Source organism: Pinus tabuliformis, chromosome 9 (genome assembly GCF_031772625.1).
Source record: "Pinus tabuliformis cultivar Carrire ecotype Pingquan chromosome 9, CPIR1, whole genome shotgun sequence".
Lineage (NCBI taxonomy): Eukaryota > Viridiplantae > Streptophyta > Pinopsida > Pinales > Pinaceae > Pinus > Pinus tabuliformis.
The window spans coordinates 1,561,490,136-1,561,562,224 of record NC_142307.1 but is presented as its reverse complement, the minus strand read 5'-3'; the positions used below and the strand labels follow the sequence as shown (position 1 = coordinate 1,561,562,224).

The 72,089-nt window shown below is 37.1% G+C and overlaps 1 pseudogene; it reads right to left on the bottom strand.

The window, feature by feature from the left end:
* Positions 1–42,572: 42,572 nt before the first annotated feature.
* LOC149154579 (galactinol synthase 1-like) lies at positions 42,573–64,286 on the bottom strand (annotated as a pseudogene).
* Positions 64,287–72,089: the final 7,803 nt, after the last annotated feature.

The window sequence follows — 72,089 nt, the reverse complement described above, 5'->3', positions numbered from 1 at the left end:
GTTAGCTTATCTGACAGTATAGTTTCCCAATCCATTATTTCACTGTTACACGCCGCTTCCATCAAGGGAACCATTTCTATAGTGAAATTAGCGGAATCGTGCAACCCCCACAATCTACACATCATTATCCCAGCATAACAATAAGGAGAACATAGGGAATCAATAGAGTACTTACCGGAAGATTCATGCTTGTGTTTTGCTGGATTTTGTCTCCAATCCGGATGGGTTTGGATTCAATTTCGTTCTCTTTTCGGAATTTCTCCAAAAATGCCTTGTTGTACTTCTTCTCTGGCTCAGGCAAATGATACATTTGCCTCAAATCATTGGCCTGAAATGAACCGAAGATTCTCCCATCTCTGGTGCAGAAAGTTCTGTCTGTGATTGGGATTTCCTCAATTGCTCACCTCACTACATCTGTATATGGGAGAATTTGTTCCCGAGCTGCTATCCGATGAAGGAAGGAGTCGGCTAAGTCCTTTAAAGTACCATCAGATTTCCGAGTCGCATCTGCCGTGGCTTGTACTGTTGTCACCTCAGGTTCTTCGGCCTCAATCAAATTATAGGTACTTTGCCAAGTAGTTTTGCCGAGACCTGAACATGTAGTATCAGATATCAATCCTTTCTTTTTATTTGCTGGATCAGCGACGGCTTGTCCTGTGGCTGGCGCAGTGGAAGCGATTGCAGTTTTCTTAGACTTCTTCCCCATTCTGCTTGAATTTTCTGCTTCGGAAGAATTCTGCATAGGAGTGAAAATAAGCGTAACACAGAGAATTGGTAGTGAAAACCAAATACGAGCGAGATATATTGATCAATGCCTGATGAGGGATTAACTTTAAAGTGGCCGCGGATACAATCTATGAGAAGATTTTAGGACTTACTATTACATTAAATGGCCGTTAAAACCTGCCAATCCTTTAAATGCCCATCATATCATTAATCGGCCAAATGATTTGTTTAAGCGTGCCTTGGATGTTTTGGCGGTTGAGCGCAAGTAAATCACTATTCGAAAGATAAGGCCTTTAATATGAATTAATCGTAATATCCCTCTGCTTTAACGGCTTTTTTGAAGTTTGCGCTTTTGGCTTTATCGCAATCGGGCGTCGGGGAAAACTTAAATCATTATATTGACACCTTTTGAAATCCCCGATCGCCGATAGCGATATCGCATCGCATCGCATTGGGAGTATGGGCACTTTAAGAAAGCATGGATGGTATATCGCCAATCGCCGATAGCGATATCGCATCGCATCGGGTGTATTAACTGGGGCACTTTAAAAAAACATGCATGGTATATCGTCGATCGCCAATAGCGATATCGCATCGCATCGGAGCGAAAGGAACTTTATCGCATCGGAGAAAACCAATGGGCCTTTAAAGTATGCCTCCTATGTCATTGCGATATGCGATCTTGCGATCGCTTTATCGCAATGATAAAAGATTGATTATTTATATTATAAGACCAAAATTGGTTTGTCCAAAAGGTTTTTTATAATGTTTTCATTTTGTTTTCGGACCTTTTTTGAATAATACAATGTTGATACCAATCAAAACTAAAAGGGACCCATTTCATATGATAGTTTTTGTGAATAAAAATGATATGAAATGGGGGGTTGTTGTAGAGCACAACAGGTCATCAGAAGGATCAAACTCCTCCTTCCAAACCACGTTGGCTGTCACTGTTTATTCAGGGAAGAGGGAAGGTTGATCAATCCTTCTCCTTTTCCGCTGTCGCTTTACTACGGCCCTGTGCTTTGGGCTGTAAAAGACATCCAATGGAGGTATATCCTCCACTTGCAAAATGATTTGATCCGAAGGATCTTTGGGAATTATTTCTATGTCTGTAGTAGGGGGTAGGCCGCTGGTTCCACTTGGAACCTCTTTTGATGTTGTATCTTGTGTATCAGCCGCTTTGGATGTATCGGCTTCCTTTGAGCTTTCTAGATTGCTTATGATTGAATCAAATTGCTGCCATTCCTGGAGCAACTTTGGGTCAATCTGGGCATCGACATTCACGTCCGTGCTGCTCTGCTCCTGCTCTTTCCTCTGCGCTTCTTCACATATCCTCTCTTGTTCTTTCCTCTGCGCTTCCTCCTGTTCTTTCCTCTGGAGTTCCTCCTGCTCTCTTGTTTGGACTTCTCCAGCAATTTCTGATGTAGCAGGAGGTTCATTGGTAAGTCGTTGTTCAGGCTCACTTGACTGTGTCATCGGGGCCGTTGCTAACAAATCTAGAGGCAGAGTTTGCAACCTCTGCTCTCTAAGTCTGTTAAATTCAACTAACCCGTCGTCGTGATATCTCATTCTAGCTAGCGTTTGAACCTGAAATAATGACTCGGCCGAGGAGAATAGGTCATCAAACTCATCTTCTTTATGTTCAAATTTAGTGAGTTTTGCCTGTTCAAGTGCATTATAGGCGACTTTGTTTGGATCAAATCGTTTGTTAGGAAGAGTGGCGAGATTCAATGTATTTGTCTTTTTTGCTTCTTTCTCTACATGTTTGTAGTCATGCAGAGCGTAAACGACACACCTTAGAGGAAAAGGAGGCCAGACCTGCTTCTTTTTATTCCTTAGAGTCTGTGTAACTCGTTCGGATGTAAGCTGATATGCTATCTCTTGAGCCAATAACTTGTCGGGTATATACAAAGGGAGGACATGAGGCCTGGCATGACTGCCGAAAACTCTTACATATGTAAATTTTTCTTCTCCGAACCAGTTTCCTAAGGCTGTCAAGTCAATCTGTGCTTGTGAGGAAATCTTAGGAGCAGGTTTGTCAAAAATTGCATAGTAAATGGGTAACATAAATCCATTGCAAACTTGATATAGGTGGTGTTTATAGTGGGCTTTCCACAACTTCTGGTGGTAGATATGAATGGGCATGGGGTCCTGTGGAGTCCATCTCCACCCCAGCACAGGAAATTCAGAGTTAAAACAGAGAGTATCTAAGATGTAGGCACTAAAGTAAAATGGAGGAATGAACCTTTCAGTAACGCGGGATTTGTTTCTGAATTCAAGAACAGTTGTTGCTAACTTATCAGATAGTATATTCCCCCAATCCATTATTTCGCTATTGCATGCTGCTTCCATTAAAGGTACCATCTCTATAGTGAAGTTTGAGGAATCATGCAACCCCCAAATCCTACACATCATTACTCCGGCATAACAATAAGGAGAACACAAGGAATCGACAGAGTACTTACCCGAAGACTCATGCTTGTGTTTCGTTGGGTTTTGTCTCCAATCTCGTATAGGTGTTGATTCAATGTCATTTTCATCTCTGAACTTCTCCAGAAATGCTTTGTTATACTTCTTCTCCGGTGCGGGCAAATGGTACATTTGTCTCAAATCATCGGGTTGAAACGAGCCGAACACTCTCCCGTCGATGGTGCAAAATGTTCTGTTTGTAATTGGGATTTCCTCAATTGCCCATCTTACCACATCTGTATATGGAAGAATTTGCTCTCGGGCCGCTATCCGATGTAGGTAAGAGTCGGCCAAATCCTTTAGAGTTGCATCGGACTTCCGGGTCGGGTCTGCTGTGGCTTGTACTGATGTTACCTGAGGCTCTTCGGCCTCAACCAGATTATAGATGCTCAGCCAAGTAGTTTTACCGAGACCAAGACATGTGGTGTCCGAGATTAATCCCTTTTTACTTGGTCCTGGATCGGTAATGTGTTGTCCTGTTACTGCGGAAGCTGAAGCTGTTCCAGATTTCTTAGACTTCTTCCCCATTTGGCCTGAATTTGCTGCTTCGGAGGAGCTCTGCACAGGAGATAAAATGAACGTAATGCGAAGAATAGGTGGCGCAAACCAAATATGAATGAGGTATATTAATCAATGAATAATGGAGGATTAACATAAGGTGGCCGCAGATACAATCTTTGAAGAGATTTTGGCCTTACTGTTCCATTAAATGGCCGTTTAAACATGTCAATCCTTTAAATGCTCATCATATCGTTTATTGGCCGAATAATTTATTTAAGCGTGGCTTTGATGTTTTGGCGGTTGGGCGTAAATGAATCACTATCGGGAAGAGAAAGGACTTTAATACTAGTTAACCATAATATATCCCGGCCTTATCAATCTTTTTTGAAAGTTGTGCCTAGCTTTATTGCAATTGGCGATCGGGGGAATGCTTGAGTTGTTATATTGGTGTCCTTTCGGAATCCCCGATCGCCGATAGCGATATCGCCAATTCGCATCGGGAGTTTTTAAAAGAGGGATTTTAGATGCATGCATGCTACATTCCCCGATCGCCGATAGCGATATCGCATCGGAGCAAAGAGAGGGGCCTTTTGTTATGATCGCTTGCCTTCCCGATATCCGATAGTTATTCGTGCATTGTCGCATCAGGGAAAACCAATGGGTCTTTTTTCATGCATCCTTTGTTATTGCGATATGCGATCTTGTGATCGCTTTATCGCAATAATAAAGGATTATTCATTTTTTATTATAAGACCAATTATGTGTTTTCTCAAAAAGGTTTATAATGTTTTATTTCTTTTCGGACCTTTTGAGGAATGATAAGTTGATACCAATTTAATCTAAAAGGGACCCATTTCATATTATAGTTTTGAAAATAAAAATTTTATGAAATGGGGGGTTGTTGTACAGCACAACACCAGGTTAGACAGGAATTCTTGGCAGAGGCGGTGGAGACAGCATGTTACCTGGTCAATAGATCACCTTCATCAGCGTTGGAGGATAAGACTCCACAAGAGCTATGGACTGGTAAGAAACCCTCTCTTTCACATCTGAGGGTATTTGGATGTGATGCATATATACATGTTCCAAAGGAGAAAAGAACCAAGTTGGATAGTAAATCTGAAAAGTGCATCTTTATTGGGTATAGGAATGGTTTAAAGGGTTATAAGCTTTGGAACCCAGTAACAAGGAAGGTTATGTACAACCGATATGTAGTGTTCAGAGAGGTGAAGGATGTTATTAAACATGAAGTCCAACCAAAGGAACCTGAGAAGATAAAATTTGAGCTTAAGGAGGAAGAATCAAACTCTACAGCGGAGGAGGAATCAGAAGACGAAGAGCCACAAACTCCGAGCGTGAGAAGATCAGTTCAAGAAAGAAGGTAGCCAGAAAGGTATAGTCCATCTGCTTTCTGTTCAAATTTTGTTTTGTCTGTTACTGATGATGATCCCAGAACTGTGAAGGAAGCAGTAGATTTAGAGGATGGAAAACTCTAGAAAGTGGCCATGGTTGATGAAATGGCATCTTTGCACAAAAATGAGGCTTGGGATCTGGTGGAGTTGCCAGCTGGAAGAAAACCCATTGGCAGCAAATGGGTGTTCAAGAAGAAAACAAATGCAGAAGGAAAGGTGGAGAAATACAAAGCTCGGTTGGTAGAAAAAGGTTATTCCTAGGTGCCAGGAATTGATTTTGGTGATATTTTTTCTCCTATTGCCAAGGTAGCTTCTATTAGATTACTTTTATTTGTTACTGCTGCTTTTGATTTTGAGGTAGAATAGATGGATGTGAAGACAACATTTCTTCATGGGGATCTAGAAGAGGAAATCTATATGAAGCAACCTGAAGGTTTTGCGGTGAAGGGTAAGAAAGAAATGGTATGAAAGTTAAAGAAGTCTTTGTATGGGTAAATATAGTCACCAAGGATGTGGTATCAAAAATTTGATACATTTATACGGGGACTTGGCTTCACCAGAAGCAAAGCAGATCACTGTGTGTATTTTAAATTAATTGGTGACCGTGTTATTTATTTGGTCTTGTATGTGGATGATATGTTGCTGGTTGGAAATGACAAAGACCACATAAATCACTATGCATAAGCTGTGTTGGGTTGTGTTATATTCTTTCCACGACTAGCCCATGTAGTTAAACGGGGGGTTAGAGGGGGGGTAGAGCCCCCCCTTCGTTGCGTCGATTGCATAGCGGTGGGGTCACAAGGGGTTTGAGGGGTGCAGGTAACCCCCCTCTATGAGGTCCGGGATTGGGCGGACCTACCTATGGTTTTGTGCATGATTTTCGCACATGGTTTTGGACGTGATGGTTTTTGGTCCATGGTTTTGGATGCGATGGTTTTCGATCCATGGTATTGGATGCTTCGACATGTATAAATATGTATTGTAACATTGAAAGGAACATAATGAAAAATCAAGTTGGTAGTCCCGGTTTTGGGATCCAGGGGAAAATCTCTGTGTATATGTGTTTTATGTGTTATGCTCTCACATTGTTTATTTTCTATGTTTTAGAATTCGTATGCAGGTAATTTATGTACGGGGTTAAAACCTAGAAGTTGTAAAGGGGTTGAGGCATGCCAAGAGGCACGTTTTTCAAAACTATCTCGATGATGTTTTCCGAGTACACGTTTGGAAAAAAACACCATCTTTGCAAGATACCATAAGAACACCTATCACCATATTTTCTTTACATAGATTTTGAAGGGAGCAATAGTTTAAGTGACTAAATCGCTCATGCCAAAGTTTGCTCACTTCATCATTATGAGCAACAAATACCAAGGGAAGAGTTGATGACCCAAATTTGTTAAACTTATACAACATTATATAATCATCAGCAATGTCAGTAGCTAAAATATATCTAGGATCTCTTAGGCCCTTAATTACAACATCGTGAGGTAAAAATTCAACAGTTTTACCTTTACCTGAATGAGTTATCTGATATACAGATAGAAGGTTGCAGGATTAGGTTGGAACACATAACACATCATTAAATTGACCATTGTCTAGATGAATAGTTCCAGTCCCTACAACACTAAGAGATCTATCATCACCAACATATATATTTTTGGTGTTACAATCATTTAGAGAAGAAAACATGGCTTTGTTTTTGGCCATGTGATAAGAAGCCCCAGAATCAATGAGCCACTCATGATAATGAGAAGAAGAAGATACATTTAGTGCATAACCAGATCGAGATGCTTGACAACCACATGCAGAAAGTGATATTATTGAAGATGAAGTTGAAGTTGAGGAGTTCTCCAAATGGATGTTATGCTTCTTCATTGTTGCTTCCAAGGCTTCCATCTTCTTAAAGCATTTGGATTCTAGGTGGCCATCTCGATTACAAAAGTGGAAATATCTATCAGTCTTCTTCCCTTTATTTTTATTTGCCTTATCATTTTGTTGAAATGATTTTTCATTTTGAGAATGAAATTTCTTAGGACCCTTGTTTGGTTTATGACCATTCTTTTTTAGGATACTGCTTCTTAGGATTCTTTGAATTTCATTTTTGCTCGACGTCTAAGGCTTTCTTGGAAGAGTTTCCAAGATTAAGAAGACCAAGATGTAAGAGTTTTTATTGTTCTCTTATTAAAGAATCACATAAGGCATTAAAAGAGGGGGACTTGTATTCTTGTCCTTGAGAAATAAAGGCTTCTCTAGTAGAATGGAAGTTGGAAACAAACACAGAGTAGGTTGGTCCCAACTTAAAAAGAATGGAATATATAAGACTACCATCTTCTTTCTTAACCTTAACACCTTCCAAGAGAAGTCTAAGGGTCTTGAACTTGGAAAAAAAATCTTCAATGGAAGAAAAAATATTTGGGTCCAATGTAAGCAACTCATTTTCGAGTTGATTGGCACTAATTTCATTTTTAATTCCAAAAAATTTGGTGAGTTGTTTCATTACTTCATTAGGGGTATCAAGTTCTGCGATATGGAATCTAAGGTATGGAGAAATAGACATTCCTTTCAACCCACGTGCTTAATCTTGCCTATTTTCCCATTTGACTACCTTATCTTCATCTTTAGGTTTAGTTTCTTGGCCTGAGACTATTCTGTAAAGACCTTTACTTCTAAGTAAATCCACAATGTAGGACCACCATTGGAAGTAGTTGGTGCTGTCAAGAATAACTTGGCATGGACTTTCCATTTTAACAGAAACTGAAGCTATAGATGCTGAAACTAAGTGTTCCAATGGAAAGATCTTGAAAAATTAGGCCGATTAAAAAAAACGGCTCTGAAAATGGCTTTCGGATGAAGAAGTTATGGCTTTTTGAAGAAAAGTTGTTGAAGATGCCGACGAAGTGCGTGAATGTGTGGAAGTGAATGATAATGTTATATTTAAACCCCCCCTTTCCAAACTTAATCTAATTAGCTCACTTTAAAAAATATTTTATGTGACCCACTTTTATAAATAAGTGAAAGTCACTTTTACAATGGTACTTTATGAGCTACTCACTAAATTGTAACTTAAATAAAAGATAAAGAGACTTTAGAATTATAAGTGACTCACTTTTTATAATGGGTGAGAACACTTTTACATAAAGTAACTTTAAAACATAAGTTACATGTGCTTTTTGAAAAAGTAACTCAACAAAAAGAAAGACTTGAACCAAATACCTCTATTCTCATGAAGTAACTTTGGACCAAGTGAGCTAGTTTAAAAGGTTAGTAATTTTTGGAAAAGATGAAGGTTTTTATTTTTTATTTTTTTTTAGTCACTGAAGCTTTGGGGTGTGTGCTTACTTGAAAAAGCTATTTTTGCCTACAAAACAAAAAACCACACAACCCAACATGGACATGCAAAAAAAACCAAACCTTATGGCTTGAAGTTAGCTTTCACCGGAAACTAAATATTTTCCTCTATATTTCTGATTTTCTGAGATCACACTAAGGCACGGTGGAAAAGAGCATACGCATAAGAAAAATCCTTCCTTTCTGTTTCTGATTTGCCCAGTTCGCACATAGTCGCGGGGCAAAGAGAATACGCAGAAATGAAAGGCATAGATCCGATAATAAAAAACAAAGAGCTAAATAAACTGAAATAAACAAATAGATGAATAACTAAAACTGCAAATAAAGACTATATACCTCCAGATCTTAAAAATGATGTAGTTAGGGCTATCGGAAACCTTTTCGCATGAAACGAAATGGGTTTCTCACTGGAACAGATGCTCCTAACACAATATAGTAGTCCTCTCGGCCCGAAAGCAGTAAGAAATAGTAGATCTAGGAAACGAAAATCGGATGTAGTTGTACCAGCTTCAGATTTGGATCACCAACAAATGCGGCCCTCAAATAGATCTGATACCATGTACGAATTTACAAGGTAAGTTCCTAAGATAGAACACCAAAGGATTCCGCTCACAAACAGATCACAGATCAATACACTAGTATTCTTGACATGGTTAAAACCCTCAGAGAGGGAAACAATCCATGACCTGAGCCAACGCGGCCACTTTAGGCAATTTATTAATAAAAGAAAGAAAATTCACATAAGTTTCTCTCATGAACGGTCACCCTACAAATGACCCTCCATGCTCTTTAAATAGAGATCATGGACCAATCGGGTGTTAAGCCATGGATCAAGTGTCAGTAATGCCGAGGAGAGAATGAACAATCATATCAATTCATGTCTAGAACATATCGTGATCGTTAGATTGTAAGTTACAAATGTACATAGTAAAGAAACACACTTTACCTAACTCTATACTAGACCAAGTTATACTTAACTATTTCCTGTGTCAGAAATTCCTAACAGTGCAACCCTTCTTTGCACCCATCATTCCCTCAGTTATACCACCACCTTCCAAGGAGCCTTATAACTATCTAGGGATGGTCTCATCCCTATGGCTCTAGGAGTTATGCCACTCTTAAAGGCTTCTAGGAACCCTTCCAAGCCAAATCAAGTTCCACCAGAACTCCATGGATGCCAGAGCCATAAACCAGAGCCTTTAGGGTTCTCACCAGGATGCATCATCTATTGCATGATTAACTAAATAATCATGCCTCAGTCAATTACAAACCCTGACCTACAAAATCACTGACTAACCAACCACTTCATGTTTTCCTACAGGAATCCCTTGAATCATCATCAACAACTGAACCATGAGTGAATGCCTTCATAGGAAAACTTACACTTTATAAATGCATGGATTTTTCTTTCCATGTGTCACCCTCTAAATCCATGTGGATATTAATTCATTTTTCTCCAAAAAAAATAGATCAAAACTATTTCCCCTTTTCCCTAGAGTTGAGCATCCCCCACACTCTTTTCCATGGATTTGGTTTGTAGCTAGGTATTTATTTTATTGATATATGTACAAATTTTACATCATGATTACAATTCTAATCTCCCCAACCTCATAGCTTTGAAAGGCATATATTTCCAGGCTTGCTGGCCCCAAAAATTTATAAACATATTTACATGGGTGTGCAGGAACCCAAACAATCTCAGGTCACTAGCCTAATTAATATGTCTCTTCCTCACCAACATAAATATCATAGTCCTCAAACCCATTACACAGACACACTGACCTTAAACATATTCATATCTCACCCCAGTAGCCTATCATGTGCATACTCATAGAGGCACACTAGCCTTAATATCACATGTACATAGATATGCATCATAGGGACAGTGTATGGGTATTAGAATTCCTCCCCCCATTATTTATGCATTGTCCTTAGTGCATCATATGTACACATAAAAATCTATTGTTGCATAATGAATTATGCTAATAGTCCATAGTTGCAAGTCCACGTCCTCATGCCACACCAATGGATTCATTCTAGGACACCCCCCATGCTTCTGGTGGCACTTGCATGCCAGTTGGTTTTGGAGGTCCTTAGCATGTCCCACATTAATGAGGCTTCAATCCTGACATGATCACCATCACACCTAGAGGACATCAAATGAATGGAATTAATATATGTAGTAGTAGTAGTCTCTCTCTATATATATATATATGTGTGTGCGCGTGTGTGTGTGTCTAGATATATAGATATATAGGGATAGTTCCTTGTGGTTGAGGCACTTGGAAGCTAGCTATGGCTTTTGCATTGCATGAAAGTTTTATTCTTCATGACTTGTTTTTATTAATTATTGCATGCATTTGGTTGTTATTACCCTTTTTGAAAGAACTATATATATATAAACACACACACACACTCACACACTTTCTTTGATATGCTAAACCAAACCTTAAATTTTCATTTCCTAACACAACTTCTTACATACCTTGCCTACTTTTTTGTGTCCATGATTTAATAATGTTGAATAAATAGCAGGATAAAGTGTTATCTCTCTTTTCAATCATCTCATGATCTAAAAATACATTTACTTTCTTTGTTTCCAATATTAGCAAGCAACAATTAATTATTGAATGGATGACAATGTCAATTATGATTCCTTTCTCACACATTGCATCATAAAGTTTTAAAGCTTAATGGGTATTACCCATCTTGGAAATTCTATTTCTCAAACTTGTAAACATTACAATATCAGGGGTAAGCCCCCTTTTCTTTATCTCCCAGACTTCCCATACATTGTCCAGATACATTGTCTACTCACTGCCACATCTTCTACTTGGCATATTCTTCCATCAAGGAGCTTAAATAAGAAAATCCTATAGGGTAGCACCACTTCTTAAAATCAAGCCAATTAAGTTTTGGTTGTCTAAAGAAAAGTTTACTTTATAATAAACCACAATTGCAACCCTATAACCATTCAAGGTAGGCTTCACAACATGAGATGACAAATTTGAGTAAGGTTGTGTAAGCTATTGAGCTTTGTCCATTTTCCAAAAGTGATATGAAAAACAAAATTTCCTAGTAGACAAAGAAATAACTTGATTGTTGTAGCTACAAAGTCCTCTTTGCAAGACATATTAAATCTTATTGTCTTGTAGCCTTTCTAGCATTTCGGTCATGGCTTCTTTTGCAAAATATGATCCCAAATATCCTTTACAAAATCTCCTTACAAGCAAAATTGGTTCAGGGTCCATTATACCAAGGAACTTGACTCAGCTTCCTTACGCTTGACAGAATTAACATTCGGGAGACTTGTCCTAAGTTTATTAATTTTATTTTAATAAGTAGCCAATGTAAACATTTTTACTCCTTTATATTTCCTATGAGATTTACTCCAAAATTCTCATCCACTTTCTAATTTTGGGTTTACCAGTGGGTTTAACAGTGTTTTCGATTGCCTATTTATTTATCGAATTCTTATACCAAGGCTAAAAGTTATTCCCTTCAAAAGTTTAACCTACCAAGAACAATTCTCTCCTCATACTTCCTATAGATTACTCCTAAAATTTCAACAAAATTCTCCCTTCAAATCAAAATCCTAGGTTGACAGTTATGTTCTACTCATGAACAATCTTCTTTTGACTATTTACTTACCCAATTCTAACTTCTAGGCTAAAATTTATAACCCTTAGAAGTTCGGGATGTTTTTTCACAACTTCCTCCAGTTTCTAAGGCTTGAAAATAAAATTTAAACAACTCATTTGTTTGGCTTGACTTCCCATGACAGCTCAATGCCCCAACCCTTGACTCATCTTGCCACATACGACAGATCCAACGACCATTACATTTTTTTTTATTCAACCACTTCTTCACCCATGATGTTGTCAGCTACGTCACCCTAAAAATACCCTAGAAAGTTAGCTGCCACATTGTGCTGTCATGGCCTAGATACCTTACCAGCCTGCCACATCACCACACTATTCCACAAATCAAACACTACATCGTGTTCTATATATATATATATATATATATATATATATATATATATATATATATATATATATATATATATATATATATATATATATATATCTGTTTTTTATTATTTTTACACACCACCCAACTTTTGGAGCGTATCCACCCATGGTGCCCCATCAACGTTCCAAATATGGTTGCCATAACCAGTAGTCAAGTTTGAGTGTGAGGCCCCCATGTGACGTCAGCAAGGGGGCGGGGGGCAGGTGTCTGCACTCCACGTCTCATGGCATGGTTCCGCTCACAATTTTAAATGGTCACAATGTGTGTAGGATCTGATGTATCACAGTGTTTGTGCCTCCCCCCCCCCCCCCCCCCCCCCCCCCCCCCCACTAGTGTCAACAGGAGGGGGGTGTTTGCACTCTAGGTTCCTCCCCCAAAAACCTTGCCCCTCCAATGGGAAATCTCCCATGAGTTAAAGAGATGTTATTTCATAGTTTTTAATGATAATTCACACAATTATCAATGGCACATACATTTATTTTTTGTATGTCAATTAATGGGATGGACGGTGGTCCATCTTCAGCCCAATGTTGAAACTTGGGCTCTAATACCACATTGTAGTGTCATCAGTCCCCATATGGGACCACACCTAGTTACTGCAAAATTTCAGCATAAGCATAAAATCATGGTACAATTTGTAAACCCTGACTCATTGCCAAAGTCCCTATAAACTCACCAACCCATATCAGGTGCTTTGTGTCTAATGAATACCCCATCTAAAGGTTAATTTAACTATAATAGTGTTGAAATGGTATGTACATGTACCTGACATTAATTCAATAAATTATAAATTCACAACTACATGCATTATTCAAGCAATACCCAAGCATTATGTACCATGAGTTAATTCAACATTTAATCACACATTTAATCATAAAATACACACATATCAAATAAATCATGCAGAATGGAATAAATACATAAAAATACCAAACCTCAACTAGGGTTTATAATAAAATATCAAATAAATACAACACATGGCACATGAACACTTGTTTGAATAGAAGGCCAACTGGTTGCAAGCCTTCCATGTTCCACCCAACCATAGACCAAGCAGTTCATAAAATCTCAACTGTGGGTTTCCCTTGAGTTGAGGCCTCAACTCCACGAGAAAAAGTCTATACACCAAGTACTAGACAACATACACTATTCTATACACCAAGCACCAAACATAAAACACCAATTTGTACACCAAGTACTAGACAACCACATCGGCCAAGGTACCAACCCCAATAGCCTCAGCCTCCAACCACAGGGTCATGCTTCCTCTTCCTATGCCCAAGTGGTGTATCCCTTCTTTGCACCTATTAGTTCCTCGGTGGTGCCACCAACTTCCAGAGCACCTTATAACTAGCCAACGACCGGATCAACCCTGCAGCTCCAAGATCTTTGCTACTCTCGAGGGTTTCCAAGCCAAACTGAGTTCCACCAAAACTCCATGGATACCAGAGCCTCTAGGGATCTCACAGGATGCATCCTCCACTACATGACTAAAGAGATAAGCATGCATTAGTAAGTTACAAAGCCTGACCTATAGACTCACTAGTTAACCTATCACTTCATGCTTTCATCCATGAATCCACTAAATCTTCATCAACAACTGAACCACAAATGAATTCCTTCACAAGAAAACATACACTTTATAGATGCATGACTCTATTATGTCATTTGGAATCCTCTAAATCCATGTGGGCCTTAGTTCCCTTTTCACTAGAAAACATCACATAAGAACTGCTTCGCTTTTTCCCTGGAGTTGAGCACCCCCTGTTATCACCAAATAGGGGTTTATATTGTTCCTAGTCATGGTCTTAGATTAGTGTCAAGTCACCCTATGTTTTAATGGGTAGGTGGTAGGTTAGGAGTCTCAAAGGTTTAATTTTTCATGTCCAAATAAAGTCTAACATCCTTTTTCCATGTTTCATGAGTCCTACATTCTTTTTAGAAACTCATAGCTTAAGCCATTTTGAAAATTTTTGGAATTAGCCCCGAAACCACGTTTTTGTAGCGCAGACAGTGTAAAATGTTTGTTTTTCACTATGAAAACGCTGCTCTTTTCGTAGCACTTTTCCCTGCGCGCTACGAAAGTGGGAATTCGTAGAACAGTCTTGTCAAACATCAATCCGTTAGCATTCCGTTAAAATTTTCATTACTAGGTGTTAGATAGGAGTCAGTCCTTAAGAATGCCACCATCCAAACTCATCATTTTGAATTTAGGGCTCTTTATGAAAGATATTTTCAAATTTGAAAGGGTTGGCTAGTCTCATCATTTTAGTTTGCATGAAAACCCTCGAACAGAAGTTTTTCGAATAGTAAGCTTTGGTAATTTTCCACCAAGGTTTTCCTCATCCACAATTCAGGCGAGGCTGACCACCATTGGCAAGCGAGGTTGATCAACAGAATTTAAAAAGAGGTCGGTTTTGTCATAGGAATTTAGAAGGAAAGATGACAGAGGAGAAGAAACATCACAGGTCTGGTCATTGCTTGAGAACAGAGCCTGAAAGCACTGAGGTCTTGATCAGAGACAAAGCAGTTGTAGAAGCCTTCAAGAAAGTAGGATGCTAGAAGTTTTGTAAGAAATTACAGGGAGGACATACTCAGGTGACAAAGGAGTTTGCACTACATTTCACTGGCTCCAGCACAAAGGTCGGAATGCTGAACTTGCAAATTTCCCCAGAGGTCATAGCGTTGGTGATAGAAATTCCTAGGGGGCAAGAGACATGGTTCAAAAACTTCAGATTCAACATGGAACCATGTAAGGTGTTCCTAAAGCCAGAGTTTTCAAAAACCGACTTAACCAAGGCAGTTCCCAAAGACTACATCAAGGACAGCTATACCAACTTGCTCTTCAACATTCAACGTTATTTCACCTGTGAAGGTAGATATCAAAAGGTTTATTCATATCATTTTAAACTCCTTTTACATTTTACTAGTATGATTTCTCTAGATTTGCCTTACTTCTTATTTCGAAGTGTATCTAAGATGGCAGATAAATTACAGTTAAAATCTCAAGGATGTGAAACTTCCTTGTTTCATCATGGTCTAATTAAACTGATAGTTCTACATGAACTCAAGAGGATCAACAAAGAATGGTCTTCATTTATTTTTTTATATGACTTCGGAGCATAAAAACAAGGTGTAGACATTAGCCCTAGGGTTAAAGGAACTCCATCAGCAGAAACCAGCAAGTTTGTAATGTCCAGGGCAAAAAGGTATGTTAAGTTGAAACCTAGGAAGCAGGTGAAAGAACAAGTAAGCAAAGCACCAATAGTCATCCTTGAAACTCCTAAATATACAAAGGAAAATATGCCTAAGGTTAAGGGAATGACACAAGAACAGTCAACTAGCAAACCAATTCAAAAGAGATTGACTAGAAGTCAAATTTCATAGGAGAAAGGTAAAACAGTGATCTCGGGAGAAGGTTCCAACTTGAAGGGTGATTTAAATGATATTTTAAAAGCCATTGATATTGTAGAATCCCCTTTGGTGCAGGCAGATGTGATAAAATATGATCAAGGAAAGTCAAAGAAAATGAAACCCTCCAAGAAATTGGAATTTGAGGATGATGTCACAGCATTTGTTTTCAAACCCAAAAAACCCTTAACCAGGCAATCCAAGAAGATGCAAGAGTCCAACATTGAGCTAGGGAGAACAGAAGAAACATCTGTTGTTCAAGAAGATTTGACTGACATTCCGTCTCCAAGGCCTGAAGGTGAAAAAAGCACAGTTCCTGCCACTCAGACAGAAAAAGCCAGTTATGAGGTTATGGAAGAAAGGTTATAATCTGCCAGCAATGAAATTGCTAGACTAAGAGTGAGAGCAAGAGATCATGCTACTGAAAGGACAAATTTCAAAAGGATGAAGGCTCTCTGGGAAGCTGAAAAGGTGTCCAAACCAGAAATAGTAAATAGTGAAACTCAATACTTTACCTGGACTATTCCTACAATAAAAGAAGCCAAATTTGTAAGGAATATTAATGCTCAGCTGAGAGCTACAAACAGGAGATTGAAGAGGCAAATTGAAGACCTAGAAATACAACTAACCAAATCTGGAAAAGGGTCTACAACAATAATGAAACAGGGTGTTGAAAAGGGGCAGTGAAGGAGATATATTAAAACAGTTTTGGCACATAAAAAGAGTTTTGGCATATAAAAGGAAGAACAGCTATGAAGAAGAACATCTATAAGGGTAAGTGATTTTGATTTTTGGTTGATCATATTAGTCTTCATGGAATTTTGAAAAACTCCCAAACTACAGATTTTTGAAGGCCGTGTTGAAAAAGAGCATACACAGCAGTTTCGTAGCGCGCTATGAAACTACTGAAGATGATCATTTAGCACTTATGGATGCTTTCCAGAGGTAAGGTTTGATTAGTTCCAAATTTTGAAGTTGCTGGTAGACATGGGATCATATATGAAGTCTTAGATGGCAGTGGTGTAGAAAGCAAAGTCCCAGGAAGTATTTCATAAATGATATAAAAGTTGTGCTACGAAAACAGAGTATTTTCGTAGCACAGTCATGTTTTGTCTTTCCTCCATATTTTCGAGTTTCCTTTTCTTTGCACAGGTGGAAAATGAAATGTTAATGGGTTATTAGTGCATGCCACATGTATACCAGCAAAACTACTCGAAGATAAGCAGAAGGGATTAAGGGCCTTAAAAGGAGGAACTCTGTCTCCTAGTTATCAGGACAGTTAGGTCATGACTCAGCAGGTTTTGTAACAGCACTGAGGACATCATCAAGCTCGAAGACATGGGTGGGAAGCTGATCAAAGAATGTATTGAAGTCATAGATAAGGTTGTTAAAAGCATGTTTTAGGAGTTTCACTCCTATTTGTATTAGGACTCTTAAAGACAGCTAGTTGTCAAGTTGTAATTAAGTAGTTTGTTTTATGAAAAGATAGGTGTCTAAGTTAGGAATTTGAATTCCTCTAAAGATGGATCATAGTATCCAAGGTTGTAAAACTCTATATAAAGCTTGAGAATCGAATTCCTCAGGGTTGGGAATTTCATTAGCAAAAGAAAGTTGTGTTATTGTAAGAAATTGTGGTTTTCATACTTAATACAAAGATCAATTTGACTACTCAAGATTCACAAGGAGTTTATGTGTTTGATGTTCTTATGGCCTTGTTCAATTACTTATTTGCAGTGGTATGAGCTTGTGATACTTAGAATTCATTGGAAAATGCTCTAACATCCTTCACATGCTTGTAAACTGTGTTGTTTCATTGTGTTACTGTTTTATTTATAAACCTAAACTCTAAGTGCCTTGACTTCCATGTTTTGCTGATCATGTTGTTTTGTTGAAGATCATCTTGACTCCATAGCCCAATAGATGTTTTCTAATCTTTGATTCAACTAGTCAACCAGTTATACATTTGTCCATTTTGTTCCTAGAGTTAGCCATCTAATCATTAATAAAAAATCTTAAACCTATTGAGAGAGCCCTCTCAGGTTGAGGAGGCTAAGCCTCAACCAAAAGATTGGTTTGAAAGAGTTACTCAGAGTCTGCTTGATCAACAGCCTATCAAGGTCAGATTTTGTGAAAACAACGCCCATACTCTTTTTTTTAGAGTTGGTCTATAGGCAACCATTTATTTTATTAATATATGTACAAATTTAACATCATGATTACAATTACAGTCTCCCTAGCCTCATAGCCTTTAAAGGCATATATCCATGGGAAAGTTGGCCAAAACAAATATAAACATATTTACATTGGCACATAAGCCCCCAAAATAACCTACACTCACCTGCCTAATTAATATGTCTCTCGCTCACCAACCTAAATATCACAGTCCTTAGACCCATTACACAAGAACACCTGACCTTAACATACTGATATCTTGACCCATTAGCTAACATGTGCATACTCACATAGGCACACTAGCCTCAATATCACATGTACATACATATGGATCACGGGGGTTGGGCAGGGGTATTACAGGATAATATTTTTTGTATCATATGTTGGATCAATCTTCTCTAGTAGCTCCTCTATGCCATAACTTACAACCTTCTGTATGAGTTCATTTATATAAAAAATTGAATTATCTTTTTGGATGAGATCCTCTATGTCATAAATTGCATCAACCTTAGTTATGTATTTTGCATCAAACATGTTATCAATTTGATCTTTTCTTTTTTCTTAATTTTATTTGAAGTCAACCATTTAATTGATCCTTCGCATCGATTTGACTTTGAAGATCATTCATCAACTATAGTGTATCAAGCATGTGATCAATCATGTTTTTCTTTTCTTTTATTTTTTATTTTTTTATATGCAAGTTCCACTCAAGTGCTTTAATTTTATTTTTCAATTCATGGTTATATTGTTGAAAATTATTGATTTCATAAGAGGCATTTTGTAAATGCTTTCCTTTTACCCATTTTTCTAATGGTCACTTTTCACACTCGCTTGTACTTGATTGCTTGATTATATGCATATGTGTCATGATTGATTGATTTTATGTCACTTTAGGGTATTAGGAATTATTTATCATGCACCCTAAAGTGTGATTTTTACAATTATTGACTCACGTGACCTCCTTATTCAATTTCATGTAGGTCACAATTGATTTTTTTCTTTGAAAAACACTTTATTGTATTGAAATATTTCACGTAATTGCACACAAGAAGAACTTTCTTAGACCCTGTTATTCCATAATACCAGGGTGATCTAGGATATGACTACCACAAAATAATCATTTGATTTTAAAATGAAGTACATGAAGTCTCCTACTAGACTTCCTTTTTGAAAATGAATATAAACACTTAGTGACCCTTTTAAGAATCTATTACAATTCTATCAACCACTAAATTGAATATAAATATCAAGGCATTCAAAAAAAATCATGCTTAGCTCTTCCTTTCAAAATTCTGGAATGCAATACTCATACTAATTGTCAACCATTCAAACCAAATTTAAATATTTTGTTGTATGGCATCCTTTTCCTTTTTCTTCTCACTTTTTTTATTGTAGATATATTATATATCTATAGAAAATGTTGAAATGTATATTAACCAACCCATAATAAAATTGTGTGTACCTTCTTGTTTTCATGGTTTGTTCATTATTTATTGGATATCTTCTTGAAATTGATGTGATTTGCTTCTCATCTTTTCAAAAACATTTGATATTTTGTTGGCTCAGTTTAGATCACCATAATTAGGTTGTTGGAATTTACCATAGGAGGATTTTGGATCAATAAATATGAAATCAACAAAACATAAAAACAAGATTATCTCTACCAAGATCTCTAAATTTTATATGTGACAACCTTTGTTTCTAGCTAGAGACACACAAAGGTTTCTAGATGGATGAATAAGATCATTGGAGCTTGATCATTGGATGTCTTAACATAGAACGTTGAGGCCGAACACTATGTGCGAAAGTAGCTTCAAATTCATATAATTCAGAGACAAATCAATGTGCATGGGACTTGTATGCATCTTGTTGGTGTAGAATAACTAATTCCAAATTTAAAATCTCGTACTAATCAATTTTCCTCTCAAGAATTATGGGAATCATTGCTTCTATATCAATTGTGTTGGGTTGTTGATTTGTCACTATTATTATCACTTCCAAACATCCATTTCATCCCATTTTCCGACTCCTTTATCACTTCATTTACCATAATTTCTCGTAAAATTCCATGTCATACTTAAGTATGCTTTCATGGTTAAGTAATGTTTGTTTTCCTTTATTTTTAATAGATTAATGTTGGGTGTGGAGCCTGATTATCTTCTTGATTGTTCAAAGGTTTGTTGTATCAACCGCATTGGATACTTGTTCCATATGATCACCATCAAGGGGGGCGGCGACGATTTTTTGAGCCCCCTCCCCCGTGACTCTTGATTTTGGTTCTCCATGTTTTTCCATCTCAACTCCCTTGTTAACAAGGATGAGAGTATTTCATCAAATTTTAAGGTAGTTGTGTTACTATCTATGGAAACAACTAGGATATCACGCGAGTTTGGTAAAGAACATAACAAACTAATGCACTGATATGAATATTAATATCAAAATATAATAATTAACTTACCATAGTATTGAAGGCATTCAGATTCTTTGTCATTGAGCCTCCATCCCTCATCCATAGGTTCTACAGTTTCTTGCATAGGAACAATTTATTTATCGGGGACTCAGAGTGATGCAAAGTCTCTAATTTGTCCCACAAAGCTTTTGTTGTAGCTTCTCATGAAACATTTAGTAATATTGAATCTTAGACACACAACTATATTGTGTTCTTTTCTTTATGATCCAACTTGGTCTAATCTTCTGTCGACATTACCCTTGGTTTAGTACTTAGATTCAAAACAATCCACTAATCTTTATCCGCTAATAGTTCCTCCATCTTGAGCTTCTGCAACTCAAAACTTCGTTCGTTAAATTTCTTGATCTCAATCTTTCCAATGTTTTCCATTTCCTTTCACCATAAGAATTGATTTGGAAAATCTCCTACTATAACAGGGTCTATCATAGGCCCGAACAAAACCTCTTAGTTGCAAAGGCATCTTGTGGAACCCAAAATTAGGAAAACCATATTGATTTCTCATTATATTCCTTTACTATGTTTCAATATATTATATGCATGCCATAACTTTCATAAACCCCCAATACATTAACCCTGGATTAAAACATAACCGAGTTTTTCTCTCTTTATCCTCCATTTAATCTAATTACCACCATATGGAAACTCTTTTTTAAATATTCTTCTAACACTTACCAGAACTAGTAATTATTAACAATGTACATCATATTTATTAAACTGAATAATAAGACTAGTTTTCCACTAATCTTTCACATCCTGAAGATGAACCACCATTGCTGGTTCGAAACGTCGATCAAAACAAGAAACCTAATGCGATGAATCTGGAAGATAATCTACACAATTATGAAGATCGCAGAAACCTAAAAGATAAAATGTACATCATATTTTGCAAATTCAATGTGCATTATGTTAAGACTACCCATATACAATATATGTTACCATAACTCTATTTTCCACATATCTCATAATATTTTCCCATAAAAACTTATACGAATGGATCAACATTATATTTAAACTAACATATCCTAATATTCTTATGTAAAATAAACAATATACCTCATATTATGTATAACATATTTGTGGTCATTCCATATCTTGAATCCTCATTGGTAACTTATAATTAATTGATATTGTATCATTGTTATTAGACAAACCACCAATAAACTTTATATACATTGGATTTTATTGCTTCTTACTATGAACTTAATCTTTAGTACAATTAAAAAAAGTTATGTAAGATATAATTTTTTTAATAAAGTACTTATTGAATCTCCAATGTATGAAATCATATCATCGATTACGAGGCACTCAATGTTGTTGTCTTATGTAACCTATTCATTGTTTTACAAGTAAACATCCTTAAATATTTTTTTTTAATGTTGTGCAGGGACCAGTAATTGATATAGTACTGGTCCCACCAAACCACCAGAAATTGAGACTTTTGCAACCAATATTTAAACAAAGATAAATAACATTAAGTGCAAATAAGTATTAATTTATGTCCAAAATTTCCCAAAACATTGACTGGGCCCACAATTGTCCATAAATAGTATCTTAATACTTAAGAGTACAAACCATATTGACCCAACTAGAAAACAGATAAAACCATAAATCCTTCCAAAATGGTCTATTCCAGAAGTACAAAGTAGCAATCACTTCAACCCCCACTCATCAGAACTGAAGCTTTGTATCCCAAATAAATATCCATACCTGCACATAATAAAAGTGAATGTATGTTAGCCATAACTGTTGTGTTGTTCAACATTTAAACCCCCTATGTTCAATAAATGACACCCAACCCAATAACATTTAAACCCACTTTGTTCAATAAATGACACCCAACCCAATAACTTCAATAAATGACACCCAACCCATTCTATTTCTCATTAAAACAAATCAAAGCACATGGATCAAAAAATAAAAAATTCCCCCCAACCATTGGATCACATCAAATTAAATCCAAATCACACATTCAAAATTAAGCCATTTCAATCCATGTCCATCCTTACCACCAATTAAATTCAAGTGCCAAAAACTATAAAAGAAGTTCAACCACTGTTGAAGTTGCATGTTATGCTTTCAAACTATTCACCAACCTTGAAGACAAAACATCACAGAACAGTTGCCAGTATATCCAAGTTAGTTATATCAATTACAACACATTTTTCTTACAGTTCTATTTTCATTTCTCACAGTTCTTACAGTTTTAGTTCTTACAGATTCAGTTTCAATTCTTACAGTTTCAGTTTCATGAAAATCAACACACAGCCTAGGGTATTCTCTCTTAGGTCCATAATTCTTATTTTAAGGGATGGATAAAGACTAACATTATAGAAAGCTAATGGGACGATATTAATAGTATCAAGTTGGTAAATTAAAAAAAAAAACTGGTAGATGAGACAAATTAATGAAGAAAACGACTCTAGTCAGTACATGAAGAGAAACAAGGTGTCGCTTGGTGCCTTTAGCACATCAAGAATCTCATGTTTAAATACAGAAGCAACATGCAACAATAAAAAGTTGAGTGAAAAGAGAGGAACATGTTGAATGGGGATTTGGACAAAGAAAGCCTTTAATGTCGTTGAGATGTTTGGACCTATTACCCAGGTAAAGGCTTCTCATTAATATCTGAACAATTAGATATCCTATTTACAATGAACAAACAAACCTAGAGACAAAGTTTCAAATACATTTCTATCTCTACTTAATGTAAAAAATGTGTTTATTGGATACCACTCCAAATATCAAAGTACATAGCATAATTGAGGTTAGAAATTCCGTGCATCTCTGTGAAATTAACATTCGAAATTTAGCATTCTTTATATGATTTATGAATTAACACACCAGACTAGATTATTCTGAGCTCTCTCTTAGGTCCATAATGCTTATGTTAAAGGATAGATAAATATTAAAGACTAACACTATAGAAAGCTAATGTGACTATATTAATAGTTTAAAGTTGGAAGATAAGAACAAAGAACTGGTAGATGAGACCCATTAATAAAGAGAACAACTCTAGTCAGTAGATGAAGAGAAATGGGGTGTCGCTTGATGCCTTGAGCACATCAAGAATATCGTGTTTAAATTACAGAAGAAATATGCAATAATAAAAAGCTGAGTGAAAAAAGAGGAACATGTTAAATGGGGATTTGGACAAAGAAACCCTGAAGAACCACATAGATAACATAACATATTGAAGGGATTAAGACAAAATGAGATTCTAACAAAGAATGATCATAGGGATTCAAACAAAACACAACAAAATCTAAGTATGCCAGCAAAATATTCACTGACATCAACGTGAAGATTGGACTAAGAGCTATCATCCTTCTTGGAGTCAATGTAAGCACAAAAATGTACATGCAAGATCCATTAAGAAAAGATGAGCATGTGGTTCACCTCATTTACATATAGAGAGGAAGTTGAAAATCACCATAACTTGAAAAGCCCCCAACTTTTAATGGTAGCACCTTAGGTATTGCAGCAGAAGTTTGGTTGCTTGGACATTTCTCTAGTGACATGAAGGCTAAAATAGAAACTTATCATAAGATAACATGAAAAAATATGTAGGAACATGATGATCAACTCAATTGAAATTTGTTTACCCATAATTTCACAAGGCAATTTCTTTTTGAGAATCATTTTTAACAAAAGCTTAATGAAATTTTATAATAAGAAACAAAAACTATGGCCCAATTGGAAGATAAGCATAGATTTATTGTCCTTGTGTTGGTTGTAAAATATTGTCCTTGTGTTGGCTATAAAATAGATCAGAAGCTTCAGATGAGTTGCTTAATTAGTGGTCAATTATTGCAATACAACTTTGGGTGTTGGAACCGAAAACCTTGTATGAGGCCACCAATAAACATCATCAAGACTAATGGTAGCATAAACAAGACCTGCAAAATAAAGTGAGGAAAAAGTTGAAAGGAGAAAAGGAAATGGGGGTTTAGGTAATTCTTGAAATATGATCAGAAAGCAAACAAAACAATGTAAAAGGAAGAAAATAACATAAACAAATGAACAAGAAGCAGTGGAAGGGCCCTATTGGAAGGTTGTTGTACACAAAGGGAAACCTATCAGAATGAAGGACCATAAAGAAGGCACAACCAGCCTCAGACTATTGCAAATGTGGCAAAAGCTACATGTGGCAAGGGATATTTTTGAAGAATTGAAGAAAAGCAAACATAGAACCAAAAAATTTGATGCTTAGTAAACTCATTGACCAATCACTTTCTATGCTTCATTTACATATAGAGAGGAAGTTGAAAATCACCATAACTTGAAAAGCCCCCAACTTTTAATGGTAGCACCTTAGGTATTGCAGTAGAAGTTTGGTTGCTTGGACATTTCTCTAGTGACATGAAGGCTAAAATAGCAACTTATCATAAGACAACATGAAAAAATATGTAGGAACATGATGATCAACTCAATTGAAATTTGTTTACCCATAATTTCACAAGGCAATTTCTTTCTGAGAATCATTTTTAACAAAATCTTAATGAAATTTTATAATAAGAAACAAAAACTATGGCCAAATTGGAAGATAAGCATAGATTTATTTTCCTTGTGTTGGTTGTAAGATATTGTCCTTGTGTTGGCTTTAAAATAGATCAGAAGCTTCAAATGAGTTGCTTAATTAGTGGTCAATTATTGCAATACAACTTTGGGTGTTGAAACTGAAAACCTTGTATGAGGCCACCAATAAACATCATCAAGACTAATTGTAGCATAAACAAGACCTGCAAAATAAAGTGAAGAAAAAGTTGAAAAGAGAAAAGGAAATGGGGGTTTAGATAATTCTTGAAATATGATCAGAAAGCAAACAAAACAATGTAAAAGGAAGAAAATAACATAAACAAATGAATAGGAAGCAGTGGAAGGGCCCTATTGGAAGGTTGTTGTACACAAGGGGAAACCTATTAGAATGAAGGACCACAAAAACTATTGCAAATGTGGCAAAAGCTACATGTGGCAAGGGATATTTTTGAAGAATTGAAGAAAAGAAAACATGGAACCAAAAAAGTTGATGCTTAGTAAACTCATTGACCAATCACTTTCTATACCCCAGAACCACCTGCTATAGATAGCTTGCTTTCCTATTATGCTAAAGTCTAAATGTGTTCTTAAACAAGAAAAGGATGATCAACATTGAAAAGAAGAAATGGCAACAGGAACTGAGGCTAGTTTAATATGCTTTCCTGATTTAAGAAAAAGGCATGGCCTCTCTTATATATGTAGATAAGATACAAATAAGAGTTGTAGTTGAAATGAATGTTTACATGACTAGAAACTTCAACTGTAAGTGACATGAGGAAAAAATTTGTTGTGGTGCCAAGTTGTGATCAAGAGTGCTTCAGGGGGTCTCAAGTTGGAGCCTTGGTCAAATTAAATACCATGCTTGGTTTGGCCAATGATAACTCCTTGATAGCCAGAGATCCATTTCTGGAGAAGTGTATCCTTACATAAAAAAGAAAAAACTAAATAAATAAATAAAATAGATAATGAATGTTAAGAGGGATGTTTAACTGAATGGGAGGCTGATCTTAAGACCTATAAAAGCAACACTCTAGTTCACTGAAGGTGACACATGCATGCACCCTCTACCAAACAACAGCCTATATTTATATCTAACTTTACCCTCATTACCGAAAAATAGACCTAGAACAAACCTAGAAGGCATTATGCAAGTCCACCTGGTGAGACAGTGGGGGCCATGAATGAATTCAATTGCGATAACAAACAAGAGTATAAACAAATTAATTCAAACAACAGTAACTACCAGATCTTCTCATGGTATCTTAACTGTAAAGACAAGTTATCAAAACAACAAAACAATATTTTAAGTAGTCAAACCAAACAAGAGGCACTGTTGAGAAATGCATAACAAAACCAATCAATACAGTCACAGTATTTTAAGTGTTATCAAAAAAAAAATCACTAATAATTTTGAAGACATACAACAAAATGATTCTATATATTTGATTTTTCAAGGATACTAACATACATGTTGATAATTTCCTGTAATAAAGCAGAAGTATTTTTGCCTTGTATGAAAGCATAATTTACAAATATTCTTATCTAAATGCATGCAATAATTTTACAGGTTGTTGCATCTATGGAAAAAGGTATTTATGTTGCTCGTACAAGGAGAAGTGGCAGGAGAGTGACAAGGGGTGCACAACTGCGATGCACATCGTCTGATGAGGACAGGACAGGTGATGTCAATGTCAACAATGCCCCAAGGAACGTTGTTGAGGATGACCATGCGACTGAAGCTGATGTTATCACAGCATCAGCCACAGAACCACCGTCAACAATAGTCCAAGGGGCAAGTTCAACTAAAAATATTAGTGCTATAAGAGGATGGAAAAAAGAAGAAATGTTAGTTGCAATTGACGACATAGAGTTTAATGGATACTCAGTTCGGGCATCTACAAAAAACATGGTATTCCTCCCTCATCAATACATTATTGGATAAATGGACTGACTCATACAAAATGTAGAGGGCCTCTTACAGTTATGACTGAGGAGGAGGAGGCCGAGGTGGTTGAGTGGTGTAAAGAGATGGCCCAATTGGGACATGGGCTAGAGTTGATACAACTCAAATCCATAGTTGCTCAAATATGTCAAGGGAGGCCAAACCCATTCAAAGTTGGGTTTCCTGGTAAATCATGGTGGTTTGGATTTAAAAGAAGGCATCCAAAACTTGTATTGTGTACTTCTGAGGGATTTGACAGAGACAGAGCATTAAATTTGCGCCCTGCAGTTGTGCAGAAGTTCTATGACACACTTTCTAGTGCTTACGATAAACATTCTTATGGAGCAGATCATATATGGAACTATGATGAAACAGGTTTACAGGTAGGGAGGAATTGTGGCATGCATGTAATTGCCAAGAGAGGGAGCCGAAATGTGCCAAAGATTTTGCCTAAGAGTAGGGAGTGGATAACTATTTTATGTTGTGTCAATGCAATTGGTACTTCAATCCCATGATTTTATCTATTCAACAGTAAAAATCAACTGAAAAACTATATACAGAAATGTGAACCAGGTGCATGCATGGATGACTAAAAAGTTGTTTTTAAGTTGGTTTTTTCACTTTGCTGCATCAGTACCATGTGGTATCTCGCATAATAAAAGACACCTATTAATATTAGATGGCCATGGGAGCCACATGGTTGTACAAACAATTGAGGAAGCAAAGGATTTAGGCATTGACCTGTTGACATTGCCCACTCATACCACTCACAAACTACAACCCCTTAATGTTAGTGTGTTTGGCCCTTTCAAGAACTATTTCAGGTTGGAGCGTGTTGCATGGATGGCAAAGAATCCAGGGGTTGAGGTGAAAAGGTTCAAGCTAGCAGAGCTTGCAAGTAAAGCTTTTAAAAGGGCTTTGACACCATCAAATATTAAGGCTGGCTTTAGGAGGACACGAATCTGGCCACCGAACAATGATGCTCTTATGCATGACACTGGTTGTAGCCAGGCATTTCATGTGGATGGTCAGGAAGAAGGGAATGCCCAAACAGGTGTTGAAGTGCAAGAAGTAGATGACCAAGATGATGTGGTTGCAACTGGTAATATGATTTCCCTCTCTCAAGGAAATTTATATGATGAAGATGATGAAACTATAGGTGAAACACAATATAACCATGAAAAAATTCGCAGTAACATGGAGATCGTTCCACCAACTCAAGAACATGAAACTCCTGCTGTTGATATTGATAATGACATTGTTGAACATGCAGTTGATAATGACCAATTGAAATTTCCAATCCAAGTAACCCCACCATCATGGCTAGTAGAAGCAATGATTAATATGAATGCACATAGTGTCTCAACAACCAATGAACAAAGCATGAACATGCCCTCACAACTAGTAGAATTGAACAGTGAAATTGTTCATTTTTTTGTGGACAACAGATCAATGGAAGAAGATGAAGCACATAATGAGGCATCAAATGAAGATAATGATATAGTTCAATCAGTTCCATCAGATACTGAAAGGGAAGTACCAAGCAATGACATGCAGGTGGGAGGGGTGGAGAAGATACTTGGCCAATTCCTAAAGCTACCAGTAGAGAGAGTATCAATGAAAAAAATGCAAGGTACACCGGGTAGTCTTCGTTTGGGCCGAAGCTCATAGTTACTCACCTCAGAGGACTATATAAACCTGTTAGTTGAGTCTGAAAAAAAGAAATTTGAAATGCAAGAATTAAAACAGAAAAAGAAGGATCTAGTCAAGGAGAAGAAGGCAGCAAGGATTGTTGCAGCGCAACGTTGAGTAGATGAAAGGCTTGAAAGAGATAAAGCAAGGCAAGTTAAGGACCAACAAAAACAAATGGCAAGACAGGAAAAGGAATCAAGAAAGACACAACAAATGCTTGAAAAGGAACAAGGGATGATCAATATGGTTGACAATGATGCAAGCATAGCTGATGAAACCAGGATTATTTCAAACTCATTGGACTCCATTGCAAATAATACACCATTATTCCAAGATCTCATAAACATTCAAGTGCCTCACTATCAAACTGAGGGTTTACCCACTTGCCTTATTCCTACCAGAGGAGGTGTCAATTCTATGTATGCTCATTACACACCTCCACTTAATGCAGGGGTCAGTAGTGCAAATGTGAGGTATGGGTACTCAATACCTCCATGGTTGGAAGCTGCAAATTGGACTCAATCATATGGAAGCAATCAACCATTTCCTAATCAACCCTTTTTAGGTAGGCCAACCTACCTGGCTCAAGAAGGTAACTCAGGGAGTTTTGGCACTCAAGATTCTCAGGGCCATAAAGAATAGGGATGTCATATTTTTTTAGTTGTAACCACATTATGATGTGGATTTTGGATGGATTGTATCTTTTTCTTGTCACGGAAACATTTTCGCTTACAACCTAGGTGTTGGCATTATGACACAGGTGTTATCCTTGATGGAAACTCACTCAGATGACAGATCACAATACAATAGGTTAACAGCTTAGAGTTATAGATCAGACTTCACAGAAAGTAGAAAGAGAGGTATACGGAGGTTAACCATTTGCCAAGCTGCGTATACACACAGGTTCACTATATACAAGTCACGTATACATACACACACACTTTCACAAAGGAAAAGCGCGTATACCTTGGAAAACTAAGTTTTTGGTCCATGGTATTTTGATCCATGGTATTGGTCCAAGGTATCGGGTCCGAGGTATTGACCCTAGGTATTTGATCCAAGGTATTGGTCCTAAGTGGTTTTGGTCCATGGTATTGAGAAAGGCCTAAAACTATAAAAGGAGGAGAAGATGATTAGGCCAAGGTACTCAAGCATTGAATATCTGATGAAGTGTGAGATCTAGTACGGAGGTTATTGGGTGATGGTGCACTGCTAGATCTGAGCCAAGAAGGAACCTTAGTGGTTGATGGAGGATAATATCTAATGATGGATCAAGATCTTAAGGCGTAAAATGAACTATCGTTATGTGTTTTTTCTCATGAATATTCTAGATTTGAATACTAACGCATATATTATTCTATAAATGATATGATTTGAGTATAACTAAAGTCTGGTATAGCTGCAGAATTATGAATTAATATTTGCATATGTATACGTTGGTTGGCTTTGAGGAAAGCGCGTATACACGCAGGTTCGGCACATGAAAGTAGCGTATACCTTATAATCTATGTTTTAGTTGTTGTTGTTTGTTGTTGCAGTGTTCTAGGTTTTGGCTTGGGTTCTGGTTACTGTATTCTGGTGACAACATTCTGAAAGATCAAATTGATGGGTTGTCAAAGTGATTGATTGATTTGGTTGTGGTTGGTTCAATAGGAGATTGGTTGATGCAGATATATTTGATGATTGAATGATGTTGTTGATGGATCCAGTCTGAAAATTTATGAAACGTGGTCCCTGGAAGAAAGGAGAAGGTTGTAGCCTTCTGTAGGCCGGCACCTACGTACTAGTAAACATATCAACTAGTACAAAAGCTGGGGGGTTGTAGCTCCCTTCTAGTAGAAGATGGAGAATGAGAGAAGGTTGTAGCCTTCTGCAGGTAGAAGCCTACGTACGGGTATAAGGCTGCACCAGTACAAAGATTGTAAACATAATTTTCTTATTATTAAAAGAAGACAGAGACGATTGCAGCAGGTGGTTTTCTCCCACATTGGGTTTCCACCTTATATCTTGGTGTTTATGTGTGTTGCTTATGTGTGATGCTTTATTTTGCCTTTACTGCACTATCTAATGAATTCCTGATATACTAATTAAAGTTCACTACATGATAATTTCAGTAAATCAAAAGATCTCTGCATATACGATGGTTTCATTAATATAGTTGTGTATACACGCTAATTCACTAAGCTGAAGTAGCGTATACAAATCAGTTTTGAAAATTAAATTATTGATCTGATAATACTGATTCACCTCCCCTCTCAGTATTATTTCCAACAATTGGTATCAGAGCAGGTCCTTCAGAAGAAGCTTGATCGCTTGAAGGTAGATCCATCATCATGAGTAATCAAGAAAGCGGAGGATCCATCAGACTACCAATCTTTGATGGGAGCAACTTCGTTTATTGGAAGGTAAGAACCACAACCTATCTTCAATCTCTTGGAACAGATGTCTAGGAAATCGTGGAAGGAGGATATACATTTCCATTAACAATTCCTACAGATACGGCAGGTAAAAAGCAATATGAAACCAATGCCAAGGCTGTCAATACATTGTTGGGAAGTCTGTCACAATCAGAGTTTGTCAAAGTTATGCAGCTCAAATCAGCCAAAGAAATATGGGACAAAATCGTTCTAAGCTATGAAGGAGACTCTCAGGTAAAACGTGCTAAACTGCAAGCTCTCGGAATTCAATATGAAACTCTCAATATGCACAATGATGAAAGTATAGCTAGTTACTTCTTATGTATAGATGAGGTTGTTAATTGCATGAAGAATCTGGGTGAAGAGATAAAGGAAGTTACCTTAGTTGAAAAATTTTTAAGATCCTTATCTACTAAATTTGAATCAAAAGTATCTGCCATAGAAGAAAAGTAGGATCTACAGACTATTACTATGACACAGCTTCATGGAATCTTAACTGCCTTTGAGATGAGAAAAGGAGGTCCATCAGATATGAGAGAAGCTGCATTTAAAGCTTCAGCAAAAGGAAAAGAAGAACTCAATGAATCAGGACATATTTCAGAAGAAGAAGAGGAAGTAAACTTTGTCAAGAAGCTTCAACAGGGTTCCGGAAGATTCAGAGGTAAACTACCTTTCAAATGTTTTGCATGTGGTAGAGTCAGTCATTATGCTACCAAATGTCCTCATAAAGATAAATATGATAAAGGGAAGGAATCTGCAAAATGGAATAGAAAACAAAGTGTAAGTAGAAAGAGCTACTATACTCATGAAGATAGCAATGGTTTATCAAATAGTGATGAAGATGAAAATAATAATGACTATAGACTTCTGATGGCTTATGAAGATGATGACATTTTGGATGATTTAGATGAAGATGACCTTTATGAAGAAATCTCTAAACTCAAAATCTGTTTAGAAGAAAAGAATATGATTGTAGATACCTTGACATAACAACTTGTTGAAAGAGAAAAAGACAATTAAAAACTAGAATGTGAAATTGTGGGTCTAAGAAAGGATCTTGAGAAAAAAAAAGCTCTCAATCTTAGATTTGTTAAAGGATCAGAAACCTTAAATGAAATTATCAAAGTGCAGCGTTCTTCTCTGATAAAGACAGGTCTTGGATATATTGAAGAAGCATCTCAATCACAGAAGTCATCAACCTCCACTAAAATCTATCTTGATGTAGAAAAGAGCAATGAACAATTTGACAATCGTCAGCAAAGGCATAAAGCAGATCACCAGGTAAATCAGGCTCAATTTACTTCAAGGATGAATAGAAGCCACAATCAACCATAGGTAAATCATACTCAATTTTCTTCAAAGACAAATATCAATAGAAACTATAATCACCAGGTCAATAGATTCGATAATCGCAGGAACTTATTTAATGGTCAATGTTTCTCATGTCATAATTTTGGACACAAAGTTGCTCAATGTGTTGCTTACAAAACCATCATGACTAGAGAAGCATGAAATCAAAGGAATGTGACAGGGATCAAGAAAAGTTCCTATAATAACTTTTCTCTTCTTGAAAATGAAATAGAATTCTCAATCTGTAACAACTTTGGCCATGAAGAATCTGAATGCAGGAGTAAATTTCGGCAAATATCTCAAAAGGAGCAAACTCCATTAAATCCCAAAATATGGAGAAAGAAAGAACTGCGAATAGAAAGATGTGGTATAGCCTTGTATGAAGAAGGACAAGAAAACCAGTGGTACATCAATAGTGGATGCTCAAAACACATGACAAGTGACAAAGAAAAGCTACACTCATATAATGCCTTAGAAAAGGAAAAGAGTGTCTCATTTGGAAACAACACTCCCGCTGTCATAAAAGGTAAAGGCTTTGTTTTCTTGAAAGAAAAAAGTTAAAGCTAGGAATGTTATGTATGTTGATGGCTTAAAGCATAATCTGTTGAGTGTGAGTCAAATGTGTGATCAAGGAAATGAAGTAGTTTTTCGATCAAATGGATGTATTGTTCATGAGCTTGATACAGGAGAAACTGTGATCAAAGGTACAAGAAATCCAAACAATCTATACATACTCAATAGAGGACAACAACAGTGCTATCTAAGAAAAAATGATGAAAACTGGCTATGGCACAGAAGATTGGGGCATCTAAGATTTTCTCAAATAAGAAAAGCATGCATATTCCAGGTCGTTCATGATCTTCCAGATATCAACATTCCTAAAAATATTATATGCAAATCATGTCAATTTAGTAAGCAAACCAGATCTCACTTCATCGAAAAGGAAGGGTCAGCTAGTAAGCCTCTTGAACTTGTTCATACTGATTTATGTGGACCATTAAGGAAAAATTCACCTCGTGGAGAAGAATACTTTATATTATTCATTAATGATTTTTCCAGAATGTGTTGGATAGGTCTTCTAAAACATAAAGATGAAGCATTTGAAAAGTTCAAAGCCTTCAAAGCTTTGGTTGAAAATGAATCAGATCGCAAAATCAAATGCCTCAAATCTAATCGAGGAGGGGAATTTACCTCGGATGAATTCTTTGACTTTTGTGAACAACATGGAATAAAAAGGCAGTTCTCCACTGCAAGGACTCCTCAGAAAAATGGAGTGGTAGAAAGGATGAACAGAACTGTTCAACAAATGGCTCGTGCTATGCTAGATGAATCTGGAACTCCTGCAACCTTCTGGGGTGAAGCTGCATTCGCCACCGTCACTATTCTCAACCAAGCAAATGTTCGGGTAAACAACACTCAAACTCCACATGAACTTTGGTATGGTAAGACTCCCACTATAAAATACTTCAAAGTTTTTGGAAGCAAATGTTACATCAAAAGCACTGATGAAAAACTTGGTAAGTTTGAACCCAGAGCAGATGAAGGTATTCTTCTTGGCTACTCTTCCCGAAGTAAATGATATAAATGTTATAATAAAAGACTTGGGAAAATTATTGAAAGTATTGATGTTGTGGTTGATGAAACATGCAAAAATCCAAAACAGATAAAGACCGAAGGTTATGACAATGAAGAAGATGAGGAACATTTTCCCACATCAAATCACACTGATTCTGAAGAAGAAACCAATGAAGCACTAGAAGAAGAGATAACGATAGAAGAAAAGACTCCATCCAGGTATGTTTAGAAAGATCATTCGGAAACTCAAATCTTAGGGGAAAAAGGGGCAGGTGTGCAAACAAGAAGAACCATTGCCGAAGCCTCAAGCTATCTAGCATTACTATCTTCCACCGAACCTCAAAATGTAAATGAAGCATGCAAAGATGAATGTTGGGTGAAGGCCATGAATGAAGAACTTGAGAAAATTGAAAAGAATAATACTTGGGAATTAGTTCCTAGACCTCATGATAAGAATATCATAGGAACTAAATGGATATTCAAAAACAAGTTGAACGAAAATGGAGAAGTTATTAGAAACAAGGCTAGACTTGTTTGTAAAGGATATGCTTAACAAGAAGGTATAGATTTTGAAGAAAATTTTGCACCTATTGCTAGACTTGAAGCCATAAGAATGTTTCTCGCTCTTTCTAGTTTTCAGAAATTCAAAGTATACCAAATGGATGTAAATCTGCCTTTCTTAATGGAGACTTAGAAGAAGAAGTCTATATTGAACAACCAGAAGGATTCATACTTGGAAATAATGGAAAACTTGTATGCAAGCTCAGAAAAGCTATCTATGGTCTAAAACCAGCTCCAAGGGCATGGTATTACCGTCTTGACAAATATCTCCACCAATAGGGTTTTTCAAAGGGGTCAGCAGATAGCAAGCTATATACAAAGATGGACACTGATAAATTGCTAATAATTGTTGTGTATGTTGATGATATCATTTTTGGTAGCAATGAAGAATCCATGAGTCAGAATTTTGCCTCAATAATGCAGCAGGAATTTGAAATGTCCTTGCTTGGTGAGCTTACCTACTTTCTTGGTTTACAAGCTCAACAAAATAAAGATGGTATTTTTCTCTCACAAACAAAATATCTCAAACAGATCCTAAAAATGTACGGCATGGAAGATTCTAAACCAGTGTGTACCCTAATGGTAATAGGATGCAATCTTAGCTCAAATGATGAATTAGCAGCAGTACATCAACCAACTTACAGATCCATGATTGGCAGTCTGCTTTATATAACAGGTACCCGACCAGACATCATGCATGCAGTGGGAATTGTTGGAAGATTCCAAGCAAATCCTAAGGAAACACACCTTCAGGAAGTCAAAAGGATTTTCAAATATCTTCAAGGAACATAGAACTTTGGTTTATGGTATCCTAGAGATACAGATCTTACACTTCATGCATATACAGATGCATATTGGGCAGGAAGTGTTGATGACAGAAAAAGCACTAGTGGTGGTGCGTTCTATATGGGTTCCAGGTTAGTGTCTTGGTTTAGCAAGAAACAAAGTTCAACTGCATTATCTATAGCTGAAACAGAATACTTGGCTGCTGCACCTTGCTGCACACAACTACTTTGGATGATGCAAACCTTGCAAGACATTCATATCACATGTACCCCACCCATCTCCATTCTATGTGATAATACAAGTGCCATTAATATTTCAAAGAATCCAGTCATGCACTCCAAGACCAAGCACATACCCATCAAATATCATTTTCTACGTGAACAAGTGCTTGAACAAAAGGTCAAATTGGAGTATGTTCCCTCCAAAGAACAGGTTGCTGATATATTCACTAAACCACTGCCCAGAGAGACATTTGAATATCTCAGACAAAAGCTGGGAGTAGTTGCTGCATCATCCTGTTGTTAAATCCTATCTTCTTCAGAGAAAGGTGGTTATATGCGAGTTTCATGAAGCGTAGTCGTGTATATACACTGGTTTCTGTGGGTACAGTCATGTATATGTTGGTTTGAGGAAAAGCAGTGGGCCAGACTCAAGAGAAAGGGGTCTGATATGGTTCAATGAATTATCTGCTCTGCTTGATGATGGTTACAGTCTGTTTATGGCATGTGGAAATATGTTGGCTCTCTTAAGTTATTGATAACTTATATCTGATTGATGATGATGCCTTGATAACTCTTCTAATATCTGAAATGATCAGATCTGACAGTGAACATCTGACACAGGTTCAGGGGGAGCATATGCTTCTAATAATGCATTGTTGGCATTATCTTAGAATATCTCGGTACATATTCACATAGTTGTTTTTTATTCAGGTCGAACAGGTTCAAGGGAAGAACATGGTTGTTGGTCTAGATGCTGATTAACAGATGCCACTGATGATAGTTGCTGATGACTATCATGGGCTTGTTTTAAGATATTTGGTCTCTGTTATATATGTCATGAATATCTTTTAATGGAACGGTCATGAAAAGACCTACTTTGTAACCCCACTATGCATGGGATGGATGATGTAATGTTTCTTGTTTTTGACATGTATAAACAATTGATATATCCCCACTTGGTTGGGTGGATGAGTCAAACTTGGTATATCCCCACTGGGTTATGAGACGGATGTATGTATGAGTCATTGGTGATAGGAAGGTCATTTGTGATGTATGTATAGAGTCATGTTCTTCTTTTAGAACATCTTTTTGCAGACTTTTCTTATGCTCAGGGGGAGCATGGACTCGGTCATGGGAGCTCAATCAGCACACTTCAGCATATTAGAGAATTCAACATGCACTAAGGGGGAGAGTGACTTGGTGTGGTTGTTGCCATCAATTCCAAAGGGGGAGATTGTTAGCATTATGACACAGGTGTTGTCCTTGATGGAAACTCACTTAAATATCAGATCACAATACAGCAGGTTAACAGCTCAGAGTTATAGATTAGACTTCACAGAATGAAGAAAGAGAGGTATATGCAGGTTCACCATTAGCCAAGTTGTGTATACACGTGGGTTCACTGTATACAAGTCGCATATACGTACACACGCACTATCACAAAAGGAAAAGCGCGTATACCTTGGAAAAATAAGTTTTTGGTCCGAAGTATTTGGTCCATGGTATTTTGATCCATGGTATTGGTTCAAGGTATTGGGTCCGAGGTATTGACCCTAGGTATTTGATCCAAGGTATTGGTCCTAAGTGGTTTTGGTCCATGGTATTGAGAAAGGCCTAAAACTATAAAAGGAGGAGAAGATCATTAGGCCTAGGTACTCAAGCATTGAATATCTAATGAAGTGTGAGATCTAGCATGCAGGTTATTGGGTGATGGTGCATTGCTGGATCTGAACCAATAAGGAACCTTAGCGGTTGATGGATGATAAGATCTAATGATGATCGGGATCTTAAGGCGTAAAACAAACTATCATTATCTGTTTTTTCTCATGAATATTCTAGATCTTAATAATGACGCATATATTATTATGTAAATGATATGATTTGGATATAACTGAAGTTTGGTATAGCTGCAGAATTATGAATTAATATTTGCAGATTTATACGCTGGTTGGCTTTGAGGAAAGTGCATATACACACAGGTTCAACACATGAAAGTAGTGTATACCTTATAATCTATGTTTTAATTGCTGTTGTTTTTTGTTGCAGTGTTATGGGTTCTAACTTGGGTTCTGGTTATTGTATTCTGGTGACAGCATTCTGAAAGATCAAATTGATGGGTTGTCAAAGTGATTGATTGATTTGGTTGTGGTTGGTTCAATAGGAGATTGGTTGATGCAGATATATTTGATGATTGAATGATGTTGTTGATGGATACAGTCTGAAAATTTATGAAATGTGATCCCTAGAAGAAAGGAGAAGGTTGTAGCCTTATGTAAGCCGCCACCTACGTACTAGTAAACATATTAGCTAGTACAAGAGCCAGGGGGTTGTAGCTCCCTTCCAGTAGAAGCTGGAGAATGAGAGAAGGTTGTAGCCTTCTGCAGGTAGAAGCCTGCGCACTGGTATAAGGTTGCACCAATACAAAAATTGTAAACATAATTTTCTTATTATTAAAATAAGACAGAGATGATTGTAGCAGGTGGTTTTCACCCACATTGGGTTTCCACCTTATATCTTGGTGTTTATGTGTGTTGCTTATGTGTGATGCTTTATTCTACTTTTACAGCACTGTCTAATGAATTCCTGATATATTTATTAAAGTTCACTACATGATAATTTGGGTAAACCAAAATATCTCTGCATATACGCTGGTTTCATTAAGTATAGTTGTGTATACACGCTAATTCACTAAGTTGAAGTAGCGTATACAAATCAGTTTTGAAAATTAAATTATTTGATAATACTGATTCACCCCCCTCTCATTCTTATTTCCAACACTAGGTTGTTTTATTTCATATTGTGTGCGGCATTGTAACTAAAATCCATTTTAGAAGGAACATCTATAGTCTATTATAATGTAGAAATCTTACCTGAGAATGCAAATGGGATTTTCTGTTATGCATCTACACACCAAATGGTTTACACAAGTGAAACAATGACAACATTTTTAGTTTACATTTCATGAGATTGTAGCAATACTTCATGATGAAACAACAGATAATGCACATAATACCTATAATTAAAACATAAAACATTTCAGGGATTTCCTTGCACGGGAAGGAAGATAATTGACTACTTGCATCCCTTTCATTTTCTACTATACATTTTGAACTCTCCATATGCTGTCTGGTTGCACACAACATTATGAAAGGAGTCTATTCACTCCTTGTCTTTTTTGGCTGAACATTGTATAAAAATCCTCTCTGGAAGCTATGAAAAAAGATCACTGAACTGATAATCATAAACATCAAGAAAACACAACAGAAATGTGTCTACAGAAAGTAACTTTGAACCATTACAAATGAATGAAAATTACAGTTTTTTCCTCTGGAAAAATCTTGCATCTTTCCAAATAGTACACACAAAAAAACCCTAATTTTTGTTGAGCAAAAATCTGAAACAAGTCAATCAACTTCATTATTTACAATATAGTAAAATCACTAAAAAATTAACCAATACTAGAAGTACCAGTAAAAGAAATCAAAATATTTGAATGCAAAATTACCACAGAAAATATACATAGCATCTAAAACCCCAAATCTACTAGGAAAAATTAAAACTAACAGACCTAACAAAACACAACAAGTGTAAAATCCTAAATGGACTACCTCCTTGATGAAAATTAAACTCAAATTTTCAATTAAATTGGTCATTTGTTACTGAGAGCATAGACCAAAAGTGTAAAATAACAAAGATTTAGAGCCACTGAAATAGAAATATGCAGGAAATGGTCAAAATTCATCCCCTGCAAACAAAAATGCAGGGCCACAGGAAATGGCTCCAATAGTGAACATGAGCAAAAATGAATAAGTGTTCATTATAATATTGTCCATAAGAGGGGCCAAAATGACCCTCTATACATCCATGCATACATTGTCATTGGAAATAATTGGCACCATAAACCCTACATACCCCAACATTTCTAACCATAAAAAGAAAGCAGATCCACACCAATCTATTTAATGGCATCTAAGATGGCCAAAGATCACCAGAATGAACTCCCTAAGGTTAGGATGGACAAAGTGTTCTATGGCTAAAGGTAGTTTGTTGCAAGCACATTCTTTACCACATCATGTAACAACGATCTGATTGAGATGCATAAACACAATTGTGTAAGCATAATCAATTTGATGAGTGTGTTTCTTGCAAGTTCAAATCCATTAAAAAGTTCACAATGCTTTATTTGTGAGAACTGTTGGTTTTGCCTTGGCTTGGAGGACAGATTCTACTTCACCATAGCTACTCCTGCTACTCCTTTTTGCTTAGTTCCAATGTACTTAGCCACCTTTTTGCTGTCAATCATATTGATCCCTTCGATGGTACCCTATATTTTGTGGAAGGAAAAAGGTTGGCTAGCTTGTTAGTTTACTTTCAAGAGCATGCCTCCAACACATGGTTTCCTCTGTTATAAGTTTATTGGCAGTTTATTTTGCTAAATGTCAATCTCTATACTTGACACTTCCAACTGTCCAATTTCAAGTTTTGGAATTGACCTCATTGCTACTCTTTAACATGCTCAAATATCCACATTTAAATATTAGATTTAAATGCCTTAAGAAAATGTTTTTACTTGTTACAATTGTTGCCAATAACTTTGTGGTTCATTAAAATATACCAAATACAAATTAAATTATAACTGACTCAAGCAACACATGATGGCCTAAAGAAAACTATAAACGATGTAACCATACCAGAACTTAATTAACAATCTTCCACCAACACAACTTATAAATCAATCTATCTGGGAACACACTACTAGTTAAATCCAATGTATAGCATAAACATCAAAATTCGTACATTCACATTAGGCATAAGCAACAAAAGTATCCAACAAAATATGAATAAATGAAAAACCCAATTCACCAAAATATGATAAAGTTGCATCCGAACAAATTCCATCCAAAATGAATAAATTTACACACCCTATTGTTTAAGCTAAGATAGGATAAATACACAGGCCAGAATGAATCAATTGCAGAGCAGAATGACAGTTACAATAAGAAAATAGTTTATGAAATTTGGAGTAAAGACTGAGGACTTACGAAGCGGGAAAGCCAATGCACACAAAACCCTAAAGACACACAAAACCATAAACCTGCAAAACCCTCAAAACCCTAAACCTGCAAAACCCTATGAAATGCAACGGGAGACTGACCAAACGCAAAGCGACTGAAACTCCAAGAGCAAAAATAAAAAAATTTCCAATAAGAAGTTGAGGTGTTAAAAAACACAGAAGGTGAGGTGTTGAAAAACACAATGGCAATGGCTAGTAGGTTTTTTCCTACCAGATAGACGTAGAAGCCATGTCCAAGCATCTTTCATGTTGAAACCTTCTCCAGAGCTTGCTAGATGTTCTCCAGAGCTTGCCAAACTTGCAACCAACTTGGAAAACATGGAAAAATAGGAAATTAAGCAATGTCATAAATATTGAAGACAATGTGAAACAAAAATCATCAAAAACCTGTAAATTTACTTATAACCTCGAACTGGTTAGAGATTGGCACTGGCTCCTTCCCAAATAACAGGCTGCGCAAATGAAACAACCACCAAGGTATGTGCAAACCCTCGATGGTCCAAAACGAACAAGACTGGAAACTGGAATGAAACAAGAACAACGGAAACCCTGTATAGATAACAAGCATGTGCAAGTAGTTAAGCAGGGCTAGCAGGCCAACAATGGTGGACAAGCCACACAGGAAATGGACCCGTCCCGTGCCATCATCAGCGGAGTGATTCGCCCAAACCCCAGACTCGAACAGAAATACACAAAGCAGAGCAGACATCGCAGCAAACAAGCGGAAGCAAGAGGCAGGAAGGGTTAAAATCAAGGTTATAAACCTTGACACCCACCACAACACGTCAGGCAGGTGTCATACGAGCACCTATGGGAGCCACGTGCCGGTAGCTGAGGTGGAAGGGAGGGCACATAGGTAATGGCGTCCCTCCCCTAATATTATCACTTATTAATTTATTATTATCGCAATTTAATAATTTTGATTTTTTCCTTTTATTTTGGAGCAGTAGGTTTCGTTGATGTACGATTACATTAAAATTTAAATTATTTTTCTTGAATAGAGAAAATGAGAAAATAACAATGGATTATGGACCTCAAGGCTTAGGGGATTTTTGAGGTCTAAAATGGGCCTCCTAAGGAAATTATAAAATAATAGTGGAAATAATAAAATAAGATTAGATGACATCATCAAATTTTAGAGGGAAAAAAGAAAAAACTATTTTTTCAACTCGTATTTTCAACTTATCTCCCTATGGGTTTACTCAAATTTTGAGCGTAAACACTCATTGGATGCAGAATTTGATTCCTCATCCAAGGAGTACCCATGTTACATACTTTCAATGGACCCTGCTACATGAAAACTGAGAAATACATGAAAAACGTGATTGCAATCACATTTTTTCATGTATTTCTCATTTTTCGTGTAGTAGAGTCCATCAAAAGTATGCAACATGGGTACTCTTTGAATGAGGAATTAAATTTTGCATCCAATGAGTACTCCCGCTCAAAATTTGAGTAAAACCTTAGGGAGATAAGTTGAAAATATGAGTTGAAAAATTAGCTTTATTATTTTTATTATTTGTATCTTTTTACTTTTTTACTCAAAAAATGGTGAATCATCCCCCATGGTTACATCATCATCTTGAACCCTATTATTTATTATAAAATTTATTTTGGTTGTGCATTTTTCTTAGGAGGCCCATTTTAGACCTCTAAACTCCCCTAATGCATCATCAAATCATACAAATGGCAATTTGTCTATTTACAAAGATTAATTAATTGAATTAATTTACCATCAATAACCATCCGTGCAATGACAAAATCGTCAATCTTCCATACAATATACAAATTGTTCCCACTTCTGCCACTGGTTTCTAATATATACAATTATCTTATGCTATAGGCGAATTTTGGAAATATGAAATCTCTTAAGCTGTAGGCGGTGCAGGCATTATGTTGGGGTTTTTTGGCATTGTAGCAAGGAATGAATTAGAAACCACTCGTTGTAGATCATTTGATTTTATGTCTGCCTCTGAAATTGGATTTGGAATTATGTCGCATGATCCCAACTGATCCAAAGAGGGGTCATTGAATATGTCCCACCATTTCTGCGCCAACATCTTTATATCTTCCCTCTCCATATTTTCCTCCTTCCCACTATACCTCCATGGCTTCGATCCCTGCACATGCATAATATAACCTTGTAAGCTCAGAAAACCTATCTGGTCTTTCATATATAAATCATATTGTTTCTATCGAACACAAATTTGGAGTGAAAACAAAGCTTACAGCAGCACAGTAGTGAACAACTTTGACCGTGTCCAAGTCCACATTCTGGGGATGCCACCACATCATGGCTAGAACCATATTGTACACTAGAGGGATGGGTTTGTATATCTTTTCAAAAAACATGTTCAAGAAATCCTACAAAACATAAATACCATAATTTAGTCAAAAAATAGATCTGGTAAACCAAACAAAAATGTGCATGATCCAGACTGAAATCGAGAACAGATGCAGACCTATACTGCAAAGGGCGTTGGCACAGTAGCCATCAGGGTTTCGAAAAGGTAGTCGAAGATTAGCTGACTAGGCTCAAAAAAAAACATTCCAGTGTTGAAGTATGGAGAGGGTCATTGCCCTAATTCCATGGGCCATGACACCTTGTCTGGACACTGCTGGAAATATCTGATCTTGTACTCCGGAGTGTGACTCCATGTCTTCTCGCAGAAGCAATCCATAACCGCATATAAATATCCATTGGGCATGTCAAAGAGATGGTCAATGTTGTTAAATACTTAGATGTCTACATCCAAATATACCATCTTGTTGTACTCCTCAAACTACTCATCACTCAAAACAAAATAAAATTGTTAATAACTAACTATATTTAGGTATTTAGGAAACATACTCTTGTTAAAATCTATGCTTGTATGGAGATTTGCAAGAAATGAAAATACCTCCCAAATACGGAGTTTGGAGTAGTTGAGCACATAGTAAGGCATTGAATATTGCACTTGATTCTCTAGGGGATGGATGGGTTTAATCTGGCGAAGAATACAATGTTGTCTTCACAATTGCAGGCGATGATCCTCTAGAACATCCAACAACACAACAATGATGAGAGGGTATGTGCTTTTCACCTTGCGGAGGCCCTTTGCAAGACCAACGACACCTTTCACATAGTCGCCACATCCCACCAAGAAAGTCACGTACGATCTGCATTTCTTCTTGGTCGTCGCAGCCTTTGTAGTGAAGAGCTGATCTACAACAGAAATTTTTGGATTCATGGTGAGAAGAGGACAATAGATAGTATGTCTACTAGAATTCAATAATCTCTTGGTATAGAATCAATTTTCAGAACATGAATGTGTGTGTAGTGTGTGCTTTTTCACTTCACTAAGGGCATAATTTTATAGAGAAAAGGGTCAACGTTATGGATAAAGTAGGTCGAAAACAATAATATCCAAGATGCAATAGAAAATAGAAAACTGACAGCATGGTATGAATGTGTCAATTACTCTATGGTCTATTATCAATTCATTGGGCTCTCTCAAACTTCAAAGCCCAAAACAAGGGCCAGTTGAATGGTTGAAATGAGGGGAAAATTGGTTTCAAGTGGAGAGGTATTGATCCGAGACACAAACAGAGACAGAGATCCAGACACAAGTTGACCCGAAGCAACAGTCGGTCGAATTATGGCCTTGAGTTCATCGAGCGAGTGAATTTTCGGTTGAGAAGGCGTTAGTGAAATGGTCGGAATGAAGGGAAATCTAGGTACAAGTTGACAAGTATTCATCCTCCACACAGACGTTCCAGGAAATTGGTGTGAAGCAACCGCTGGTCGACTTACGAAACTGCTATTGAATCTCAAATCTACTTAGCGAAGGGAGTATTCCAAAGCAGTTCCCTATGGGCAATGAAAGAGCATAAGTTGGGTGTGAATATTTAAGTGGATATGGACATGGCTTTTGCATTTCAAAGTGTAATTAACAGCACCAACTTCTTGTTCATGATCTGGTTAGCCTGTGAGTACGTTGAGTACCAATTTGGGTGTTTGACTTGTGGACACTAGTGGGTCATGGATGGTGAAGTAGTGAGCATTAGGGTAACTTTTGCTCAGTTACTAAGATGACAAGTCTTTTATGCTATTGTGTAACATGGTACGATATATGAGGCAAAAAATGGAATATTTTATGTTAATGTATAACATGGGACATTATTGGGGGCAAATGAGGGAGTATACACACATTTTTAAAGTGATAAATGTAGTGTAATTCAATATAAATTAATAAAGCTATTATAAATATATATTGATGAAGTTGGTATAATAATATGGATTGGTATATTATTGTTATTAAAAAATAATATTATTTAAATAATTTATTGGTGGTTTAAAGAGTGGTAAATTTCTGTTTTTATTATTTTAGACATTAATCTATTTTCTTTTTTTTTTGTCGGTCAAAAATTTCCTATTCGGTCATGCAAAGATTACAAAATCAGTATTTATATGTCACTATCTTCTGGCCTCAATCTTACTAGATTTGTTGTCTAGAAGAGAAGCACAAAAACTAATTGCAAATTTCCAAAAGTTACAAAGAATCCATAAACGTAGAGACCAAAAGGCCCAAAATACCCCTAAGATCAAGAAACAACTAACTGACATTAAGGAACAAGAGGATGAGTTGGTTCTGGATTATCCATTTCATTACCTAGCAACTCTAGAGGTCAAAGTTCATCATGCAGATGATATTCAATGTGAGCCACTCTCTCTTCTAGGTGCTCTAATTTCTCTGACATTCTCCTATGTGTTTCCGGGAAAACTAGTGTCCATTCAGAGCTGCTAGTCCCACTAAGACGGGTAGCTATCTTAGAAACAAACAATTCAAAGTAACTTGTGTTTTCCTTTATGAGAGATAGATGAGAGAGAAGCAGAGAGTACCAACCTCAGTATTTTGCTTGGCTCCTTGCTTGTTTCCTCTCTCCTTTGATAGAGCTTCGCCACTCCTTTCTCACTTGTCTCGCTTCAAAGAACACCTGTAGAGTCAAAGCAGTGAAATACCATCAAAGCATAGAAATCTATAACCATAAACAATGTAGAATCAGATGTACATTAACCATACAAATGCATACACAAATACAAGATTCAGAAATATATAAGTATATGGAGGAAAACTCAAATAGCTTTATTCATAGAAGTAGTAGAAGAGAGGATTACAACCCAGCTGTCTAATCCAGCATCATCCTCCCAGCATGAAAGCCCTCTTCACCTCATAAAAAGCAAGATCACCTAACAATACAATGTCTCAAAGAGAAACCAACAACACTTCCTTACAAATTACAAGATTCCAACCTCTGGATCTCTAGGATGAGTGATCCATATATAGATGTTTGTAGGGGAGTGAGTTAGCTTTTGGGATTTTGATTAGTGTCATTTCACTGATAGTTCTTGGTTCCACTTGGAGATTTCATGATCTCTTACTCATCCCTGGGCAAATTCAGAGAGGCAAGTGTCATATGAGCAGTTTCTAGAAGATTCTCTGGGTTTCCACCTAGCAAACTGCCTCTGCCATTTGTCTACTCTCGCTCATCGCACCCTACAGAAGGGATTTTCAGTATGCATCACACCCTTTGTGTGTAGCAGGTGAGATGCATCGTACCCTTAGCATGGAGCAGTATGTATGGTCTAGTTTTAACCAGTTCTGAGCAGTTTTTCAGGGAGAACTTCTGGGAAATGATGTAATCAGTTGACCTTGATCCTTTAGGGTACGAAACAACACTTTTAGGGGTTTGAGAGCCCTTGGTTTATCGACATATATGATTGGGGTTGCAGTGCCCAAATCTGTTTATAACAGTTGCCCCCTAAATCATGAGGTCGTAAATCTTCTGATGTCGGGTGAAATTCTTTATCATGAGGATCCGAGGTTTTTTGAACTGGAAGGTGACCTGTAATAAGATACAATACAATACATTATCTTCATAATATTTTCATGATCTAGTTGAGGCGGGCATTCCCATGCTCATCTTTATAAATTCATTTTCATGTACATAGGACAGACAACCGTCTGTGTGGCAGACTGATGATTCTGGTAGAGCCATCATCCCTTAGCTTATGTGATTATCTGTGCAGCTATGGAGTACATTTGATGTTTTATTTTCCTTAATATATCGCAGCCCGGATGGATGAAACTAGATTCGGGGTCTTCAAACTCATTCAATCTTCACTCGATGTACAAGTCGATCCATATGAAAAGATGTTCTGGTGTCGAACATGGAAAGACATTGCCTAATTACCAGCGAATGATGTAAGTTGTTAACAGGCGCAAGAGGAACACCGATAATGATAATGACCCTCAAGGTACTACAGTACAATTCACGTGGTGTGAATACATGAGTTGATGTTGAACACCACGCAAAATATTTTGGTCGAAGGCCACTGATGTAAACCCGTTGCCAGAAGTGAGAAACTTGCCATTGAGGCATGCAAGCTTCAAAGTACTGAAAGGGTTGTTCCTAAGTCGACTTCTTGGATAACGTGCTGATGTCGACAAGAAGTGATCCGTCGTAGGAGGGCCTTAATGAATCCCACATCTACGACACGGAACGGAGAAAATGATTTTGTGGAGGTGAAAACGATCTGATGATACAAGGTTCAGGGTGGCGGTCATGAAAAATGGAGTGCGAAGGTATTGCAGTAGATGAGGTGTTAGCTGGATTGGTGAATTTTCTGAGCGAATTCTCTTGAACATATTGATGACACTGGAATGGATTGGTAGCGTTAACCCCAAAATGGATGGTATGGAGGACCAATGGTGATATGACCAGTGAACAGAATAACCCAACCCGACTCAATCATGGTGATGGAGTGAAAGTGTCATGTTCAAGAGCGACCTGCTACCAATGAAGTTCTTCAAGTTTTCTTCCCTTTTTCCCCAGTCATTGCTAACCAGTACCTCTTTATTTTTGTCAAGCTTGAGGAGGATAACATATGCTTGTTCTATAATTTTCCCTTCGGGCAAACCTGTCGCTATGTTTTAGCGAGCCTAGCGACAGTGAAACTTGCTCTTGTCCGTACAGACAAGTTTTTCGCTATTGTTTTAACGAGTTTAATGACAAAGATAACTCGGTCCTTTTCAGTTTTAGAGAGTCTGAAAAGAGACGGAAAGGAAACTCCAGTAGTCCTTTTTCGTAGTATAATCCCTTAAGTCTGAAAAAGTATAAAATAATACGAAAGGGATGACTTTTCCGATCACTTTAGCGAGCCGAAAAAGACAAGCGCTCGATCTTTTTGTGTAATGATCCCTCAGGTCCAAAAAGATTAAAATATAGAGGAGGGATGGCACTTCCAATCACTTTAATGAGCTGGAGAGGCCAATTGCTCGGCAATCTTTTCATATTTTACGAGTCTAAAAAGAGCTTAAAGGAGACTCGTTTTTTAGGAACGAGTGATGTTTTCGGGTAGCAGTTGGTTCCAGGTAAGGTTTGGAACTTTTCAATCATGGCAGTGTAAAGAAGGTGGCTAACAGAATCACTCGTCGCAGCTGTTCCTCAAAAGGGTAAACAATCAAGTGGAGGCGTATGATTGGCTAAAAAGTGGAGGTGATGGTAAGAACACAACCAAGGCTCAAAAGCTGATAGCAATGCAATCACAAAGGTTATTTACCGAAAGTGGGTTCATTTTTTAATGAGCTTGAACTCTGGGGGAACATATGCTCATTGCTAGGTTTATTTTTTAACGAGCTTGAACTTTGCGCAAACCTGCTCGTGCCAGTTGTTTAATAAGGATGTCTCTCATTAGTAGGTTCATTTTTTAGGGAGATTGCCCCACGCGAAACTTTGCTCCGAGCCTTTTGTATGCAAGCTAGGAATGACCAACTACTGTCATAAGGGTTAAAGAACTATTGAGGTTAGGTAGGATAGTTTCCCGTCGGGAAACATTTCCTTTACTTTTCCATCACCGTTGGTCCCGGCAAAGGTGAATGGTGGATTAGACCAATCACCTAACTTAAGCAGCTGAATTTAGTAAAAAAATATGGGGTTAGAGTTACACTAGTCGCTTTTCACTTACGTACAAAAGGTTTGCATGCCCCCAGGTATAAAGAGAAGTAGAGTTTCCAGGTTACCATATGGAAGTTCTTGCATTAAAGCAAGGTTGTTTCATCCACGTAGCAGCCAAAACACTTCCTTGGCTTTGTCCATCAAAATAGACAAAGGTGAATGGTGGGAGCTTCCAATCACATAACCTTCGACGAGGAAATCTTATTCCAGACTGATCCCATTTTCCTAAACGGACGGGTGTGTCAGACTAGTCATATATCCTATGAGGAAACCTACCTTATAGCTGGGGTTTTCTTGCCGAAGCAGACCAGGGCAGATGCCCCCTAGGTTTAGTCACATTTATCGAATCACTCGCAGTCATCAGGTGGACGGACTGGAGGTTGATGAGACATTCCTTGTGCAAAAATACCATTTAGGGATGGCATTTGACTAGTAGCCGTGTTTGAACCGGGGAATGAAAGCTGGTCAACGAGCTGGACCATTCTGCCTTCATACGGGAAACACATCACCCGAAAGAGTGAGGAAACAATAGCTCCCATGCTGTAAATGTAGTCACGCCCAAGGAGTAGATTGTAATATAGAGGCCCTTGGACTACCATCACGTTTAGATGAACGATTTTCCTTCTCAAAGTTATAGGCAAATTTGGAAGGATCCCTAACGGTCGACTGGTTCCTTTATTGAAGCCTGACAGATTTCGAATCTCAGGCAGAAGCAATGGAAAACCAAGCGCTTTCCAAGTAGTTGAGGAAAGGATACTCATAGAAGCCCCTTCATCTATGATAGTACCAGCCATGATCATTCTGTAAGCTTGTACTATGATTCGGAATGGTACATTAGATGGTAGGCGGGGTCTCGCTAGTAGATTCCAATCAAAGGAAACGACTAGATTGCTTGGAGGAGGGACCGAATAAATGGCCGGATGAATCTCTTGAACTGAGGAAATTCCCTCCTGTGGTAGAGGAATGGGTAGATTTCCCCCATGTTCATCGGATTCTGTGTTAACAAAAAGAATTTGAACGGTGTCGTTCTCATTCTCTTTGGAGACTGTATCATCTAAAGGTGGACCTTTTGAAGACAAAACTGGGTTGACTGCCGTCTTGACCTGTTGACTTTGGTCCGATGTGGACTCAGAAGGTTTATCTTCAATGATAGGCGTTTCGACCGACAACAGAGGTGTGTCAGTCGGATTTTCAACTAGCGATGGACTTGGCAAGAGTTTCTTGTATCCAGGAGGAAGTCACTGCGGTGAAGCAGGACGATTATCCACGACTCTTTTAGCTTCGTCCAGGCAAGGGCAACGGTGGAGGGCATGATCGCCTTCACACAAACTACAAGGAAACTTAGATCTCATTTTTTCCTACTGACTTCATTTTCACTAGTTGATGGTGTAATTTCAACATGATCGACGGAAGTTGAAGACACCGGATTGTGCAAACGGGGAGACTAGTTCCTCAAGATCCACGAGATGCAGGGACAATCTCGATGATAGTGGTCTCCTTTGCAAATGACACACGGATATTTGGGTTTGGATGGTGTAGTGTGTGGATTTTCACTAGACAATGCATGGTTTTCCCCTTTTGCCATTGGCTTCTTCTTCTTCTTCTCCTTCCCTTTCTTCTTCTTCTCAGTTACTTGGTTTTTAGTGTTACTAGTTTCACCAAGCGAAGAAGAAGAAGGAGATGGAGAGACAAATGAAGTGGAAGGTGGGGGAGCAACTTCAGTATCATCTGATTGTTGATTTGATTGCTAAGGAATTACGGTTTTTTGAACGATAGAGGTCGAGAATAGCCATACTGGCAGGCCAATTATGAGTCCTGGAAGGGACAATGTAGCCATGTGTGGAGCACCAACATCTCCCCAAGAGGAGAAAGGACTAGGATTCCCCCCAAGGGGAAATCCTTGATTGGTAGACTCCATTTTCTCAACCTAACACCAACGAGGGAACAGTGATGTTATTCCGAATTAAAATAAATATTATGACGTTTTGACACAACTTGCTTTTCCAAATTGTAAGATTCGAGAAAAAGCTAAAGATGACTCTAGTTGCCTTCGATTTTTAATGAGCCTAAAGTGAAAAGTGCTCAGATGGACCTTTTCTTTTAAGGAGTCTGAAAAGGAATGAAAGTGACTACTCTGGAAATCTAGACAGAGGGATTACCAAACCAATCGCAAAACTGCAATATACACCTCGGTGGTAAATTATAGAGAAATTACCGAGGACTTTACGTACGGCAGTCAATCTTCCCGAATGCTGTGTTCAGTGCATTGCAATCGATAGGGCGGTAGACACGACTTCCTAAGGATAAAGGATATCAGCCTATTGTGGTCTCCCAATATATACTCGACGTTACGTGGGAGCACAAGTCCGTACTGGAACTTGTCGTATCAAAGAGGAGGAATCACCCAACCTACGATGAAAATGATAGTTACCAGGCTTTACGACGTTGGAATATGTCTCTAGCCTAGACTTCTAGATGTTGTGCGTTAGCTTCCAAAGCATTTTTATGTTCATTGAGGTTTATTTTATAGTTGATCTTTCTTAAGAAGTTTGCCTTTCAAGGTTCACAACGTGATGTAGATGTACAACTCCTAAATATGCAATCTAAAATGATAAACAGTAGTTTATTTTCTTTTAGCAATGAAAATCCTACCTACTAAGGAAATAAAAATATGATTCTTTCAACATAGAGCAGAGAGCACACACTAAATGCACTTTTCCTAAATCAATTTCTGCATGTAGTCTAAATGCAAATGCACATGCATGTATTTGTTTTTCAGTTCCCTTAATGTGAGAATGACAAAAAGAAAACTAAGTACAAATCTGAACTACTTTTCTTCAAAGCGACACTTTAACAATTTCTTTTCAAAAAACGAAAGGAAGACTAAGACGACACTTTCTCTTTCGAATGGAAAACTGTTTTTGACACTTCAAAGAATTGATAATTCAAATCAAATACAGTGGAAAAAGTGTAATCGACTATCTAAAAGAGGAAAACTTTATGACACTCTTTTCTTGATTGAGAACGACAGCTGCGACACTTTCGAATCAAAAGACAGCAGTTCGATTAAGCTATTGTTTGCAAAGGAGGACTATAAATGATGAAAAATACATAAAAAACATTCACAATCCCTTATCAATGGAGGTTGAATAATGTGAAGGAAGAAGGTTTCAATAGTGATATACTGATCATAGATAGCAAAACTACTGAATAGAGCTGAAAACAATGAAGAAAAAACCAAAATCTGGAGGCAGAAACAGTCTCATTCAATCATCGCACCTGTCCTTAAGGAAAACAAGGATGCATCTCACCTGTAGCACACGGGAGGTGCAATGCATCCAGACTGCTAATGAGAGACAGTGTGATGGTCCAGGGACGAGACTGAGCTTGGTTTTCACTCACAGTTTGCAACTAAGTTCAGGGATTTAGGCCGAGCTTATGATAGACAGTAAACACACAGTATAGGGCTGATCTAATGAGGTTGTTGAGCTACCACTAGGGCACTTAGGATGTTTGCAATTCAGATGTTCAGTTCATAAACTAACCCAGAGATTGACTAAAGCAACGTTGATCTACTTTGCAGTTGCATAGAAAAAGCAGTTCGAAGGCTAGCTGGCTTAACTTCAGGCTCCGTCTGTAGTTTATAAAGCAAACAATAGTAACAAACAAACAAACTATTCGCTCCCCAGTGGAGTCGCCATTTTGTTTCCGGGAAAACTAGTGTCCATTCAGAGCTGTTAGTCCCACTAAGACGGGTAGCTATCTTAGAAACAAACAATTCAAAGTAACTTGTGTTTTCCTTTATGAGAGATAGATGAGAGAGAAGCAGAGAGTACCAACCTCTGTCTTTCACTTGGCTCCTTGCTTGTTTCATCTCTCCTTTAATAGAGCTTCGCCACTCCTTTCTCACTTGTCCCGCTTCAAAGAACACTTGTAGAGTCAAAGCAGCAAAATACCATCAAAGCATAGAGATCTATAACCATAAACAATGTAGAATCAGATGTACATTAACCATACAAATGCATACACAAATACAAGATTCAGAAATATACAAGCATATGGAGGAAAACTCAAATAGCTTTATTCATAAAAGTAGTAGAAGAGAGGATTACAACCCAGCTGTCTGATCCAGCATCATCCTCCCAGCATGAAAGCCCTCTTCACCTCATAAAAAGCAAGATCACCCAACAATACAATGTCTCAAAGAGAAACCAACAGCACTTCCTTACAAATTACAAAATTCCAGCCTTTGGATCTCTAGGATGAGTGATCCATATATAGATGTTTGCAGGGGAGTGAGTCAGCTTCTGGGATTTTGATTAGTGTCATTTCACTGGTAGTTCTTGGTTCCACTTGGAGATTTCATGATCTCTTACTCATCCCTGGGTGAATTCAGAGAGGCAAGTGTCATATGAGCAGTTTCTAGAAGATTCTCTGGGTTTCCACCTAGCAAACTGCCTCTGCCATTTGTCTACTCTCGCTCATCGTACCCTATAGAAGGGCTTTTCAGTATGCATCGCACCCTTTGTGTGTAGCAGGTGAGATGCATCGCACCCTCAGCATGGAGCAGTCTGTATGGTCTAGTTTTGACCAGTTCTGAGCAATTTTTCAGGGAGAACTTCTGGGAAATGATGTAATCAGTTGACCTTGATCCTTTAGGGTATGAAACAACACTTTTAGGGGTTTGAGAGCCCTTGGTTTATCGACATATGTGATTGGGGTTGCAGTGCCCAAATATGTCTATAACACTATGGCCCCATCAAAATGAAGCTAACTGGTCTTACATGTGTCCATTGATTGTGCCATAGAGAATTCATGAAACTTATGAGCTCATTATGGTCATGATGGCAAGTTTGACCTAGCTACTCCAAGAAATGAGTGATGTGCCGAAGCTATGAATCTAAAATGTCGAAGGGAGGAGGAAAGTTTATATGTCTAGGAGAAGGGGCCACCTCCTCCACCAGCTCCACTTTCACCCCGCCTTCTCTCCCCAAATCCTCTACTTCACCTCGGTGCTCTACCCTCTGCCATCTGGGGTCAACCCCTCTCCCTGCATGGCCATGCTACCTATTCATGTTCACCCCAATTCCAACCCACTGCAAACACCCTTAAACACTCAACATTAGGTGTAGAACCTATCACCCCACTAGGTCCTAGAACCCAACAAAGGGATTTTAACAATTACCAACCCAAACCTTGTTAGGGAAGAGAAGCCTCTCGCTAGCACTACCAACTCTTCCTTTTAAAATGCCTCCATCGATTATGACCAACGTCCTCTTCTCCACAATTGCAAACCTAACCTAGAAGGCTCGACACTCGAAAAAGTTGGGATATAGTTTTAGAAGTTTTGAGGGAAACCCAGAGACCCAAAACTCTTGGGCCAAAGTGAAAATTTGTAGGTACCCCATGCTGGCTAGGGATTCCCGCTCACAACATAAGAAATGGGACAAGGAAATACCCAAACCAATACCACTTCCGAAACACCTACTCTCAACCTCCAATTACAGCTACAAAGGACCTAAAATCCATGTTGTCAAGTCATCATTCTCTCTGAAATGGACTTAATAGGTTACATACACAACTATAAAGCTTAACCCTTCAACTCAATGAGGGTACTAAAGTGTGGATGTGAAAAGAAAAAACTAGAAAACTTACCAATGAATCCGTAGTAGAGCCCAAATTTTGAAATCCTCCACTAGCTGCCTAAATGAAGAAGGGTCTCCTCCACACTGGACTCAACAAATGGACTGGAGCAAGCTCCCACATTTAGCTTCACCAAGGTCCCAAAATTGATGCACTTGACCACCACCAACACCACCAGGGCTTCACCACTTTCATTTAGGAAACTCTATTACAAAGAACCAGAAACAAAGGAGCATGCATAGGTTGATGACCTACGCAAACACTTCACAACTTTGACCACCTTCTCGTATGCCTATAACCAAGCTCACAAACAGAATTACCACATTGACCAACCTGCTTATAAATCTATGGCTGCTCATCTTGAAGCTTCTAAGCACTCCATGTTGCATGCATTCCTGATGCCACATGTCGTTCAAGTGGGTGAATGAGACGGACTAGTCTCCACCTTAATGTGACCATGTTCCTCCACCCCCACCGGAGTATCTATTTTCCTATTTTTTAAAAAGATAAGTTTTTATATAATTATTAGTTTTAGGTTTTTTTAAAGACAAAAAACATTTTATCATAGATAATATCAAGGTATTTTTAAGGATTTAAATATTATACCTTTTTTTTTGTTAGTCAAATTTCTTTCATTAGATTTCCATAAAACAAAGATTACAAATGATGTCTCATTGACCCCCTTTTCCACATTCTGACCAGACTTGTTGGAAATGGGAGTCGGAGGATGCCACGGATAAGAATTTACATGCATTATTTCCAGTAGGCTTAGAAGCCATACATTACTTAAGGGTGACAAAAAGATCACAAAAACTAACAACAACATATCAACGAAGGAGATGGGGAGGAAATATGGGGGGGGGGGGGCTGAAAAATAACCAGTACGTTCATGCATATGGAAATCAATATGTTCCACCCGAGCTTCCAGATTGCGGAGGTGGTCATTCATTCTGCGATGGCTCCATTGGAGGCTATCCAACTGTTCCAATATCTCGTTCTGGCTAAATTGTATATCATTCATATATGCAACCAATTCATTGTGGTCTTCATACCTGTGATCACAAATGATGTCCATATTGACCTGGATACCTCTTAGTTTCTCTCCTATGGAATCCAAGGAGGCTAGAGCAACTATATGGCCAAGAGAGTGGTCCGAAGTGTGAGCCACTTTGCCCTCACGTTCCAAGATTGCAGAATTTTAGAAGAAGAGTTGTGGCTATGAGTTGGACGACCTGCATTGAAGTGATGGCCACCCCCACGACGAGGCCTCCCTCTTTGGCGTGGCATTGCTTTCAAAGATGAGGAACTGACCGTCGGGGTCTTTGAGCACCCCTTAAACTCCTTGCAGAATAGAAGTGAGAACAAGCACCAGAAGTACAATAAGACCTGCTAGTCTTGAGTATGACAGAAACCACACCAGATTATGTTCTAAAACAAGCTGAGAGGGATTTCCCTGAAACCAAACTACTTCCCAGAAATGATACGTCACTGAAGCCCAAACACCCACAAATGCAAAATTATACCACCAAAGTGGTCTGAGAGGAAACCCACGAAACAGCGACCCCGGAAGAACAAAAATTCCAACGACTGAAAGCACTTGAAGGAGAAACAAATGACCTCTTGGTTGTGCAATAGACGTGGGTGGCCACTGAAGGCATACTAAAGCTAGGACACCAACAAGAGCCAGACTTGTGAAACTCAAGACTGAAACTAAGAACAAATACATAATGATGATATTTTAAGAGTTGCAGGCAAAAACTCCAGAATTCAAAGGAGTCCCCTTCGCATAGCTCCAAGAGGTTTCTTAGGGGATAAAAGACAGACCACCTAGACTAGAAGAAACAATGAGCCAGGGTTACCTTCTCAATGCCTGAAGAGAAGACCAACGTGAACCAACAATTCAAAATTAGGCGAGGCTGTCGAAGATTCCAACCAAACGTTAAGCCAAGAACCAAATCATTGCTCTGGATCTTTCTAAGGTCCCATATACTTGTTTGATAGCCAAAATAATTCCAATCTACTGTGGGTGATGCTTCCACTGTGCTACACCTATAGATCCAACACCCAAGTGAGCACCCATGGAATGGTCCCCGTTGCACTCTCTGCAATGCTCCCTCCTCCCAAAATTCATCGCTCGAACTTCCAATTGTGAAATGAATTCCACCTTCCCTCTTAACATAACCGAAGTACCTTCTAGATTCTCCTCCCAGTAAGTGTACTTAATCATGGATCCTCTCTTAAAGATGAGCATGTATGTCATGTGGTGGAGGGGTATAACCCCAAGGGTCATCCGTTTAACATTTGTCCACCCCCATCAGGGGGATTTAAATATTAAATCTATGTATAGTACTATAGGAAACTATTCTAGATTGAGAAAACATACATATTTACAATTTAAAATAGTAAATTTATGGTGAATGTCATTAATTTAATCATATATATGTCAAAAAATAGGTGAATTTTTAAACAAATGGGCAAGTATTTTATTTTGCAAAATGTCCACAAAAATAACCCATAATAAAATTTTGCAATTAAATCATTCTTAGATAATATTTGCAAAAAAAAAAACCATATCTCTTATTATCATAAACTTTTATATAATATTTAAAATTAATTTTATACATAATACTATATAATACCTCCAACTAAAGTTTAATTTTTTACTCAAAAAATTATATATACACTTTAATTTATAAGTTTAATTTATTATCAAAAAAAATTATATACAATCTATTTTATGTTATTTTATGTTATCGGTAGATTTTTTTTAATTATTTCAATTAATTTTGAATTTTCATTGGTACAAATTTCAATGATATCATAGATATTAATACATTTGCAACAGTAAAATTATAATTATTCATACTATTTCATTTTAAAATAATTTTATTCATTATGTCTTTTCTATATGGGCATTAGTGCAACATTATAGTATGGACAAGTCTATCGAGGCGGAGGAATTGCTCGAACGGCCACTTTTAGCCGAAATCTGGGCAAAAAAATTCAACAAATCTTGCTGAAACAATGTTTAAATCATGTTTTTGAAAGTGGAAATGGATTCAACACCATCAAAAACCTCTGGGGCACCCAAAATCTTGAAATTTAATAACTTTAACCTGAATTTACAAAAATCCCTACTGAGGGCAAAAAAACAGTCTAGTTAGACTACGGCTTATAGTACTAACACAATCACATTAGTAAATGTGGTTGATAAATGTCGAAGGCATATAATTATGATTATTAGTACAAATTAGTATTACTACTATTATTAATTAATATTATTATTTTTAATTATTATTGCTAATTAAATTTAATAGCATTATAAATTAATAATAATTAATTAATTAATTTTTAATCATTAATTGGAATAATATTAAACCCAATGGATAAATATTATAAACCAAAGGGATTTATATTAAACCCTATGATTATAAACCCATGGTATTTATATTAAACCCTATGATTAATATTATAAGCCTTATGAATAATATTAAACCATAGGAATATGAACCCTTAGATTGATAAATCCAAAGTATTGATATTATAAACCCAAGGGATTAATATTATAAACCCAAGGTATATAAACCCGAAGATAAATAGTATAAACCCAAGGTATATAAACACTAAGATAAATATTACAAACCCTAAAATAAACATGGTTGACTATGGTTGACCACGATTGATTTCCATATTGACACAATTTTTGTCACAATGCGACGTTACACTATGGCTAGCAAAAAATAATATTATAAACCATATGAATGCTATTATACCCTCGAAATATGAAACCTTAGAATAATAAACCCAAGGGAATAATAAACCCAAGGTATATAAACCATAAGATAAATATTATAAACCCTAAAATAAACATGGTTGACCACTGTTGATTTTCAGATACGGTGTTCAAATGAAGGATATTCCCGTGAGACTTAATCACAGTCATCGAGATATTAAGAAAATAAAATTCAACCTTGGGTTCATCTACCAAGGGTCGAAATAGGGACGCCTTCGGCAAAAAATAATAATTGTGTATATCATTTTGTTTTATTGTCATACATTGCCTTTGTTTCTTAAATGAAGATGAAACACCTTCCAAGTGGATGGGTTGCATTAGACTATATATATATATATATATATATATATATATATATATATATATATATATATATATATATATATATATATATATATATATATATATTGTAGGTTTTGTGTTAAGTTATTCATATTAGGAAGCCAAAATAAGGCCACCGTGGCCTTATTGATGATTATCCAAATAAAGGTAATGAGTGCTTTACCAATTAATAAGGGTAAAATGAAAAGAGATCATGAAAATGTCAAATTTTTAATATCAACTAGAACTATTTTTCACGGTAAATTAATTTATTTCTAGTACTTTATTTATTTTCCTACATATATATTGATTTGAAAAATAAAATCATTGGTATTTTAATTTCTAGAATTAAAAATTTGCAGCAGAGATAAACCAGAGAGATCAATCACAAATTGCAAAATCAATTAACCTACAACAATTCTCTGTCATTTCATTATCTAAAAAATCTGGGTTTTTTAACCCACAGATATACAACGAAAAATACAATCTAGAACCGGCAACTTAGCTCCCTCAGAATGAATGCAACCCAGGTAAATTGGCCTCAAGGAAATCTATCTTCAAATGAAATCGACCTGAAGAACTCGACCTTCAACAACTTGATCTATGTCCTTTAGCAACTCAATTTGTGCCCTGCCACTCATGTGCACTAGGAAAACCCCAACTCCTTAGCAACTCGACCTTCTCCAAACAAATATAATCTCCCTCTGACAACTCGTTCGTGCAATCCCCTCCTACTCGACCTCATTGGATTCACATGAACCCACTCGCACTTCTCCATCTCTGCACATTGGTCCACTGAGCCACTCGCATTGCAGAGAAAAGTTCTCTCTCTTCGTGATGAGTCACTCACACAACTTGTGATCTTCTTCTTGTGTCTTCACCTCCTCGCTAGGATCCCATTATAATATTCATTGAGTCCAAATCCTTTACCCTAATCTCCCTTCTAGAACCATCTTAGAGATCAACGATTAAGATTATTTCTAAGTCACTTAAATAATTAAATTATTTATCCTTAGAAAATACCTCAATAGTCCATAATGATTAATTTACTTAAATTATTACATTTGTTTTAAATTAAACTTAGAAAACAAGATATAAATCACTAGAAGAGACAAATAATGTATTCTACATGTTAAGACACCAAGATGATGCAAAATACCTTTCGATGCTATCAATCACATCAATACTCCATCCTAGAAAGGAATAGATTCTCCACTACCCCCGACTTATCTCGATACTTCACAAACTTTCGCTTCACTAGAGGCTTCATAAGAACGTCTACCAGACTACCACCTGCTCCTCTATAGAAATGTACTGCAATCTCACAACACCCCTCTAGACCTTGTCTCTAATGAAGTGATATCTGATCTCAGTATGCTTAGAATGTTCATGAAACACAAGATTCGTAGAGAGCTTAATGCAACTTTGATTATCACATTGTATCATTATTGGCCCCATCTACAAATCAAATAATCCTGCAAGCATCTTTTGAAGCGAAACTGCCTCACAACTCGCCATACTTGTTTTCATGTATTTTGCCTCTATTGAACTAAGTTCCATTGACTATTGCTTCCTATTTAACCATGAGATCATGGCTAATCCCAATCCAAAACAACATCTAGATGTGGACTTTATGTCCACCACACTCCCTGCCCAATCAAAATCTATGTAACCTTGTAGCTCCACTCATCTAGTTCTAACATACTTTAGCCCATAGTCTATTGTCCCACATAGGTATCTCAACACATGCCTTGATTCCACCCAATGAACCTATCTCGACTCCACCATGAACTAGTTGAGTGTGTCCATAAAAATACATATATACAGCCTAGTGTTGACTATATACATCAAAGAACCTATCATTTTCTTATACAATGTTGGACCCACTAATTCACCTTCAAAAGTGATCTACTTCTTCAAATTAGTGATCATAGGCGTAGACATAGTCCTACAATCTTCCATCTTGAATCTCTTCAATATCTCAACTTCATAATTGTTAGAAAGTTATATAATACGGAGCAATGGAACACATAAAATATTGCAGAAATATAAACACAGAAAACGAGCAAAACAAGAGAGACACAGATATACGTGGTTCACCCAGTTTGGGCTACATCCACCCCGAACAGCCAGTCCTTCCTTTCTATTATCCAGCAAAATGAAGAGACACATCCTACAGCAAATCCGCTATAATATCCTCTGTTTTCTCTCACAGTCTCACCTCTCTGTTTCTCACTGACAGAATACACATCTATCACACAGCCTCAAATACAATACCCTCATACAAAGAGAGGGGTTGCCTTCTAGGGCAAAAAACCCTAAACTAAACATAAGTTCTGCCGTCAGATCATCTGCCTAATGAACGGCCCAAATTGACTAGAAATTACTATACTTTTACAAGGCAATTTTACAGATGTTTTTAGCTTCGGGGGCGTTGCCCCCAAAACCCCCCGCCAGGGGGGGCTCCCAAAGGTTGCAGCGCCCCCCCCCTGGACCACCCCCTGCAGCGAATATTTTACGGGCGGCATTGCCGCCCCCATTTCGAACTGGGGTCCTATGTGGCGATACCTTTGAATATAGAAGATAATCAGGCTCCACACCCAACAATCTCCTACTTGGAGACTGATTGTAGCAACTCCACCACTGCTCCATTTGCTGGACAATGACTCCTCTTTGGACCTGGTTGTTTCTCATCTTCATCGTCATCCTTGAAGACCAACTGAAACTGAGCATATTCTCAGTTTCTCCCTGGTTACAACTTTTGTTAGCATATCTGCAAGATTCTGGCTAGTGTATATACATCAATACTCCATCCTAGAAAGGAATAGATTCTCCACTACCCCCGACTTATCTTGGTACTTCACAAACTTTCGCTTCACTAGAGGCTTCATAAGAACGTCTACCAGACTACCACCTGCTCCTCTATAGAAATGTACTGCAATCTCACAACACCCCTCTAGACCTTGTCTCTAATGAAGTGATATCTGATCTCAGTATGCTTAGAATGTTCATGAAACACAAGATTCGTAGAGATCTTAATGCAACTTTGATTATCACATTGTATCATTATTGGCCCCATCTACAAATCAAATAATCCTGCAAGCATCTTTTGAAGCGAAACTGCCTCACAACTCGCCGTACTTGTTTTCATGTATTTTGCCTCTATTTAACTAAGTTCCATTGACTATTGCTTCCTATTTAACCATGAGATCATGGCTAATCCCAATCCAAAACAACATCTAGATGTGGACTTTATGTCCACCACACTCCCTGCCCAATCAAAATCTATGTAACCTTGTAGCTCCACTCATCTAGTTCTAACATACTTTAGCCCATAGTCTATTGTCCCACATAGGTATCTCAACACATGCCTTGATTCCACCCAATGAACCTATCTCGACTCCACCATGAACTAGTTGAGTGTGTCCATAAAAATACATATATACAGCCTAGTGTTGACTATATACATCAAAGAACCTATCATTTTCTTATACAATGTTGGACCCACTAATTCACCTTCAAAAGTGATCTACTTCTTCAAATTAGTGATCATAGGCGTAGACATAGTCCTACAATCTTCCATCTTGAATCTCTTCAATATCTCAACTTCATAATTTCCCTACCCAATGAAAATCTCTCTTGGATTCTACCAAACCTCCAATCCCAAAAAATAATGCATCAAGTTGATGTCCTTATATCGAATTCTGAAGCAAGATCATCCTTACATGTCTCTATGATCTTCTCTCATCCTATCAAGAATAGATTATCCACATATAATACCAAGATGAGTGGTTAACCCTCAACAAGTAAAAAGTACAAGTTGGGGTCTACCTCACTCTTGGTGAAGCCCAAACCAAGGATATATCCATCGATCGTACGATGCCATGCACACGTAGCTTTTTTCAACCCATAAAGGGCCTTCTTCAACCTACATACATGGGAATATCTCCCATATACCTCAAAACCCTGAGGCTGCTCAATATACACCTCCTCCTCAATCACTCTATTGAAGAAAGCAATATTCATATTCATCTTTTGTATCCTCCACCCCATCTTTGAAGTAATGGACATAACTACTCAAATAGATGCATATCTGGAAACAAGTGTGAATGTCTCCTCGAAGTCCACTCCCTCTTTCTGGAGAACCCTATCGCCATAAACCTCACCTTATACTTCTTGATACTGCCATTAGTTGTATGTTTGATCTTGTAGATCCATCGAGAAGTAACCATAAACTTACCCTCCAGTTTTGGCACTATATCCAAACATCATTACTCATGATGGAGCTATACTCTTCTATCATGACATCTCTCTAGACTTTCTTGCCTATAGCCTCCTCAAAAGTGGAAGGCTCGAACTCGTTAATGTTGCTCGATAGTGCCAAATAACTGGAATATCTAGTCAGTGGTTTTCTCTACCTGAAAGTGCTACTAGGATCCTCCACATGCTCCTCAGCATCTTTCAACATTTACTTGTCCCATCTCAGCCTCCTCTTGGTAGAGCTCGAAAGAATATCCAACTCATTGTTTGAATCTTCTTAATGGTGTTGTTGGTCCTTGCTCAGCCTTAGGAGCTTCTCACTCTCACTCTCCAACCACTATTGACTCCCTCTCATGAGATCTCCTAAGTTCCTTGTCCTCATCAAATATGACATCCCCAATCAAGATCACCTTTCTATGTTCTAAAATATAGACTCAGTATGCCTTTGAGACCTCACTTTCGCCAACAAACACGCCCCTCTCAGATAATGGCTCTAGTTTAGTCCTCTTCTCTATACGCACATGGACGTAAATTGGACTACCAAATATGCACAAATTACTCACAACCAATTTCACTCCAGTGAACATCTCCTTAGGAGTTACGACCTCCAACACCCTGTGAGGACCCTTGTTCTACACATACACATTTGTATTGTAGGCCTATTCCCACAAAAACATATTAATCTCCTAATAATAAGTTATTTCCCTCACTCCCTCAATGATGGGCCTATTTTTCCTCTCAACAAGCCCATTCTATTGAGGGTTGTAAGGTACTACGAGCTCCTTCTTGATTCCTACTTCCCTACAAAAATCTAGGAAATCATTGGAGGTATACTCGCCCCCATTATCTGATCTCAACACGTTAATATTCCTCCCTACCTGGTTCTCCACAAGAGCCTTGAAATCCTAAAACCGATCGAAGGCCTTATTTTTGGTCTTCAAGAAGTAGATATAAGTATTCCTAGAACAATCATTTATGAACTTCATAAAATATAAGGATCTTATGATCGATGTGACAAACGTAGGACCACAAATATCATAATGCACCAAGTCTAACACGCCCTTTGACCTAGTCTCACTATGAGGATACATAATCTTCACTTTCTTTCCAAGCACATAACCCTTCCACACTCCATTGCTACAGTTGGATCTCTGGTAAAACAATACCCATCCTCTACACCATCAAAAGAGCTTTGTAGTGTAGGTGCCCCATCCTCCTTTGCCAAATCTCACTCTTGTTGTTACTCTCATGTATGAGAGCCTTCACTCTCTTCCCTTGCAATATATAGAGATCTGTCTCCCTTTTATAAATCACTCATTTATTTTCAAAATTGGCCCCTTTCATCCCAATAGCCCCTTCCCCTCCCATTTTGTTGACTTCTAGTCCTCTTGTATTCCATGGTCAAAACTAAAAGGAGATTATTTTCCAACCCCGATATAGATAACACCTCATTCACCTCCATGATGCCACTTGAGCCCATCTAGAACTCGATACACACAGTGCCCTCTACCGCATACTTGGCCTTGTCACCAAGCTCCACATTTACATCTTTGTGCCCCTTGGTCATGTTGGTGAAGAGATCCCAAGATCCAATCATATGAGGAGATTCTTCACTATCCATGAACTATACACCTCTTGTGACAGTTCCAGAAAGGAAATATAGTAGGAAAAAGTTTTTCTCTAAATTCTCTATCGTCTCCTCCATCTATGCAGTAGTTGTTGTGGTAGTCATACCCTTCGCCTTCCTTTTGTTAGGACACTAACTTGAAAAATGCCTGAACTTATGGAAAGCAAAGCATTTAACTTTTCTCGTGTCTTTTTCCTTCTTGTTTTGTAAAGATACTCCTCCACCCTAGTTCTTCTTGCCTTCACTTGCCCTTTTTCGCTTGTATAGCAAGAGAAACTTCATATTTTTCCTCATTGTTCTTTTGTTGTCCTTCGGTTAAGGAATTTTCCCATATATCCTTCTGGGTGAAGTCATCCCATAACTGGTTCCAATTAGGAAGTTGTTGAACAGCAAGAATCCCATCCACATAAGTGGGCCACTGCTTCACACACCCCTTCATAAAAAATTTGGCAAGCCTTGAATCATGCACAGTTTCCATAATAGTTGCAATCTCATCGCGAGCCTGTTGGACTCTAATGAGATAAGGTGTCAAGGTCTCATATTTGTTCATTTTAATGTTGTTCAATTTGAACTTGTTTAGCACCATTTTCTTATTCTTGTTTGTACTATGATAAAGACCAGTTAGATCTAACCAAATCTATCTTTTGGTGTCCTTAACTAATATGTAGGGGATTTTATCATCCCTCACACCATTCAGAATTATGCAACTCGCTTTCATATACTTTGCCCTATACTTGGTTGCAAGATTCAAATATGACCATTCGACTTCAAAATCTGGGTAATTTTCTCCTTCTAGAGGCTGAAATTTGATGCCCCATCCAACATGTCTTCATATCTCAAACTGAACAATGATGCCATCTCCACAAATCAACCGTAGCCATAAAACCTAGTTGCAAAATTTAGGAAATAATTTTGTTGCAACTAAAAAGGAAAACTCGCTCCTACAAACCCTTATGATCTCAGATCTCTCTTTCGGAATCTTTTAGACTCGTCTGATACCATGTTAAATTTCTAATACAACCCAAAATTATTTTCTCATGAAAAATTAAATTATCCCTAGTAATTTATTTATTTACATACATAAACACTAATTTACCGAAAAATAAAATCACTGGTATCTTTAAACCAAATAGATCAATCACACATTTCAAAACTAATTAACCGGAAAAAATTCTTCGTCACTTCATTATCTAGAAAATCTAGGTTTTTAAACCCACAAAGGTACAAGGAAAAATACAAGCTGTAACTTGCAACTTGGCTCCCTCAGAATCAATTTTACCCAGATAAATTGAATTCAAGTAAATCTTTTTCCAAATGAAATTAGCCTGAAGAAATTGTCCTCCAACGACTTAATTTGTGCCCTCCAACAACTCAATTTGCGGCCTTCCACTAATGCACATGGGGAAAATCGTAACAATTTAGCAACTCAACCTCCTCCAGATAAATAACATCTCCCTCCAGCAACTCGACCCTGTAATCCCCTCCTACTTGAGCTCCTTGGATTTGCATGAACCCACTCGTAATTATCCTTCTCTGCGCACTGGTCCACTAAGCCACTCACACTGTAGTGAAAATCACTCTCTCTTCGTGATGAATCACTCACACAACTTGGGCTCTTCTTCTTGTGTCTTCACCTCCTTGCTAGTCTCCCTTTATAACCTTCATTGAGTCGAAATCCTTAACCCCCAATCTCCCTTCTATAACCATCTTAGAAATCAACGGTTGAGATTATTTCTAAGTCACTTAAATAATTAAATTATTTATTCTTAGAAAATAACTCAATAGTCCATAATAATTAATTTACTTTAATTATTGCACTTTTCCCAAGTTAGACTTAGGAAAGAAGACATGAATTGCTAGAAGAAGAAAATAATGTCTTCTATGTGCTAAGACACCAAGCCGATGCAAAATACCTTTCGATGCTACCAATCACATCAACAGAAAATGAGTTTTTGTGTTCATGTATAGGATTATCAAAATTATTATGAAGCTTTATATTTTTTATTTTTTTTTCGATTTTCTTGTTTTAAATAGAGAAATAATTTTTTATTGAAATAGTATGATGGGTACTTGGGCCTAGAACATAGGGTAAAGAATGAACACACCATGGCTGCATGGTTCAATGGTGTCAAAATATCACATGAGTCAATCATCTAGATAAAATTACAAGATTTTATTGTCAAGATGATTATTATATTGAGGATATTGTAGAAGCAATGCCAGTTTGCATCACAAACGCAATGATGTGTGTTGGACTAGATTAAATACATCACAAAAACAATGATGTTCATTGAATTCCTAAATTTATGAGAATCCACAAGCTATTGATCCCTTCATTCTTGATAAGAAACACAATAAGTTTAGCAAGTTTCTATATGTTGTCAACCCTTTGGCTTCATTGGCTAATCCTTTTTTTGGTGATTTATATTTTTTAAATAGGAACAAGGGTTGATCTATGTTAATATAAAAAATGGGAGTGGAGTAGACCAAATAGAAAAATACCATGGATCTATGGTTTATGATAGCCATGAGTGAAAGGAACCATTGCTTCAAATGATATCATCAGCCCTAGCTAGCTTCATCCTGCACAAGTTCTACAAGAAAGGGAGATTAAAGTGGACTTGGATAATTTGGCATAAGAAAGGAATAATTTTCTATCAGATTCCAAATTATCTAATAATGTCTTGTGCTCAAAATTTCTTTAACATTCTTTAACAATCCACCGATATCATAAAATGAATCTTGGAAGAAAGATCACATTTATAGGGAAATGATGTTCTACAAATAGGGGGCTTAAAATGGAGTTGGATAATTTAGGATAAGGGATGTAATACCTTCCATCAAATTCCAATTATTCGATAATTCTCATATTAAAATTCAATGTTATATCATCAATGTTGAATATCATGTAGTGCTTATTCATTCCACATGTTGATCAATGCTCACTTTTGTTTCAATGCAATAACCATGTATGTTGACGCAACTCTCTTAGGAATTCATTATTATTCACTTATACAATTCTTTAGTTCTTTGTCATGGTATCAAAATTATTGATTTGAGACCTAAAATCTTCGTTACAAGTCATTCTAGAGGTTTTCAATTATATACAAACTCTTATTAAGTATGCCTATATAGTAGATTGAAATAGCTTTCAAATTTCATATTGGTTTAGGATTTGTAGAGTGATTATAGTTGTAAGCAAGAATTTATATCTTTGAATTTCCACAACTACGGGACATCGGAATAAGATATGGAACCACTATCAAAGAGTAAATGCTTTGGTAGTTTACCAACTATGTGGTTCTAAGCATGGAAAATTTTAGGGGCTAATATTTGTAGGTGGGCTAATTTTCCACGATTACTCCAAAAACAAGATTCGCCAATTTCCAATTTTTATAAAAATAATTCACCCAAATTTTACAATATAAAATTATTTTACCTTAAAAACCGCAAACATTATATAGAGAGTATATATAAAATCATTATAAATTTGAATAATTTTACAAATACATCAATAAACATTTTATTGTTTACATATTAGGGACTAGTGAGATGTGCCAAAGTTTTTAAACTTCAAGATAATTTTCCATCCTTAAAATTTTCCCTGGTTCTAAGCCCTAAGGATGAACATGAAAGTTCATAATTAATGGGAAGAAGGACAATTTTGTGGGAGTCATGAAGACATATGTTTCCAAGGAGATTTATTTTCATACAAGTTGGATCAATTGTCCAAATCAAGTGGGGAAGAAGTTGAAGACTCTATTTGACAACATTAATGAGAGTCGAGTTATCCATATTAATAAAGTGTTGATTTCTCTTATTCATATCTCTTTTGTTAGGATAGAATATTATTTGGCTTAAACAAATGATCTCTAATTACAATAGTGTTGATATGAAAAATATTTCCGAAGAAATATGACCAACTCACTGGACTGATCTTGATGAATTTAATCAAGATACCCTATGATGTTTTCTATTCAACACTACATGCTAATTGGGTTTCTATTAAAAAATAAAAAAAGGACTATAACTTTTGTTCTTTCTATGGTTTTCTTATTAGAACACATAAAAAATTTCTTAATAAGCATAAATTTGGGAATAAGCAAAAATCCCAACTACCGAAGGAGAAAGGTCCATAGAACTATAGATAAAGAGGTAAAAAATACAATTGAGGAAGACATTATGTAGGATACAATGATAATTATGATTAAGCTATAAATATAAGTATGATCCACATTGGATAAAAAATATTTTTTTTCATTAATTTCAATAATTTTAGGGTGGACAAATCAGACAATCATCTTAGAGGAGCATTTTTAGCAATGGGACCTAGTTTGGAGAATTGGGTTCTAAAAACTTTTGGGGCTAGTTTAAGGCCTTAAAAAATGTTTTTTGGGGCTACAACTTTTCTTGTAAAGCATCACACCCTATAGTTCTATTCTACACTTGAGTACCTTTTAAATGGTGTAAGAATCAAGTCAATCAAAGTTAATATGCAAAATTTATGCCTCCCGCAAATTGACCTATCATGATTGACCACCATAATTTCAGAGGATGCCATATCAGCCTCCATCATTAATGCAAAATGGGATAGCCACATGCAAAATATGAAGAAGGCTCTAGGAGGGTCAAGTTTTAACTCATATTGAGGGTTGAATGCATCAAATTTAACCCTTAATTGGCTACCGGTTTGTGCTATAACTAAGCTACTAGGAGGAAAAGGGGGCTTGATTCTATTCTAGTGCATTTTGTTCCATAGTAGAGTAAAGTTGTTAAGGGTGGAGATAGATAGGGAAAATTAGAGAGGGTTTGTTTTATATAGCATCCCACGAGCCACAGGTCTCACTCCTTTGTATTTGCATAAATTCCACTAAGATAAAGAGAAAGTAGAGGATCCTCGCCTTCCAATTGGGTTTCTCTCAAAATGGTTCCCATGTCATATCTTGGTGGTATTGTGGTTTATGAGTGATTTTTCTATCTAATCTCTATTTTTCACATTTTATATATTGTATACATAACCATATCATCGTAATTTAGTAAATCCAGAAAATATAAGGAAAATTATTCCTCATAGTATAGATTTTGGATTTCAATATCTTTTTATTAGATATGTTTTGATGAATTGTCCAGTGAAATATCCACATTAGTTTACAGAGAAAACTATATATCAACTAGATTCACCAAAAGAAGCATGATGACCAAAAATTAAATAAGAAATGTATGAAGAATATGAATTGTTGATATTGTGGAAAGACATTATGTGTTAATAAGGTTTTATAGGAATAAACATATTAAGGATAAGGTCAAGAGGTGATTCAGGTTGTACAATGAATGAAATGAAAGGAAATAAAGGAAATTAAGAAAACACATAGAGAAATATAATAGATATCACAGTAATGTAGTGAAAACTCAACTTTTATTAATAAATAAAATAATAGAACACTGCAGAATACAAATTGGCTAGAATGGTGGTAGCTATATCTGAAGAAAGATAGAGATTATAACTACACATATTCACAAAAATTTATTAAAAAGAGTTGAAAAAATGTTCGTTTAACCTAAAGAAATAACCATAAAGGTACAAAATTCTAGCCATAGAAGACGAATCTCCCAAAAATTTACAAGTCTAAAGGTGCTTAGTTGTTACATCAACTTCCCGGGGGCACAACTTTTGCATACAATATTTGTTCAGGGTACATAGTAGCTTGTTAGAAAGAACTATCTAAGGATTACAAATTTTGGCAAAATCCAAGGAATTCCATGGCAACCCATGGCTCCATAAATGACCAAAAAACATTATTTAGGGCCATTTTGTTTTTGGGACTCAAAAAACCATAGAAAGACTGCCAAGAGGACAAAAAATTATTTAGTCAATGAAAGAGGTGGTTGGAAACTCTTATCCACCTGGTTTTTTCATCCCCCATAGGAAGTAATGGTATCCATTGTGTCAAGTTCCCTTCTTACATGAGGAAAAATTTTCTGAATTTGGCTCCTAGTGAGCCACTTTCCTTAGTGAAGAAGTTATCCTACTTTGACAACTCAATAGATTTGTATGTTTTGTTCGCAGGTGTCCTTCATCTTCGTGTCCATGATGCATTATGTTGTATCTTGTTCAATGTAGTAAAGATTGAGTTCTATGGGGATCAATTGCTTAGTTTCTTCTAATGTATCTAACAAAGGTGGAAAATATGGTTTAAACAACTCCACATTACATATTGGGTGCATGCCAAGGAAAGGTAGAATACTCAATTCTAAAGCATTTTCAGCCACATCAAGTGTGATTGTGTAAGGCACATATTAGAGTGGTATGATATTCCTATGGGGACATGTGAGGTGTTATTTCTATAAATGCAATCACACCTAATCACCAACCCAAAAATTATGTGGGACTCAATGTCGGTCATGTCATTGCTTTTACTTGACATTGGCTTTCTGTAGGATATCATGGGCTTGTTGTTGGAGTTGTTGGATCCATTCAACAAATTTGGCTACTCTATATACCTCAGCTTGAGCATGGGAGGACTATATCAATGTAGATGCAATGGGAAGAGCTACATCAATTAGGACCAGTGGTTGGAACCCTAAGCATACATGAAAATGACTATGGTTAATAGAGTTATGGAGGGATCTATTATAACTATGTTGAACATATTTAAGACTTTTGTCCCATGTATATGGATGCATCAAATTTTACATGTCCAAGATACACATAGTCATCTTATTAACAACTCATGTTTTTCCATCTGTTTAGGGTTGTGGTTAACTTGGTATCTATTAGATACCATAGGTTGGACCAAAAGGTACCAAGGAAATTTTTATCCCTATATAAATTAATGGTATGAGGTAGCTCAAAATGAGTTCAAAATTGCTCAAAGAAGATTTAAGTAGTGGCTTCAACTGTGATACTATTCTTGCATGGTGCCAAAATGGTCAATCTTAGATAATTAATCAACAACCACAATCACACAACCATTACCATACCTAGTGGATGGTAAAACTAACATGTAATCCATGGATATTGATTCTCAGGCCTTGTCCAGGGTTGGTATAGGATTGTACAACCCCTACTTCTTGATGGATAGTTTAGAAATGGCACAGGCATTCATGATATGATATATCAGTGAACATCTTGTCTAATCCTTGGAAAGTAGAAATAATTATGAATTACTATTATTTTATTCTCCAAATCAAAGTGACCTTCCACCCGACTATAATGTGCCTCCAAAATTAGCTTAGTACTCTTTCTTGAAGGGACATAAAGGTGGTCCAAGTAGCATAAGAGTGCATCCTAGAGGTGGAAGTCTAGAATTTTTTCACTTGCAATCAATGTCTAGTATGTAGCAGTGAAGGTAGAGTCATTATTGTATAATTATGGCCACCCAATGGTTTCATGTGCATAAGATTTGAGAAATATGGATAGTGCCACAACTGGGGGGAAACTAAGGTAGTCCACAACATGGTTGGTGCTTGTAACGAGACATGAATCCCAGTACGCAAATGTAACTAAGGTTTATGGATAGTGCCACAACTAGGGGGAAACTAAGGTATTCCACAACATGGTTGGTGTTTGTAACGAGACATGAATCCCAGTATGCAAATGTAGTTATGTATATTTTGTATGTAAGTATAAATAGTAATTGTATTATTGATAGAAATTGAATGGTGGTTACAATCGTTTGTGGAGGTGTGCCTATATAGGCATTGACTGGCCATGAAGGTGAGTGGTCACACCTTTTAACCTAC